This window comes from Rhipicephalus microplus, chromosome 8 (genome assembly GCF_043290135.1).
Source record: "Rhipicephalus microplus isolate Deutch F79 chromosome 8, USDA_Rmic, whole genome shotgun sequence".
In the NCBI taxonomy this organism is placed as follows: Eukaryota; Metazoa; Arthropoda; class Arachnida; order Ixodida; family Ixodidae; genus Rhipicephalus; species Rhipicephalus microplus.
In genome coordinates, this window is record NC_134707.1 from 56003141 (window position 1) to 56075229 (window position 72089).

A 72089-nucleotide genomic window follows, 5' to 3' on the forward strand; every position below is an offset into this window, starting at 1 on the left:
TACCAGTTTATAAAAAAATATTAAGAAGAAGCGTTCTTTTAATGTACAGAGACAGGCAATTCTTAACCACAATTACGAATACTCTCGTTATCAGGTGATTTTCTCGGCGCATGCAGTTCACTCAAGTGAAGAGCATCTCCAAGGCCTCCCTTGGCTAAGGAAGTGTGGAGGAGCGTTCATGAAACGCAGCGGCCCCTTGAGTGGAGGAGCACGCTCCACCTTGACCTCGTCAAGTCGAGGGGAGCCCTGAAGTGAAGGAGCGTTTGTGAATACGGGCCTTAGAGTTCCGTTCATGACAGGCACCTTGCTTGATGTTAACGCGTCCGTGCAAGTGGAGCCCATCATGAATTCTTCGTAGTTTCTCTCGCAGTTACTCTTCCCGAACTTTTGCTGAAGCACGCCACGCGGACTCATCGCCACAGCAAGTGGGAGCAAGTGAGTTAGGCGCACGTGTGCAGACTCTCCTTCCCCGACGCCATCACGTGATTTCTGAGAGAGTGTAAAGGGGAGAGGCCACACCTTTTCACACTACCACTTACGCAGGCCCGAACGCGCTAGCGCAGTGTGGCGGGGCTTGGGCAGCGCCTCCTCTATTCAGAAAGCGTTGGCCTGGGCTAGCTTGGAGGGGACTCACACACCAGATTGAGCAAGGCTATAAGCAGCTTCGTATATATGTGGGAGGTTAGGCGGGCAGATGAGATGAAAAAGTTTGCGGGTATAAATTGGCAGCAGAAAGCACCGGACCGAGTTAACTGGCGGAACATGGGAGAGGCCTTTGTCCTGCAGTGGACGTAGTCAGGATGATATTGATGATGATGATGAGCTGCTTCGCACCTAAAAGAGCGATTTCCGGCCGAGTACACGGTGTTCACAGTGGCCGTTTCCCTTGTACAGGTGGATCATGCAACTGCTGAGCAACGCCGAGCTCAGATCGCGTTCAAAAACGCTTGATCTGCGCATGCTCCTCTAGTTAACCTGAATGCGAACAAACAACGCATCGTCGAGCTAGAGGCATCGTCAGATCTAGATTTGTCATCTGAAGAAATCGCACGTCCGTTCGCCACTTCACTCTGAGCTTTTGACGGCATTGAAAAGTGCGTCGCCCTGTGGTCCATGGTTACCTACAAGTAACGGTGACGACAGTCATGCGGCATTTGCGGCCGAGTATTCGATCTTAGCGGTGGCTGTTTACCTTGCGTGGGTGAGTGTGCGCCACCTATTTCACCGCATTTATTAGCATCGTCACTGGCTGCGAATGCCAACTGCGTGTTATTGCTTGTTTGCTATGGGCGTCGATGTTTGTACAGTACACTCACGGATTGAAATAGGACATTCGGAACGCGTGGACACTGGTGCAGGTGGCGCAGCTCGTGGATGCTCGGGTAACCAAGGTGTTGCATTGTGGTATACAGAGAGGGAGAGATCATCTACGGAGCAGAATTGCCGCTTCCGGTCACCAACGAGCCGTCCTGTAGTTTACCATGTGTACAATGCCAGCGTAGCGCTGCTATAGCTGACGTGCTTTTGCGTGCCAACTGAAACGGCTGACCGCTGCGCACTACTGATCACGTGGTGCGAGCAGACGACGCTCTCGTTCTGCGTCTTTCGGGGACGCGACACACGAGACTCATTTCACTAACCAGCATACCCTGCAAACTTCTTATAATATATGGGGTTTAATGTCCCTAAACCACCATATGATTGAGTGATGCCGTAGTGCAGCGTTCCAGAAATTTTGACCACCTGGGGTTCTTTACCATGCACGCAAATCTGAGCACACGGACCTACAGCATTTCCGCCTCCCTTAGAAATGCAGCCGCCGCAGCCGGAATTCAATCCCGTGACCTGCGGGTCAGCAGCCATGTACCTTAGCCACTAGACCACAGTGGCGGGTCCCTGCAAAATACTAGAACACATCATATCATCTGCAGTAATGAAGTACTTAACCGAGCATACCTGCTTCATTCTTAACCAACATATTTTCCAGTTCATGAGTTCATGCGAAACACAATTAGTCGAATCGGTTACTGAACTACATAAGGCCGTTCATTCGTCTACAATAACTGATGCCATATTTATCGACTATGCCAAAGAATTTGACAAAGTTCTCCACAGTCGTCAAATAATGAACTTAATCTACATTGCTTCAAGTTGAATTCGGGGTACCCCGAGGCTATTGGACCGATGGTGTTTCTCGTCCACATTAACGTCATTGCTAAAAATGTGGTGTCTACTATTTACTTACTTGCCGACGATTTTGTAATTTTCAGACAGACTACTAACCGAAACAACTGCACTGCTTTCAAAAGAACCTCTATAGCATCCCGACTTGGTAAAAATAACGCTTCTAAAACAGAAGTTATAACATTTACAAATACTACCAACACCCTCCCTTCTGCTCCATTCCTATATCTGATTACCTCAATTCTAATAAAACAAGTTTTATTGATAATGTACCTACGTTCACTTTTCCACCGATATGCCTTGAAATGTCCACATGGACGCAATAACATTTAAGTTATTTAAAACACTTGAAATCATTCAACGCCACTTAGTTGGACAACAAAACCTAAAGCATACGCCTTACTTTTTCGGTCTAAAATAGCATTTGCCTCTTTCATATGGAACCAATATTAGATATAATTAATTAACAAACTTGAATCTCTACGAAATCAGGCTACCTGATTCATAATCTGGAACTACTTTTGTCATTCGAGCACCACTGAACCTCCCATTACTAGCGAAAAGATTGCTAGCTCTGCTACACACCACTTTCACAAATCTTATCATAACCATTCGTCCGTTGCTACCACTTGCATACTGCCTGCCATCGCTGTTTTTCGCGCCTAGATCCCCCCCCCTTCAAAGTTTGATATCAATGTGCACGTAGTAACATCTTGTATAACTCGCTTCTCTTGTGTGCCTTCCATCTTGGGAACGATCTACCACACGATGTTCTGTCTGTGAAAAACCACGACGCAATTGCAAAAATGTTGAGAAGTTCCCTTAATGTGTGGAAGAAAAATTGTACATGTATATCTACAACTTCCGAGTTCTTTTGTGTGCGATAGCGTACAATATTGTTTGCTACGCTTTCGCTGGCGTTGACAACAGTATATCCATAGTCCCTCAATCTGCTCCAGTGTAACCTCGTCGCCACCCCGGTTACTGTGAACCCCTTGTAAAAAGAGGCTGTGCCTGCTGCCGCTTGAACGCGCAGGCCACGTGCTCGCATGTTCTCTTTCATAAAAATTGACAATGTACTCGAATGGTACCGATTATGAACGCCGTAGGATCCAGCGGACGCCGTCGAACTCTTCCACGTCACGTTGTTTCGGACGGGAATCTCAAGGTGACGTCTGCACTCACATTTTTTTTACGCGTTTGTCCACTTGCCAAGCGTCCTCTAGGGGTCAGAGTGGCGTTTTCTGAATTGTACTTTATTGTGCTCAAACAATACTCAAACGCAGTTTATCTTTTCTGTGTTTGACCCCGTAATGCCCACTTTATCACATTTGATACAATGAATGTGATACCTCAATGATGCTACTAAAAGCTACTATAGCTGCCACGATATGCAGCTACTGTATATTTGACATGTTATGAACAAGGTACAGTGACTTACGTATTATACCACAATAAATAATTATTTTCAATTAGCCCTAAGTAAGGTGTTCCTCAAACAACATTTCATTTATATAATAAAGTGGCAGGTACTAGAAGAAAAGAAAAAAATCGCAGCATATGCACGGAGCGAATGATGATGAGTGAGGCGAAGCATCCGTCAGTTCATCCGAGCTTCCGTCCGTCCATTCACTCTTGCTTCCGTCCGTTCGTACGTCCATCTATCCGTGTGTCCGTCCGTCTATCAGTAGACCCATCTCTTCGTCCCTGCGTCCGTCCGTCTGTCCATCCGTTTGTCTGCTTGTCTGTCTGTCCATCTGTGCGTCCATTCGTCCGCCCATTTAGTGAACACTCCAAGTACCACCATCTCGCAGCTTGTTGTTTTGCTCTGCCAAAAGAGAGGATTGGCCGATTATAACGTAACTTTGTCCGACACTTTCTGCCTTGCTTCATTCCTAAAAAAAAACTTTAGTTTAATTGTTTTTTGAGGTGCCAGTTGCGAATTTAAAAAAAAATGAAGAAGAAGACGACGATTGTCTTTTGTTTACACGCGTCAAGACTGTCTCTGACCAAACTTGTTTAAATGATGCCTTAAACATTATTCACAATTGGTGTGCGAAATGGGATATGGAAATCAAACCTAAGAAGTCTGCCTGCATGACAGTCTCAAACAAGAAAACGCCTTTAATGTTTGACTATACAGTGAATACAAACCAAATCAAAAGATCCACCCAAAATAAATATCTTGGTATGACAATTACAGATACACTAAATTGGAATGCACATATTGACAATATCTGCGGATCAGCGCAGCGGAAACTTGGACTACTGAGACGTAAATTAAGAGGTGCTCCTCGAGAGGTTAAACTTCAGGCGTACAAAACTATTGTTCGGCCTACCTTAGAATCCGCTAGTGTGATCTGGGACCCGCATCACCAATATCAAATAGATAAACTGGAGCGTGTTCAGAGGCTAGCAGCGCGATTTATTTTTTCCGTTTATGAGAGGAGGCAGTCAATAACAACCCTGCTCACTGAGGTTAAACTTCCTCAACTTGCCATTCGCCGAAAAATCACTCGATTAAAGTTTTTATATCAGCTTTACAACAATAAGCTCAATTTAAACCCTTCTCTCTATTTGCGTCCCCCAGGAAGAGTCTCATCAAGAACCAATCACCCACACGTAATTATGCCCTACACACCGGGCATTGACACATTTAAAAACACTTTTCTTGTCAGAACGATTGTCGACTGGAACTGTCTTGCCGCCGATTTCTTTGAGAATGTAGACACAGTTGAATCTTTTGTTGGTAAATTAGAATTGTCATTGTATGATGTAGTTCCCACTCTGTAACAGCCCGACAGGGCTTACAGTATTGTGAATAATAAAAAATTGTGAGACCACAATTTAGCAAGAAAATCGTTAAGTCGCAGTGACGTATTCCTGAACGGCGAATAAAACATCCTTGGGGCTGAAACCCAGTGTAGAGGCTCCAAATGAAAGAAGAGCAGCTTTTCATTGCGATCGTCTGTCTCCTCCTCTATCCCCTGTCGGGCATGTGGGCATGTGCCACCGGTGGTTACGCACGACGACAACGGGGGACGCACGAGCTACGCCATAAGAAGTTTCGTCCCTAAAACAGTATTTTCTCGCAATTTTTCTGAAGGCACAACTGTTCGTGGGCATTAGAGGGTGAAAAACGAAGCACGCTGTCTGGGGTGGGAGCAAGGAACTGGACATGATAGGTCGTCGAACTCGCCCATCAGTCGACCCACTCCCGCTCACATCAAGTAGCGAGTGTGGGTGTGTTCGGGTGAGTTAAGTTTTGGTGAGTCTCAGTCCGAGTGAGTCCGCTACAGGAAAATTTTGACGAGTGTGAGAGTGAGTGAGATCAAAGCGCATATGTTTTCTGAGTGAGCGAGCTTCGCAACTTGGGCCGAGCCATACTGAACATACCACGCTTCGGAAAACTTCTTTTAGCCAAATGCGTTCAAATACGACCACGAATTTGAAGTCCGTTGTGCCACCGTAGGAGATTTCACGGGGAAGTTACAAAATAGAGGTCTTGACACTCAGTTTCCCATCTGTAAATAGACATATAGGGGTCGACTTGACTTCATGGGAGTTTTCGAAGCCTAGGCAGTCTAAAATTATTTATTCTTTCACTTTACTGTCCCTTTAAAAGAGGCTAATGGATTCAAGCAGAAGAACCATACAGGGAACTTAAAGTGTAACTATCCATCCGCTTAGACTTATAAGTTTCGCTCTAAAAGCTGTAACTTCATTGATTTGGCTGTCATGCATGCAATACTGGGACAATAACAATGTCCAATTCCCATTTTTAAACTACCGACCAGGACCACCACGCGTGAAAGCGTGGATATCAAAGCTCAATTGTCGAACATTGGCGACATTGGCTCAACGAAGTTTTCCCGAAAGGTGGCGCGTTATGTCCACACTCCGTCAGGAGGAAGTGCACTTCAGTTTTACCGCTGGGTAACGAGGTGGGTTTCACACGTCGCCAAAGTGTATGACGTCATGGCGACCAGTACGGTGGAGCTAACGGTGGCGCCACCGCCCGCATTTTCTATTTGCTTCTCGCTTTCTCGCTTCTCGCAAGTTCCATAACAGAAACTGTGGGGTTAATGTGAATAGGTAGTTTACTAATACGAAAAAAGCTCGTAGTCTCTTGCGAATATCAGAAATGAATATTACCTGCCGTAAGATGGTATACAGCGAAAAGCGGTCAGACTTGTATCTTTAGCAAAACTATTCAAAATCCTATTCCACCTGCCCCCTCCCACCCCTTCCTCTAATTTACCAAAATCAATATTGAACTGCTCGGGCTTAGAAGATAGACATAAAGGCAAGCATCCCTTAAACGACCTTACACTAATTATTTATTCCCAGGCCCCTCTCTTTATTCATCGCAGCTATTAGTCAGAACTTCAATCCATCGCAGGAATGATGCGAAAAGTCCTTTGCAAGAACAAGGACACTTAAGCATTTCTTCGCTCGTCGTTCTACAAAACACGGAAAATTCATAATTCAATCAACACTGTCATCTATTTACTGCATGCACCACTTGCTAAGAATCGTGGCTGGACTATGTGTCCGCTGTATTCGATAAATAAAAACAAACTGCAAATTAACACGTCATCATAAGAAGCCACGTTCATTAGGGTATCCTGAAAGATTGGGATCGCGAAAACTGTACAACCTCGATTCCCTTTATACGTAATTAACCACTCGAAATTAAGTGCAATGATTCCTTCCTTCGCTTTCTTAACGAAATCTTCGTTGCGTTCATTTTATCTTTTCCTCTACAAGAGCTAAATATTCGGTTCATATGTTGCATTATGTGAGGCCACAATACCACCAGTGAAATAATCTACTCAACACAACGTAAAGTAACGAGATTGCGCGTTTTTTATTGCGCTCGTGTAAGCACATTTTTACCGGAAATGTCATAGTAAAACTAATGAAAAGCATCTCTAGAAACTCGCACATCAAAGATTTCATTTATTTCAAACATACTAAACATCGAGGTTTTTCGGCATGGGCACGTGGCGCGATCCAATAATTTTCGGCGAAGAAGAAGAAATATCACCCCGGCGCGAAGCATCGCCTGATCCTCAGCTCCCTCAGGTCCTTCAAGGCCGCGTCCCTCGCCATGGAAGAGACGCCGTCTAACGAAAGGCTCTCTGACCAAACACCTCAACCCGTCTCACCACGGTCGCCACTGCCTTTAGAAGATCCCGACAGTGACGTCATCAGGGAGCAGCCTATGGCAGCAGTGGCCTCGGGGGCAAGCACAGGTGCGTATCCTACGCCGCAGCAAGTGCGGGAGATCCTGCTGGTGCTCAGGCCTCCAGAGCCCGCGGAAGAGACCGTCAATGAAGACCAAACCACGTCGCTCACACCGGACCTCGAGTTCCGGCAAGCAAGCAACGAGGAACGCCCCCCGACGCCCTCAGACGAGAGAGCGTGTCTTCAGCTGTGGGTACTATGGGCAGCCCTGACCTTGCCACTGTTCTTCTCCATGTGGTTGTTTCTGGTACCCTTCGTGATCAGCAGCAGCAGCACCACGCGATGGCCCGATAGACCTACAGTGACGACGCCTGAACCCTGCCTGAAGCCCGTGCAGATACGAGAACCAAGCATGCCAATAAGGGCGAACTTGAATGGTCTTTCGAGCTTTACGGCGCCAGTTATATTCACTGAATGGCTGTACTGTTGGCCAATATCGATGCGCACCTTCATTCACTTCCTCTGACCTTTCAAGTTCGATGTTACACAAGCCGATGGAGAGAATGTGTGGCAAATATTTTGTGTCATCAAATAAAAATTATGCTTGATGCACACTACGCAGGTTAACTGTGGTATGAAAATCTAAACCACGCAGAGCCGTTAAACGACAAAACGAGAAATTTAGTCCCTTTATACGGCTCCCTATTTTTTTTATAATTCAACAGTACCACTCCCTCAGAATGAATTGGACTTCGTCCTCTTTTATTTACAATAACTGTGTTTAACATTTGCAGAAAATGAACCAAGAAATAAGAACTGAATGATTATAGAGTTGCTCAACAGGGTGTCTATGTAGGTGGTATAAGCAGTTAAGATCATTGAACAATAGTACGCCTCCGAGAACACACTGTTTACCAGCTTTCTACTTAAACATGAATGTCAGCCGAGACGCCACTCGCGCGATTGGTTCTGAAATGAACAAATTCTGTCTAAGGTTTGGTTGCCTCCTCTCATAAAGCAACCCGCCGCGGTGGTCTAGTGGCTAAGGTACTCGGCTGCTGACCCGCAGGGCGCGGGTTCAAATCCCGGCTGCGGCGGCTGCATTTCCGATGGAGGCGGAAATGTTGTAGGCCCGTGTGATCAGATTTGGGTGCACGTTAAAGAACCCCAGGTGGTCTAAATTTCAGGAGCCCTCCACTACGGCGTCTCTCATAATCATATAGTGGTTTTGGGACGTTAAACCCCACATATCAATCAAATCTCATAAAGCAAACCAGTTCCAGCCATCCCACTCTACGGACTCGGCTAAGCGCCGGAGGTAACGTGATGGCCTCACTTGTATGTCACACGAAGACCACATATGCGGTGTAGTCTCGTTTGGTTCTCGCAACGATGAGCGGGTGGTCTCGTTCCCGGGCCCAATGACGGTTCGTCATTCGCTTATTCGGTCTAAATACCGTGTGCAACAGTTCTTGGCGCGTTTCGTACTTAATAATATCAAACGTGTGCCGTGATATTTCGTTTGCAGAAAAGTTGCCTAAAATTCAAAGGTAGGCAGCTCACGCCTGTGAAATGAGCATAGATCACGTAAAAGAAAGCGGACGTAGGTGTTGTTTTGGCTATTTCGCTTGATTCCTGCATGCTTTCCTTGAGCTTGGCGCAATGTTTCAAGTGCCTGATACGTGCTACGGTTTTTAGGAGCATATAACATTTGCTAAGTCACTGAGTAGTATACTACTACCAAACTTAAGTATGCCCAGCGGATAGAAATTCAAGGTTCCGTATTGTAGAATTAAAAATTAACGGTATATCTTACTGGAACTCAGAATTTCAATGAGGTATAAATTATTAACTGGTCGTTCCTTCAGATTAACTAGAGACCCTTAAGGTAGCACTCGTACAATAAATCGCATTCGGCTCAGAGTGATAGCGGTGAAGTCTTTCATGAACTCCATGTTCTATCTCGCAAAACATCTGTCGCGTTGTACTGGAATGATCAAGAAAGCGCTGAGAAATGGCACAAAGGTTTGACGTCTACGGAAAGTGCGTGCATGTGCGTGTAGCCCCGAGAAGTTGGAGTGGCGCCGCCTGGCGGATGACGTCACGGCATGGACTCTTCGATGCTAGCTGCGGCACGCCTGCATAATGACGCGCTTGCTTTACGCGATGTTCCAATGTTTGAGTTGGCTTTTTGCTTGTCTCAAGCTGCAGATGAATGAAGAAAACATATGTAGTAATGTTTCAGGTAAAACAGTCAAAAGTTTACTATTTATACTGCGCCATCACGCGCTTGGTCCTGTAGCAATGTCAAATGAGTGAAAAGGTAGGTGTCGCGCTGCTAACGCCGATTGTGGATTCCATTAGTGGTGACGACAGCCGCATCTCGAGGGGTGGGAAAACCAAGAACACGCTTCTTTTTGGATACAACAAACGCATTGGTGCAGAATCATGTGATTTTGAGAAGCAATTAAGACCCCATTTTTACATTATAAGGTTGAGATGTGCGTGGGTTATTTCTTTCGGGGATACCGGGGCTTCTTCTCCTCTAGAATTATTTGTACCGGGGGAATCCACGTAGCTACGGACAGCGCTTTCACAAGTGCATCCAGCCCCGCGCTCACGTGCAGCATCGATTATCGCAACTCATACCGGAAGGCGGTCGCCCTAGGATATACCGCAGTCACTTTTGTATGTTTTTCTCGTGTACTTGCTCATTCAACACGTTGTTTAGTTTCATGTTTCTCTCGCAGCGATTTCGAAACTTTTATTGTTCGAAATTATTGAGGTTAACCACGGTTGAAGTTGGATGCGGAAATTTAAATTGCGGTCCGATTTTGTCTTCATGCAGAATCTATAGCAACGGTGCGGTCGCACTCCGAACTACCAGTTTAGATAGGCACCTCATATATTGCCCCGCCGCGGTGGTCTAGTGGCTTAGGTACTCAGCTGCTGACCCGAAGGTCGTGGGTTTGAATCCCGGCTGCGGCGGCTGCATTTCCGATGAAGGCGGAAATGTTGTAGGCCTGTGTGCTCAGATTTGGGTGCACGTTAAAGAACCCCAGGTGGTCGAAATTCCCGGAGCCCTCCACTACGGCGTCTCTCATAATCATATGGTGGTTTTGGGACGTTAAACCCCACATATCAACCAGCCACCTCATATGTTAAATTTCCTTGCAGTCGATCACCTCTTTGTGGACATGACGTGCGAGACCAGTTGTCGCCTTATCGAGGCGAGTGTTATGTTATTGCGTGGGTTTAGAAGCCTATGAGTTGAATTTTTTTTGGAGGGGGGTTGGGGTTGGGGGAGGGCACCTACATGAACTGCTCATTTTTCGCTCTGCGTGGGAAAACATTTTCGGGTGTAGGAGACAGGCCCGGTGAGCCATCCTCTGGTTACACCACTGCTTGGACCGCGTCCACGAGTGAGCCATAGAAAAAGTTCATTTAGACTTTCTGACGTTGGTGCTGAAATCGCTATCAGTGGTGCTCCCACGGTTTTTGACGCGGTGGTATAACACTCCAGTGTTTCACGCGAATCAAGGTATAGGACTACATGATCCCTGGTGACTGTTGAGAATAAACCTGTAGGTATGATCCCAGTGAACGGAAATGTCTCATTATTTCCGAAATTGTTGTGTGTGCAGCAGTATTATTTTGTCTGTTTGACGAACTTGTTATGTGAGTGCTTATGACATTCACATTCTTGTAATGTATCCGGCTGGAGCTTGCGCAGTTCTGTCAAATCATTTAGATCATTCGCAGATGCAGGCATTTCTTGCGTGGCAAAGTGCAAAGTATTTAATGAACTGAAAACATCCCAGCTTTATTTCCCATACTACGGCACAGACACGTTTCAATCCCGGAGTCTATGCCTAGTCCAAATATCGTTATTACCACTTAGCACAGTTTTTAGTACTCACTCTGTGGTGTACGCGGTAAAAATAACGAACGTCTTCTCCTGCATCACCATGTTCACAATAAATCTTCTGTTCGGACAGGAGTCTGCCTATCCTAAAATAAAAGTATGGAAACTTCTTACAGCTTTAAAGAACTTTCTCTAGTTGTGAAACATTGCGTCTTGTATGTAAATAAACTAACGTCACAAAATCGAGGAATAATCACCAACGTATCGCTAAACAGCGTGTAGACTGCGGGCGCTGAAAAAGGCGACAAGTGCAAGCGGAGCAGGCGAGTCCGTGCCGTGACGTCACATCGCCACGACCGCAGCGACGCCAGTGTTCATTTTCGGAGCTAATACGGTACATCATCTGTAATATTTCTAATACATTCCACCGCGCGATATGCGCAATTCGGCTCGTGTATGTGAATTCTGCAACACATCACTTTGGCCCTGCAAGCAAATAACCATGAATTCAAGCATTCTATATGAATCAATGCCACGCAAAGCCTGAATATGTCAACTTGCGCCAAGTCCGTCATTTTGTTTCATTACGTGTTAGAGTAGCTTGCTGTTTGCCATGGCTTTAAGGTTTACTTAACGTACAATTCTTATATCAGGTGACGTGTCCCGCGAAGTACCATATTTACGTTACAAGGTAACTGGTATTAGCCTGCACATTCAATGCCTCTTTGGAATAACCAACGTATTGTTGGTTGTTATTACTCTAAAAAACTACCACCTGCTATGCAATATACTTGTAGGATTATGATCCAAGATTTGTGTATTTTCAGAAAAAGTGAGAAGGGCACCGTTAAATATATCTTCTGAATTCCGGATAGATATGCTAGGGCATATGTCATGCAAACCAAGACATTCGATATGTGTTAATAATTCAGTTTACCTGAACCAGTTCACGCCAATACTGCAGTTTCTCGTGAAACCTTTCCAACTATATTGTGCATTGAACAATATAGTTGGAAGTTCTTCGTCATTTCGTTTTTATATATAAGAAGACTTTTTACGTAATTCGCGTTATTCTTCACTGTCGAATATTACGGGAAACATTTGTGCAGCCGAATTCACGTTACTGGATAACAAAGTACTAACATATGTTCACTGTTGTTTTAGGTTAGAAAACGTGCGGCTTGACTTCTAATATTAAGTGATGACATCGAGCAGGATGTTCATATTCAGCTTAGTACAAAGCTTCGTTTTTCTCACGATGGCACTTACAGTTACGCCTCACAGGCATGTAAAACCAAGGGTATCAAGTAAGTGGCCACGTACTTACATAGGTTCGTTTTTAAGCAGGCTTCCGCTTCGGACATAGCTATAGCTGCTTCCTCCTCTTCAGATTGACCGCCCCCTTTCGCAGCCTCCTCGGCTCTTGTACTTCAAGTAAACAAAAGACAAATATTTTGCACATGCAGTGCGCGATAAAATATAAACTGAGTCCTCGTCTGAAAACCAAGATTCCGTGGTGTTCACAAGCTTCGAAAGCATATAACTGAGCCCCGCCGCGGTGGTTTAGTGGCTATGGTACTCGGCTGCGGACCCGCAGGTCGCGGGTTTGAATCCCGGTGGCGGCGGCTGCATTTCCGATGGAGGCGGAGATGTTGTAGGCCCGTGTGCTCAGATTTGGGTGCACGTTAAAGAACCCCAGGTGGTCGAAATTTCCGGAGCCCTCCACTACGGCGTCTCTCATAATCATATGGTGGTTTTGGGACGTTAAACCCCACATATCGATCAAGCATATAACTGATATTAGTTTGAATTACAGTATGCCGTGGATATTTCTTAACATTACAGTTTAAATGTAAGGTTGTGCTGCTCTATTACTCATTTAGGTTGTTGGCAAAACAAGCTACGTGTATATTTAGTAAGTGTATGGTTATTGGGTCGGTTCTATTGCAATCAGTAATGTCGTGTGCAATTATACTTGAAGTTGGCGCATGGTGAGGGTCTCTTCCCTGGTTAGCTTGGGGATCAGTGAGCGTTATATACCATTCTTTTCATGTGCTAATATTGATAAATATTCCCAAGTTTTGTGAAGACAAGATTACTAATCTTTCAAAATCTCCCTGGCAGGAATGCTTGGAATATGTAGCTTTGGAATGCCGCAGGTCGCGGGTTCAAAGCCCGGTGGCGGTGGCTGCATTTCCGATGGAAGCGGAAATGCTGTAGGCCCGTGTGCTCAGATTTGGGTGCACGTAAAAGAACCCCAGGTGGTCAAATTTTCCGGAGCCCTCCACTACGGCGTCTCTCATAATCATATGGTGGTTTCGGGACGTTAAACCCCACAAATCAATCAAATCAATCGTAGCTTTGGAATGTGTGGCATGTGACTTCGTTCACTTCTAGTAACTCGTGGACAACAGTTTAAAAAGGTGAATTTGATGCTGACGCATTTTAGAATGACCGTAAATGTAAGCTCGTGTCAAACGCATCGAAAAATGGTTGGGAACAGCTGAGATAGATTCATGGCTATGTTGTTTTTCGTGTAAGCTTAGGATGCGGGTTTGATTCTCGGTGAAGGTGGAATAGTTTTGGAGAATGTGAACTACAAGCCACGCAATAGAACCGCAGGGGACTAAAATTAATCGGCGTAGCTAATTAGCATATACCGATACTGCCTCGTAAATCCAAGCATTCATTTCTTTAGTAGTACCAATGCTAGTATAGTAAAAAATGGGCATGAATGAACGCACTCAAATCTTTCAAGGTGAATTAAATGCAACGTGAATCGCTATAATTAATTTTCAATCATTTTTGAGTATTTTCAATCCTACCGTCCACAAAATACACTTAGAGCTTCTTTCTTATAAACTTTCTCCAGTACTTTTAACAGCTGAGCGGTCAATAAGATTTACAAAACGTCAACCCTTCTACTCCACAGTTGTACTTTTAATAATTCCCGAACTTTACCGCGCAATGAAATGTATATATTACTCAAGTTTTTATATAGTTTACTTGTTTAGTTTTGTGATACATCCAAAAAAATTTTCATCACGTTGGCCTTCTGTCAGGAGTTTTTAAAAAATGTACTCTATATTCATTAGCATATCCGTCTATTCAACTTCCCCGAGGTTTACCGCACTTGTACCACCTATTCAAAAATATTTACCTTTGCCGCGATGCACACTTTTTTTCTCGATATTGTGACGCTTGCAGGTACGAGAAATCCGCCTGGAAATTACAGTACATCAAGTGAGTGGGATTATTCTTTATGTACGTACGCGTGTAAAATAAATTGTCGTTTGCGTAAATTGGTCCCAGTTCATTCATCTAGGGCATGCGTTTATTGCGAGAGCAATCATATGAACACTTTCGGCTGAATTTTGCCGCTGGCGTCGGCGTCATGCACAAAGGGTATATATATATTAACATATACATATATAAATATATATATATAAATATATATATATATATATATATATATATATATATATATATATATATATATATATATATATATATATATATATATATGTGTGTGTGTGTGTGTGTGTGTGTGTGTGTGTGTGTGTGTGTGTGTGTGTGTGTGTGTGTGTGTGTGTGTGTGTGTGTGTGTGTGTGTGTGTGTGTGTGTGTGTGTGTGTGTGTGTGTGTGTGTGTGTGTGTGTGTGTGTGTGTGTGTGTGTGAAAAAACGAGACAGAAAAATGATCCAGAAAAAAAGACTTCGGCGTTCGGAATTGCGACCTCCAACCTCCTGCTTGTGAGTTTCAGGTGTTAGCCACTGAGCTGCGAAGGGGCACCTCTTTCAACGTTGAAACGGCAAGCTATTTATATCTAACACTTACGGCTGGCAACGCCCATGCCGGGGGAATTATTGTGGTATCAGCATTACCACCAAGATGGCGCAATGAGTACGCGTCACCATATCGTCACGACGCGGCGGCGTGCGCTCTCATCTCTCGCGCGTACTTTGCCCTGCGAAGACGGGAGGGCGGTGGACGCTCACGTGTGCGCGCGCTTATCTCGTGGTTGGCAAAGTCGTACGCCTTCGAATTTCACCGTGACGATTCTGTTGTAGCTACCGGGCGCAAAAAAATGTCACTGCACTCACTGCGCAGTCACCGTTTGCGAAAAGGGCGCGCTTTTCATACACAGCGAAGTAACGACTGAGACGCTTATTCACGTTCATCTATACTTGCGAGTACGTTTCGTGCGTCATTTGTGCGTGAGAAACACGGGGCGCGTTTCTATCTGCTTGGCGTTTTTCGCATGGCGTTCCAATTTGTTGCTATCACCTTCATTGCTCCACCTTTGCGGCATAACTGACTTCTTTACTAATTACGAATTGATAATTTATTAATGATAGTGACGGTGATTTATTTTATTAGTAATGGTGATTATTAATTTATGGTGATGTTACCTGCATGTGACCTGCATTTACCTTGCATAGGATTGAATAACCGTTCTGGCAAAATCTCGAGACGTTCCTTTATCGTGTACAGTAAGCTTGTATGCGCAAAAGGGCGATAAACACAAGGCTACTGCAACGATAGTGTCGACATCTTGTGAAATTTCGTGCGTCCTGAACACGTTGGCTTACGCATAACGTTTTTGAGCTGAAAATGATTAAAAAGGTAACTCATTTGTAATAACGTCCCTCACTGTAAAAAATATCCGTGTTTTAACGTCGGAGCAGACCGTAGAAACTACAGAGTAACATCTGTTTCCTGAAAAATAGCGAGACTGGACGTTTAAAGCACAAACTGTGCTGCGGTTTATGGGAAACAGCAGGAGTTGCCGTAAAGCAGCAGTCGATGTTTCCGTTCTTTCGCTCCTTCCGTAAAACACCAGAAAAACGTATGTCTTCTGTACTTCAAGAACACGCTTCCGTGATTTGTGTGCACGGCGACATACTGGCTGAACTTTGACCATTCCCCCCGTTCGACAATGATACAGTGAACTAGAACAGAAAGTTAAGCGACAGCCATGGGCAATGCCTTGAGAGAGCTGTCGGCGACATACTGGCTGAACTTTGACCATTCCCCCCGTTCGACAATGATACAGTGAACTAGAACAGAAAATTAAGCGATAGCCATGGACAATGCCTTGAGAGAGCTATCGTGGCGGGTGGCTAACGTATACATACAGCGGCAACGCTGCAGTCGCCGACTAAGATGAGGCGTCCCACAGTGTGTAAGGAATGCGCAGATTCGCATTGTACGCTCATGGAAAGTCAGAAAACGAAGACGGAAAGTGTGATAACTGGGCAGGCTTTGATGAGGAAATTAAGCTTAGAGCAACATTGGGTTCGAAGATAGACTAAGAAATACGAGAGAATGAGGAAGAGAAACTGTTCATTAACTCACAATGGAGAAAAAGAGCTGCATGCAGGATCACTGGAAAGTGCCAGTATGGATACATATATATATTCGGAGAGGCGGAGAAGGATAGCAGCGGTAAAAAAGAAAAAGAGAACGTTTCAGAGTTTTTACCGATTAAGGAAGAGGATAATTACAGCATTATGATACTTCACCGCAAGGGAAGCTAAATTTACTATTAGTAGCGAAGTCGGGTTGCCATAAAAAGTTATAAAGCGAGACGATATGGTGGGCCAGCCTTCGTTAGTGTGGTCACACTGACGAAGGCTGGCCCATCAGCCGAAACATTTGTAATTAGTAAAGGTGTTTCGGCGTACGTCGTGCTTTTTCGCTTCCGATATATATATATATATATATATATATATATATATATATATATATATATATATATATATATATATATATATATATATATATATATATATATATATATAAATATATATATATATATATATATATATATATATATATATATATATATATATATATATATATATATATATATATATATATATATATATATATATCGTCGAAAGGCGCTGCACTTCGTTTTCAATCTTGCAAGATTGAAAGCGAACAGGTACTTGTACTGCGTCTATGAGACTTTATTGACAAAAGATAGTGAAAAAAAAACATACCCGTCCAAGAATCCCTGCATATATGTGAATCTTGATGGTGTGCATAATAGTTTACGTTTTTTTTTTTTTCGTCACATCGTGAGAATGCACGACACACAGAAGAAGAGACAGTGTACATGTTCTCCTATTTTCGTTCCTTTTTTTTTTCGTGCTTGCAAGCCTTGACTTGTTTAGTGAGAGCAATCCTATAATCGTAGCTGCGTTGTATAGTTGGCACACCAATTAACACGCAGTCAATGAAACACAGTAATGAAGTGTATTTTAAAAGGGTGCGGTTTGCTGTTTCTTTGTATGAACTCGTTGTTTTCACGCTGTTTCGCACCGTCAAGCCTACCATGCAAGCTCAAGCCCAATAATAAAATTTGGAAGGCTCGGGGAAACGTTTGTTCTTTTTATGAATTCATGAGTCTACTCGGTGAACACCGACGGCGACTTCACTTCGTCACCGAAGAATTCATCGGTTGTTGAATGGTTCTCACTACCTGCGACGAGAACATCGATTCTTCAGAACTATTTCCCTTTACACCACTTTTCCTGAATAACCGATAAATTTTTTGCACCACCATAGCTCTTCCCAACCACAACAGGCCAAAAGAAAAAAAAATGCGTTGATGGTCACACAAAATAACACGACTGCTGCGGTGTGTCCGGCCATCACTGCCCAATAGAATGGGTGCAAGATAGCATCGGTGCATCGTGGTGTCGGCTAGAATACAAAAACAAATTGTAGGCAGGCGCTAAAGTAGTCAGTTTGCCCCAAAGGGAGCGTCGCGAGTTCGATTAAAAGCCGCACCACCCGCCGGTGCCGTTTCAGCTGAGCGCCTCCCTTCGTAGCCTAAGAGGGCGCTACGAGCGTCGTGTACATCAGTCACGGCTGCATCTGCTCCCACAAAAACGCCGGATTGCCCCGGAACTTCTCTTCCTGCCTCCAAGATTCCTGTGCGCAAGGTCAGTAAAGCTGCTAAGACTCTTTTGCAACCAAAATCTTCGGGACTTAAAGCACAGAAGCGAAAAAAACCCCACAACGAGGACGCGCCCGGGGTACGTTCAAGGCTAGGCCTAACAAAGCACCCGCGCCGACCCAACACTGGCGCGGGCGCAACGCCGGCTACTAGTGACCCCAATGCCGAAGTGCCCATGATGCTGTCCGCGTTCGACATGGACACCACACCACCTTTGAGTGCAACAGACAAAGCACACGTGTTTTCCATGCCTGCACCGCTTGCAAGTCATACGTTCATTACTACAAAAATAGGTGTAGGAGACGACAGGGGCAGGAACTATCACTTGGCTGTGTGTAAACTTATTTTGCCATATTTGGCGGAATCTGAGTGACAGCCGTGAGGTACGATTGGTGCTCGCATTTTGCATGCAGGTTGTGTTGCATCTTGTTATTGATTTACGTGCTCAGGACCAAGTAGTGCTAGCAGTTCATTTGTTTGGTTCCTCACTTGTCAAGTTTTTTGGCGCACTCTTCACTTGTTCAGCTCAGTGGTCTCTGGCACCCTACGTGGTCAAGGCAGGCGGCTATTGTCAGAGCTCTCTCACCTTCCTGCGAAGTCCATCACCTGGCACACATCACAATCAGGTAGGCATTTATTTCACCGTTATCGATCATTACCTATCTTATAAACAGTTATAAGGTGCACTCGCATGCCACAGCTCATACGAGCTAGGCATGTAACATGTCTGTCGCTATTATAAGGTGAATAATGAAACACGTGTTTGCCATGCTTGCATCGCTCATACATACCTTATTACTAAATTAGGCACAGAAAACAGTAGGGGTAGCAACGGTAACATTACTGTGCGTAGGCATATTTCAGTGCATTTTGTGGATTTTTAGTGTCAGCTATGAGGTACGACCATAGTGCTCGCACGCTGTGTTGCACCTTTATTGAGTTGCGCATGCAGGAAGCAGTACAGTGAACAGTTTAATTCTTCGGAATTATATGAAGCATTGCTTGCACTCAGCAATAACGGCATTTTTCCTTTGTTAGTGTCACTTAATTGTATTATTGTGGTGAAGCCTGCTGTTGAGTTGCATCTTTGTAGTTTGAGGATGTCACAGGTCTGTTTGTGCACGCACTCATTAGTGATCTCCTCGGTGCCCATGCACATGGCTGTTATAAGGTGCACTTGTAAGCCGGATCAGCAGGAGTCTGCTGTCACGTACACACCAGGCGTGTACGTGTCTTTGTCGTCTTATCGAGCGCAGACAAAGCACTCGTGTTTTCCATGCCTGCATCGCTTGCAAGTCATACGTCCATTACTACAAAAATAGGTGTAGGAGACGACAGGGGCAGCAACTGTCACTTGGCTGTGTGTAAACTTATTTTGCCGTACTTGGCGGAATTTGAGTGACAGCCGTGAGGTACGATTGGTGCTCGCATTTTGCATGCAGGTTGTGTTGCATCTTGTTATTGATTTACGTGCTCAGGACCAAGTAGTGCTAGCAGTTCATTTGTTTGGTTCCTCACTTGTCAAGTTTTTTGGCGCACTCTTCACTTGTTCAGCTCAGTGGTCTCTGGCACCCTACGTGGTCAAGGCAGGCGGCTATTGTCAGAGCTCTCTCACCTTCCTGCGAAGTCCATCACCTGGCACACATCACAATCAGGTAGGCATTTATTTCACCGTTATCGATCATTACCTATCTTATAAACAGTTATAAGGTGCACTCGCATGCCACAGCTCATACGAGCTAGGCATGTAACATGTCTGTCGCTATTATAAGGTGAATAATGAAACACGTGTTTGCCATGCTTGCATCGCTCATACATACCTTATTACTAAATTAGGCACAGAAAACAGTAGGGGTAGCAACGGTAACATTACTGTGCGTAGGCATATTTCAGTGCATTTTGTGGATTTTTAGTGTCGGCTATGAGGTACGACCATAGTGCTCGCACGCTGTGTTGCACCTTTATTGAGTTGCGCATGCAGGAAGCAGTACAGTGAACAGTTTAATTCTTCGGAATTATATGAAGCATTGCTTGCACTCAGCAATAACGGCATTTTTCCTTTGTTAGTGTCACTTAATTGTATTATTGTGGTGAAGCCTGCTGTTGAGTTGCATCTTTGTAGTTTGAGGATGTCACAGGTCAGTTTGTGCACGCACTCATTAGTGATCTCCTCGGTGCCCATGCACATGGCTGTTATAAGGTGCACTTGTAAGCCGGATCAGCAGGAGTCTGCTGTCACGTACACACCAGGCGTGTACGTGTCTTTGTCGTCTTATCGAGCGCAGACAAAGCACTCGTGTTTTCCATGCCTGCATCGCTTGCAAGTCATACGTCCATTACTACAAAAATAGGTGTAGGAGACGACAGGGGCAGCAACTGTCACTTGGCTGTGTGTAAACTTATTTTGCCGTACTTGGCGGAATTTGAGTGACAGCCGTGAGGTACGATTGGCGCTCGCATTTCGCATGCATGTTCTGTTGTGTCTATTGATTTGCGTGCTCAGCAGTTCATTTCTTTGGAATTGCACGACACATTGCTTACACCCGACAACATTGCGAATTTGCACGTCACTTAGCCATACTACTGCTTAACTGCAGCTAATCCAGCATGGGAGTCCTTGTGTGTACCCAAGAAGTTGGTGTATGGCAACAGAATCAAGCGATCGCATATGCGAAGTTTTGGGTGCCCTATCTTGAAGCCACCCATTTCCATCTCTTGCGCGTACTACTGGCAGGCTACGGTGCAATTCATACTTGGTATCAACTGTTTGATTAGTCAATATATCACAAAAAGCTTTAAGTAATTGTTTAAAGTAATTATGTTTCAAGCTAAAATTTTAAAGTAATTGTATTCAATATTGGACCTGGCTGCACTTGAGAGGCTGAAGCTGCTTTCACATATGTGCAAGATATGAACATCTGTTGTCAACATTAGCGATATAATGGATAGCATTACTTAAGTTGTGAACATGTGTAATGTTGGAGCATATGCTAAGCTCACTTTTGACTGCACATTCAGGAATAGCCTTTTAAGAGACCCAAGTTGCGCAAGTATGGGTGCAGTTTTCTGTAGAATTTGTGCAGTTAATGTTACAGTCTCCGTCATTATTTCTTTTCCTTGCGCCGCCTGCTTCAACTTAGTTTAAACATTTGTAGCAGGTCAAGAATATTTATATTCACTGTGCTCTTATATAGAGGACTGCTTAAAAAGCATTGGCTAATGTTCATATGAAATTGAACATAACCTGACATGCTAACCAGATATTGGAATGATTCTACTATTGTAGACTGTAAGGTATTATTACCATTGTAGCAGTGTTTTTATTATAAAATTGGGCGGTCTGAAAAAGTGCACAAGCCAGTGAATGTAATTTAGCAAAATAAGTGCTCTACCTTCATTGCAGCCATAACATCAATGAAGAATGCCCACTTGCCGGCATTGCGCACAGACATTTTCAACATTGACCGACTACTTCGAGCACTACCACTATCACAGCAGTGTGTTGGGCGGTGCCCTTTGCCCTTGTGAGCCTTGTGGAGCTTTGTTTAAAAACTATCAGAGCCTAAGAAGTCACGTCTTCAGACATCACAAGAAGCGATGCAGCAAACAGACTGATGATGCGTTTGTCTGCTCTGTGTTGTCATGCGGGGCGAGTGTGCCTACTCGCACGGAGCTTCTTGGTCACATAGCTGCCCATCTGGAGAGTGGAATTGATGCTGTTATGTGTCCTTTTGTGGGTTGTGGTAGTGTGCTGAGGTCAGCAGGTTCCTTCAGAACACATGTTTCAAGGTATCACCGGGGCAAAACTGCAACACAGTGCACGGAAGTACCTGAAATTGAATCCAGTTCAGATCAAGAGCACAGTAGCACACCCCCTGCTGATGTTGGAGATAACTGTGAAAGGGAGTCTGGTTGTGACAGCGATTTGCCGCTGAACCCCTTTTTTTTTTTATAGTGATGTCATAATCGTGGAGTGCACGCCATTTTCCTGCTCATATGCTTTGGTGTTTACAAAAACAAAAGGAGCCTTTTTTATTTTGCAAACAAAATCTGTTGCAATCAATGCTCTATCTCGTCCACTTCTTTTTTTCTTGTCTATGTGGTTTACGTCCCTACCTTTCTTCAGCCTGAACCTACTAGCCAACAACATGTTCTAGTAAGCTGGTGCAGTAGTTTCAGGGTGGTATTCCCCACCAGTCTGTTTTTTGTCTTCTTTTTTTGGCGTGTCACAGCTGTTGCACTCAATTGTAGGGTGGTAATATAGTTCTACATTTCAATCAGTTTTCACTTTAATATCTCTACAGATGAATTCATCTATTATCAAGTAACTGTTATTTACTTTGATTTTTGGAATAATTGCAGGAAATCTTCCAGGAGAGGATGGCGGCCTGTGCGCCTGCATTATTTCAGATGATGGAGGAGGCGCCGACGAAACATACTATGGAACTGGTGGTGCGCGTGAGAGACGAAGGACAAAGAGAAAAAGCAGTCCAGGTAGCTGTGCTACCATTCCTCTGCGCGCATTTTAAGGAAGACAAGAACTACCTTTACCAAGTATTTGAAGTAAGTTTCACTTTGTTGCATTATGTTAGTACAAAACTGGACAGTAACATCTTTTCAGAAAGTGATGTATTGGTTTGTTGAGAACAGCTTTAGGTTCTAGATTTTATAGAATACAGTCGATCCCGGGTATATCAAACTATGATATATCGAATTATTGGCTATATCAAAAAGTTGAGAGATCCCCTTGAATTTCCCATGCAAAAATACGGGACTGCTGTACACATCTATCGAACTCACGCACAGCAGAACATCCGCTAAATTGAACTCTGAGCCACGCTAAAGCCCACAAATTGCATTTTTCCTAACAAATAATGATCATTTATAGCCACAATTCGACAAGTTCCGATCCCTTTTCGCGTGCAAGTGACTAAAAGGGGGTGCTGAAAAGTGAAACATTGAAACTCCATCTTGCTGATCTAGCTCGTTGCACAGCACTTGTGAGTGCACCGGTATGCTTGATGTGCGATCTGCAGGTTTTAACGTGGGGGCATGGTGATGACCGAGGGCACCAAAACGAAGTGGAATGACTTAAGGAAGTTTAGTGATCTCATTGCGATGTTCGCATTCAATCGTGTATGATGGCATGTGGGACTGAAAAGCGTGGCCTTCGAGATGTGCAACTTCATGAGGTATTTTGGTGCTTCCGGTTTTAGAACGCTCATTTCGGAGGCTACGCTTTTTTCTAGCTTTCCGCACCAAAGCAACAGCTGTCGGTTACAAAATGACAAAGCCACAAGTGACATCGCTATCACCAACATGCTGACGGTGGGAGCTTGCTCGTTTGTGGGCAGCATCGCCTTTTGTGGCTTGTGGACCTGTGTACTTCTCGCCTCGTTACTGATAAATCATCATTTGGAAGTCGGCGCTACACATTGATACGCTCGTAGCGATAAAAATCATGGCTGGTGCTAGGAGCGACCTCAAGTAAAGCACAGTCGTGAACTGTTTCTTTGCGGGCTTTGTGCCAGGTGACGACTTTGAGTGCGTCATGACTGCTGTCAAGGGCGTACAATGCCTCAGTAAATTCTATGCCTTGTTAGTGTTTTCGGGCACCATCTCGGACAGCGAGCGGCTTCATTGGAGCAGAAGACGACGTCGCTGGTTCTGACTGCATGGATGCCGAGATGATGCCCAATGTTGACGGTGCCGTGGAATTATTGCTTTCGCCACCAACGCTCTACGGAGCTTACATTGGCATTCAGTGCCACTCAGCGCTGTTGTGGCCGAATGAGCTGAATTTGCTTACTTGGAAGGGTCCAGTGATATTGAGGACAACTGAAACTTGGTGGCACGCAAAAAGAGAGAAAAGTTTACAGACTATTTTCAAGTGAAATGAAGTGCGATAACTTGCAAAAGTAGATGTTCAGGCCTTGTTCTTTATCATATTGTGAGAGAATCATTCTTTAAGTGCTTGTTAGGATTTCAAAAAACTGTTTTTAGGTCTGAGATGCTCTAATTTATGCCTTAAGGGGAGACGCTCCTCGAAAGCACTTTTTTTTTGTTATTCAACTTAGAGCTTCAGAAATTGGACCACTGATGCAGTTTTTCCTCCTGATTCCAAATCTGTAATCAGTTTTTACATAAGTGCAATAGTTTGGGAGTTGTGTTTCAAGTAATGGTGAAACTTGATAAGTTTTCCGGGAACTTTCGCGCATACTAAATGTTCATGCAGAGAGTTGTTCAATGGCTCCTTTTGCTCCCTATTAGCCATAGAGTGCCGATATCTAGCTAGAAATTGTGCTCCAACTTTGAAACTATGAAAAAAACATCTGTGTAGCAAAGTACCCTTTTTTTTCCACTCGACCACCATTAAATTTATTAATAGATATTTACAGCTGATAGGTTGTGCTGATTCAAGTAGATATCGGCACCCTACGCACTCTCCTCAATGTGTGTGCCAAATTTCGTCGTCGTATGACCATTCTAAGTGCCCGAAACACTTCCCGCAAAAAATGCAAATTGGCCAAAATTGCGAAATGAGAAAAACGCGTTTGAAAGTTTGAAAGTCTGTATTTACAAAAATGAAAAACGCAGTAGCACGAAACTTGTGCTGAACACATACACACATGTCCAGAGGGAATATCAGTTGTCTAAAACTCTCCAGCACCGTAGGTTTTCCCTTCCCGGCTGGTGCGGCAGGACTCTTCCACCCGGGCCCTCTTGGCTGCACTGCGACGGTGTGCCCTCGCCTCAGCGGTCTGACGCACATTCATCTTGTGCATGCGCATGCTGTCTCGGCGGTCGCTGAGGGTAACCAGGGCCTCCGAAGGAAGCACCCCAAGCTCTTCCAGCACCTTTTCAAAGCTCGCGTGGCCCCGGTTGAACCACAGGACTGCAATGGCTGTGGCTGTTTCCACAGCAGTCCGGGAAGCAAACCGGGTCTTTGGACACAGCAGCCATATTTTGCTGTTCAGGGACTCGGCCGCGTTCTGTGTCTTGCCGTGGAGGCACCGGGCAAGCAGCTTCGCATCTGTGAGACGCTTGTAGATTGGGAGGACTGCCAAACCCTGGGCCTTGGTCAGGAGGGGGGTGTGGCACGGTGCAGGCTGGCCCTGCGCCTCAGCACGTCGGTGCTTGCACCACGAGTCTGGGCCTGCAGGACAGAACTTGTGACTTCCAGCACCGTCTGTTGAGCACGAGTGCAAACATGAGGCCCATATGGCAGTGTACATCTTGTGGACATTTCCCCGATTGTTCACAATGGCCACCTGAAAGTAAGTTTGAAGCTTCTGGATGGTGGTCTCCTTCAGCTTCTCCCCTCGTGGAAGTGGCGTTGGCAGCTTCCGCAGGCCGGTGCCCAGACGTTTCGCCACGTGGTTGGTGCACTCCTCTTTTTCAATTGGAGTGTCAGGGTACACGTTGGCATCACAGACCCCGTTGTAGGCCTTGCTGTCTCCATCGCTTAGGAAGATGGTGAACCGCAGGGGTGTCTCATAGTCCACAGTCCTCTGCCAAATGCGCACTGCAGCTTCGGCCTCCATGGCATGCGAAGAACAGTCGCAATTCTTCTCACAAACGGGATGATGAAACGCCTGCCATGTTTCTTCATCGCCTCCCATGTCGTTATGCAAACTGCACGCCAGGCAGAAGTTGGAAAGCACTTCATAGTCCAGGCACAAACCAGTGTCCAAGGACACTACAGTTCCCACACCATTGTGGCTTTTGTGGCCTCTTTTTTGCCATGTGCCGTCAAACATGACTGGCACGTCACTGTTACCAGCCACCTCTTTGGTGACGCTGCGTGCCCTTTGCATGTTTTCACAGACAGCCTTCACTGCCGCACTGTGAATCTTTTTGCCGATAGCATGGAAGGTCTTATGGTGCATAGGGTTTGGCAATCCAACTACTGCACAAAATCGTTAAAGTTGCTCATGCCCGATACCGACGGCACGCGCTGCAAGCACCACTTTCAGGTTCACGGCAAAGGCGTCACGCGAACTCCCGCTGCCGTAGCTTCTGCTTGCACCGCGGCCGCCATCTGACGCGACCCGCTTCGACGAGTACGCGGACGAAAGGATGCTCTCCGAGCACTCCGCATTCTCGCAGTGTAGCTCCAGAAACGCCGAAAGGCCTTTCCGCTTTTTATTCGGTGCCCGAACTGCGAGTTTACTCTCGTGACAAACGGGGCATGCCGCGCCTGCGACGACGGCCGTCAATGCACCCAACTCGCACAGCACTACGCTTTCGGCACGATCGGCATTCGGCCTGACGTCGTTTTCGAATAACGCGATCTTTTTCTGCGATGCACTCACAAAATTCACTGCAGCGTTGATCTCGTCGTCGCAGTTGCCATGGTCGACGTTGCCGTGGTCGATGTTAGGCCTACCGGCCGCTGGCCCGTCGCGGACATTTTCGTTGGCGGTGGCTTTCTTGTACGTCCTCCGCCGCTTCCCTCTGAACTTGTTCTTACTTCTGTATTTCCGATGGTCGGCAACGGCCTTTTTCGGGCTTGCCATCGCACGAAAACAGCGAAAAATAACTCCGGAAAACAGTGAAGCGAACTACGGCAAGAAAACACGGGTGCTGTCAGCCAATGGCGGCCCTGCGTTAGTGGCGCGCGGTTTGAAACGGCGGGAAAAGACTGTTTTTGTTGCTTTTTTTTTAGATTTTTCGTGAACGTACGAGACTTCAAGAACCGGGATCGTGAAGAGTAAGGACAACTCTACACGAGCCAGCGGCCGCAATATGGCGGACAGCTCTCTTCGCGGCCCCGCGAGCACGCGAACAGCAGCCCGTTTTGTGTAAATTTCGTGATGCCGCGCGTCACTGCCGCTCACTCAGACGCGTTTTTCACTGACTTCTGATGCTTATTTCGCTGTGATATTTTCAGATGTCAAAATATAATGTATAAAGATGATAAAGCAACAAAAAACAGAAAAGGTGAAATTTGGAAAAAAAACGCGACTTTTCGACCCGCGTCTCCCCTTAAATACACATATTTTGTGTTTCGACTCATCGATATATTGAACTACATATATCGCGATCCCCTTCGAGTTCAATATATCTGGGATCGACTGAATGCTGTGCAGGTTTTTAGCACAAAACAATAGCTTTTTCAGTTGAATTTTGTGAAAAAAGCTGCTTTTGTATAAAGGAAAATTAAACTTTGACTGCTGAAATCAGTTTTCTTCTAATTTCACAATTTCTGAACTTTGAGCAGACTTAACTTTTTTACACTTCTTAATCGATGTATTTTCTTCCCATAAAGAACAAGTGCAATGCTACCGTATGAGAATTTAGTGACCGCTGCAGCAAAATTTTTTGACAGAACAAATATGCTAAACATCCAAAAATACCTAATTCATGAATTGCTGGACACAAGTTAAAAGGAGGATAGTGTAGCTTTGCATATCTTTTGCCTTTGTGCTTCATTTTAAGGTAATTTTGGTGGCTTTGTACAGCAGCATTATTCATTAAAATTACACCGGAACACGCGCTTTGTCACAAGTATCAGCATTTGAAGATAGTGTAAAAAAAAGGCAATTTTCAATTTTTTTGTGGAACTTACTTTGGTTATCCGCATTGTGTCGTAGTCACAAAAATGTTCTGAAAAAAAAAATACACTGCCCTTGAGCCAACAGTTAGTGCGGGCAGGTGCCATTGTTTCATCAGAGCCACTAGGATAGGGAGTGAAGTCCCCAAGCATCCGACTATAAAGTTCACAGAGTGAATGAGAAGGAACGTAGCGCTGTGAAAAGTGAGACTTCATGCAACAAAAACTGTGTTGGGGCATGGTGCACGCATGGTGAACCACAGTGCACAAACTTGGTTTACTAGCCTTTTTCAGGCTCAATGGGAAAAAAAGTGTTTGTGTGCAATCAGAGTGCTCCACATGCACAAAGCATTAGTTTTTTGCAATGCACTGCAGAACAATGTTTCTCGTCACTTTGGCTGTAGTGCCTCATTACGACGCAGTGAGGAGGGCACTAAGAATGGGAATAGGCCAGAGTTGTTGCAAGATGTTGCTCACTTTGTCCCTTGCTGTCGCACATGCAAAATAATTTTAAGCAATACTATCACCACTAACATTGATATATTGACCTGCAATCATTCAGAGTTGTCTATGATGTTGCTGTAATCCAAAGAGAAAAATGAATCAAAATGTGAGCAGGTTTTTTTGCGTGCTCGCTATCCATTCTACTTTGCTCTAAAATTGTTCCAAGTTTCAAGGCTCCTAGGTAGGTAATTTGTACTTGGTGCACACAGCCTGCAATAGACCAGGAACCATGGTGGAAAACGGAATTGCAGGGATCGCATCTCTGATTTATATATTGGAATGGCCGCAACTGTACATATCTCTTTGTGCTTTTGTGTACATGGGATATTTTTGCTCATCCAGGAGGGAACAAGCATCACTGAAAAGCTTGCCGAGTTGCCATCAACGCCTACAATCATTGCACTGGGTGAGTTCCCTTGTCGATATCATTATGTGTTGATTGTTGTGCGAGGAGGTCAAGTAAATTGATGACATTTTACAACATGAGTGTGAGCCTAACTCCAGCTACAAGGTGCAGTAGATACTTATACACTTAAATAACAGATGTTGTCGGAGGAGAAGAGTGGAAGATGAGGGCAGACCTGCAACTGGGTTTTATTCAGTACACTCATGCAGGGAACCTGCGTTCATTCTGATAGTCTGAGTGAAGTATCACAGACACAATCATTGCTTTTGTTCATTAGGAAAAAAGCCTAGGCAAGCTCAAGTGCCATTGGGTCACAACTGCATCTCAATTCTTGTCTTTGCCAGTAAAGTCTGCCATGGTTTACTAAAAGTAAACAATTCGTATGCATTTAAGTTGGGCAGGTGAGAACCTTGTCTGGTCTTTATCAAGGGCTGGTGTTCCCTACATCATTCATTTATACATTGACCTGTATGACCAATGTTAACATTCCTCCATGTCTGAGTGACTTCGTTATCCTACTTGACGAGCGCACGTCGAACTCAGTGGGGTGGCACTTAGTGCAATCTTGCACACCTCATAGAGGCAATGCGGGGTCTTAGCATTTACCTTGAACGGCACAGAAGAGTAACCTTCACCCACAAACTAGCTCACCAGACAAAATGCTGTGCTTTAATATTAACCCAACTTTAACATCAGATCATACATTCTGAACATATTTACCACGAGCATGTGAAGACTTATTTTATGATTGTGCGTATTCGAAGACTGAAAAAGGCCATTGCACATTTTTTCAAAGGAAGCCTTGGAAAAATTTTGGGAGCGTACAAACCACTAGTAGGGTGTGTAAAATTGCACTAAGTGCCACACCTTTTAGTTTGTTAGTTGCTTATCAAACCAGGAGGAATGTTTACATCAATCAAACAGGCCAATATATATATGAACGGCGCAGGGAACACAAGTTGTTGATTCCTGACAAGGGTCTTATCTGCCTCTGACTTCAGTGAAAGTCCATTGATTACTTGTCAGAAACTATGACAGCCATTACTGGCAAGAATGAAATTCGGAGATGCAGCCTTGACCAATTGGCTCCTAAGCTTGCTGAGGTCTTCTTTTTTTTTTTCAGGAGGAAAATGATTGGGCCAGCGTATTTGGCTCAGATTGTACAAGAATTAATGCAAGTCTATGATGCATAGATGAGGAATTTGCAGACTGTAGCGTGTAACCATACGTGTTCTAAATGAAGCCCATTGACGAGTCTGTACCCATCCTTGTGCTCTTCTCATATGTTTCATTTGAACCACACCTTGATAACCTTAAAGGGCTCCAACACGAAAAAGGGCAGCAGGTGCGAAGGTGGCCAGAAGTCTCGCACAAGTGTGCACACAAAGATAATGAAGTTGGCCCAGAAGCTGCGTTTCAATCAGTGAAAGTGTGAGCATGAATCATACACATTTTCTGATGATATCCGGTTATTAGAGCTGAATATTATCTTGATTGTGGCTTTGCATTTTCAATTTAATTTGTTTGTAAGTATTATGAGCCTGGCGTTTTCTTTTTTTTTGTCCTTCGGAGTGTAGTCAAAATATACTGCTATTATTTCACAAGAGCCAGCACATGAAAATGCACTCTCAATTGAGATTTCTATATACTGTGAATTGTGCCAAGGACATATAGTATGTTGTGAAAAGAGAAAAATGGAAGGTTTGGCCTTAATTTTATCCTAGTTATCAATCTCACTGATGCTTCGTTAAAGAACCCCAGGTGGTCGAAATTTCCGGAGCCCTCCACTACAGCGTTTCTCATAACCATATGTGGTTTTAGGACATTAAACCCCATATATCTATCTAATCTCACTGATGCTTATGTTAAACAGGGTTTGGAAATTCATTCATCTAAACCAAGGGCATACACAGAACTTTTTAGGGGGAGGGGGCCCTTTTTGATCTGAACCAGAGGTCTGGGCAGGCAAATGGTAATTTTGCGCTAAGTATTTCATGGAGAAAAAAGTTTGGGGGGAAGGAGGGGAGAGGCACGGGCCCGGTGTGCCACCGCCTGGCTACGAATAAGTGTAGTGTATATTCACATGATGTTTCTTAGTTCAGGTCAAGCTCTTTCAGTTTTTTTACAGGATCCTCAACCCCCCCCCCCTCCCACCTCAGCATAGTGAAAAAAAACATTCTGTGATCAATAAACAGTGCTTAAAAAATTTCACTAAAGCTGCTGCTTGGGCGAGTTGGTTCATGATTAAAATATGTGCCGTCTTTTTTTGCGCTGGTAAATCTATATTAAGAAAGTTCAGCCATAATTTGTAGCTATATGTGGCACATAGAGCTTAACAGCAGAATGCAAAGTTGAAAATCAGTATAGGTATTCACCCGTGCATTCTGCTATACAATAGCAACAAATATTTCTGAAAATGTAACTGCTCATTCTGAGCATGATCAGAGCCAGTGGGAAACTTCTCAGGAGCGCCGGGCAGGCCCTATACATCCTGTGCATTTTTGCTGATTTTAGGTAGTTTTCTCAGTGACTAAAAGGGATATTCATATAATCCATACATCATTTTCTTCCAAACTTTTTGCTCTTTTAACTTCATAATATAGAATTTTTGTGAATTTTTTACCACTAGAGCTTGACTTTTGAGTTAATTGGCATCTATGAAAATTTGTAACACAATAACGGTAAAGTGCATAGCTTCTATTTTGCTTCAGTAGCTGTATACAAAAAAAATAATCAACTGGTTATCTTAAAATACATGGGAAATAATGGTAGCTAAGTAATAAAAAACTGTTTTGAGATATGGAATAAAGTTCAAAAACAGGTGAAAAGTGATCGCACTGTCAGAAACACTGTTCAATTATTTTGTTTAGTAGTTACAAGCTTGGTAATCACTGCCAAAGTCAATTTTTCGCCGTGGAGCCTCTCGCAATGCTTGTCTTGTTTTTTTTTTTTTGTGAGATGTCATTCAGCTCTATCTGCAACGTATCGTCAAGTGTGGTCAACGATTTCCAGCAAATTCATTGTAGTTTGGCCAAGCTTCAATCCTATCTCAGAATAGAGGCTCGTGTGATACTACCATTATTAAATGCAAAAAAAATATTCAATGTCGCCATTTCTAGGACTCTCACCCTAAACAAAGAAAGGAAAGATTCTGTGACTCAATTCCCATTAACTCAACACTTACACTGAGTCGTTCTCACACATTGTTATTCAGTTGCATCAGAAATATTAGTCCATGTCCATTAGAGCATACCCGTTGTCCCCATGTATATACGTGATTCACCTCGAAAGATGCTGAAAAGGCTGGGAGGTTTAACAATAAAGAGCTTGCTGGTTCAGCACCTCAGTACGTCACAGGGATTTATTCACATTAACAAGAAAACTGTACGGGCTTCAACGAAATTTACACTTCCTCAGAACCTTCTTTACCCCCAGCATCTAAGGTTATCGACAAGCACGGCAAATGCAAGGTGTAATGATGCTAGGAGCTGAAAGTGTTCCAACCTATGTATTCTGAAGGCGGATTGTGAATACAAAGGTGCACAGTGTCTTCGGACTGCTTTAGAAGTTACCCGACAATCTTCTATACACAGCTGACTCTAGACAAGCATTTTGACTTTTGTACGTCAGAAAATTAGGCCGTAAGCATAGAGCGAATGCAAGGGGCTTGCACTAGAGTGTGTTTTCACTGGCTACTTCCTTTTGGAAAAACTGGTTTTGAGCCACCAAAAATGCTGTTTATGAAAAGCACGAATGTGGATGCACAAAGGGACACCCCTCCCCAAATTGCAAAGAAAACAAAGCGATTTTTTTTTTCACATTTTGCTCTACCACGTGCCCCTACTTTTTGTATCAAGGGCCATATACATACACAGAGAAGGCATTATAAAGTGTGTGTAAGTTGCTTCTTGCATTCATTTGATCACTTGTTTTTCACATTCTTTTCAGGCATAAACATGCTGAAGTGATGAAGAATGGTGATGTAGCAAGCTACAGCACATGTATTATATGTAAATAAATTCATCTGTGTTTTGTTAATGTTGCATTATTATTTATATGGTATGCAGCAGCAGGGGTGGTTTACACACACACAGTACATAAAGACTGCATTAGTGTAGGTTGAAACAGTACATAAAATTGGACATAAAACTCAATCATGAGAATCTACAGGCAGCCACATAAACATTCCATTCCATCCCGTAAAACATCGGCTTTTCGACAGTACTGGTCAACAAAAGCTTGTGTTAGTTTTTCACAAATTAAGTTACTACCAAAACTAAGTTTATTTTATGCTCAGTGAAACAACTCTTTCCTTCAAGGCAAAGAAACTACACAAAACCTTAGTCAAGCACAGAAAAGCCATTAAACGAAACCAGGTGTTTTACTGAAGCTTCTGTTTTCATTAATAATAACGGAATAATTTACAGCCAGACTGCTCTACAGCGATCTCCGTTTATTCCTCCTCTAAATACAGCAAATTCTGTATTCCTACAAACAGAGTCATGATGTGTTTGAGATAACAGATTTGCTGTGTTTGGGATAACAGATTTGCTGTGTTTGGAATAACAGATCTGCTGTGTTTGGAATAACAGATTTGCTGTGTTTGGGTTAACAGATTTGCTGTGTTTGGGTTGACAGATTTGCTGTGTTTGGGTTGACAGATTTGCTGTGTTTGGGTTAACAGATTTGCTGTGTTTGAAATAACAGATCTGCTGTGTTCAGGAATACAGATATGATGTGAAAGAGAATACGGAAAAATGTATAACAGAGACTTCGTGATACGGAGCCTGCTGTTACTCATTTACAGAATGCCTCCGGCAACGATTTACCAGCAGCTTTTGCTGTGTACCGAGACATTTTTTTTTACAGTGCTGCATGGTTTTTGCATCGGACGTACTATGCACAATGTTTCTGCAATAACGATTTTGTGATTACCTGGTTCAATATTGCCCCGCTAGATGACGCCACCTGTCCAGCTTGTCAGCAGCTCGCACGTTCACGGCGTCTATAGGTCCATTCGATTCACCCCGCACTTCCAGAACTAGCTGCAGCAAGTGCAGCAGCGACGATACGTGGAAACAAATAGGAGAGTGCGGATGTCGTGGAAGCCCTATGCTACTTATCGGCTGTCTCGGGTGTTGGGGAGGCTGCGATTTGCAAAAGATGGCGCCGCTTACGTTGCTTGGCATGTGTTTACCAGAAAATGTTCACTGTTCGCTAAAACAGACGTAGATGTACTCATCTGTGTCGTACGCTGCAGCTGCCACCGTCTTGTGCTGCTCGGACTCGGCACTACTTCGCGAGCAGTTGCAGGAAATCCATGAACTAGCCTTGCACGACAGCTGCACTTTTTTGAAACGAATACTTTGCTGCAGCTGCTGCCATGTTGAACTCGTGAGACGAATGCCGAAGTGCAGCGCCTCGGTGAACTGGTTCACGAAGTGCAGGTGAAACGAATGGACGTTATGTCCTAGGCAATTCTAGCTTTGGTAATCCAGCTGAAACAATGTATAATGGCAATAGGCGCTCACACTTCGGCCTATTTCAACTCGACGGCTCGAGGCCCCGCATGGTGGATACCACAAGTTTCTATGAACGAAGGTGGATTTGCGAGTTAGGCCTGGAAACCAAAAGCCTATCTGGCGGGAAACGTAAAGTTATAAACCTCTCCCGGCGCGAAACGTAATGTTTACGTTTCGTAAAGACCCGCGCAAGCACAGATTCTTTCGGTATCCGGTAACATGGTAACATAATAGGTATATGTACAAGCTAAAAGCCCCTAATCATCCACCAGGTAGGATAACGTGTGCTGAAACCCATGTGTAATATTTTCAAGGTTAGAAACATGGGCGAGTAGAAAAAATGCACCACAGCTAAGGTGATCAGACTAACGAAAAAGGGAAGGCTTGTGGAATAGTAGAGAAAGGGAGCCTATGTGTTGAAAATGTAGCGTACAAGTGCACAAGCTTGGGCGAGTCATTTTTATCTCATAACGGCATATAACACAGTACGATAACACGGAAAAAAAAATGTGGTTTCATTGATTGTTTCCTTTTAACAGGAGTAGATAAAAAGCGATGTTATCTTTTCTGTGATCTTTTTTCATGTTCGCGTGCTGTGGTAGGTACCATTGTAATGATTACATTTTTTATAGGAAAGATTTGTGGCCTTGCACGCAATCTTTGGGCCTATATAGCGTACATACTAGTATTGTTATCGCGCTAACTGTAATACGTTCAGGCATAGGCTAACACGGGATTGTCCATAAAGATGAGCCAAGTAGCAACGCACCACTCGAAACAGACATTTCAAGCGTGGGTGTCAAGCAGAAAAGGGGCTTCCCCAAGTATACGAGAGGGGGGAAAAGGAACAGGCAGTAAGGCAGGAAGGCCAACCACACGAGCTTCCGATTTGCAATCTTACTCTGCGGTGGGGATTAAGGATGAAAAGGTAGTACAGTAGAAAGAAGCAAACATAAAATTACATGTCGGCTTAAACTAGACTGCTGCGTTCAATAGTATTGAATGCACGACTTCGGTCGCGTCATATTCCCATCTAGATATTCTATTCACGGTGCCTACTGAAGGCTTGCAAGCACTGGACGTAGAACATTGGAGTCATGTGACATAAAGCCATGCTACAGGTATGGCGTCAGCCGTACCTGCAGCATGGCCTCAGCGTGAGGTGACTTAAGCCCGCCATATGTGTCTAACAGGGATTGAAGACCTATCAGGATTGAATGGTATTCTTTTGGCACGGTCAGTGTGCATGCCGCTTCAACTTCGGCAACAAATGTCAAGCTGCGTGAGTTGAGTCCATGGTGTCCTTGTTTGGACCAATCATCGCTGATCTATGCGGCTGTGGCGAATGCCTCTGCGTCCACAGCACCCAGTCGACATCCTGATTCACCACCTGCTACAGGTGGCCAGTAAATGAGCGAGGGATTGTGAGATACACCGTCTGCGGCCGGCTTCCGGTTCTAGAAGAGTAGACGTCGGCGAACCACTCCACCGCAAGCCTCAGATTATTCGAGATTCACACACGTGGTCGCCCGTTTATCTTTCTCCTGATAAACTATGTTCGGTTGTTCAGCCATTGACTCCTCCAAGTAGAGCGTGAAAGGCAAACGCGGGTATCGATCCTAATGGATTGAAGAAAAAAAAATAAGTGGACAACAGCGACTGCTAGCTTTTCAGTACCGAACTTTGAAGCCAGAGTGTGTGAAGACCATTTGATCACAGGTACGTGTGTATTCCACACTAATAAAAAGCTCACGCATGAGTTTGCTGCGAATAATATATCAAGAAATAAGTTGTCATGCAAGTGCGCCTAGCAAATATATTGTTATGTGGAAATAGCAGTAGACAGTCCGCAGCCACAACACAGCTCACCAACGTTAGCTTCTTCACTTTCAGTCTGAGGCGCATTTCGGTATGTCACACTATGCCCTGTTACCGTCGGTCGAAACTTCGTGACAATATTAGGAACGCGCGGGCGAAATCTACCTTCCATGCGAGATGAGTGCCGGCTATTGTACCCATATATTATGTGACAAAAAGTGCGAAATGTTCACTCAAAAGTAAGTTTACACGAAGTGCTAGACGAGTCCACTTACGTTTATCTTGGTCAAACTGTGTGCCAGGACGGCACACAAAGAAAAAGTGCATTAAACTAGGGCCGCATTTCGATTATTCGGCGCCGTCAATGTCTGACTGTAATATTTATGGTATCGCCGTGCCGTGCAGCTTGACCGAGATCAGCGTTCAAATAAGCATGGGCTTCGACTAAGAAATGCATCTTATAGCGCACTGAAGGCTATATATATATATATATATATATATATATATATATATATATATATATATATATATATATATATATATATATATATATATATATATATATATATATATATATATATATATATTGTGAGCGCTGATTGTGTTGCTCATCATTTTCACTTTCACCTGCGCATACAAAGCACCGTGATCATCATCATCGTAGCGGCTCGCTGCTTGCTCGGTTGCTGGCTCGCGCGTCTGGGTTGACAATAAAACGGTCGCTCCTTCGTACCTGACGTCGTCTCACAAGTGGTGGAGCGTGCTGTGATTCCCAAGTCCTCGTGCACTACCGGTCACCCCTGGAGCTCCGATCAGGTCGACGGCTCCACCACAACCACACTTCCCTGCCTGGCGCCCTACGCGCCCCGTCTGTTACTACTGTGGCATAAGAGGACATATCTCCCGCTTTTGCCGTCGGCGCCAGCAAGATGAACGACGAGGTTATTCTTCGTACGAGAGTGACCGGGCTGCGAGGTCTGACCCCTACGTTCCAGGAACCTACATTCCCTCGTCACGACGTTCGCCTTCGCCTCCTTTGTCCCACGGTGAAGCTCGTTCTTCCCGCTCACCCCGCCGTCGTTCACCATCGCCCTTCCGCCGTACTACTTCGCCTTTACGTTCTGCCCTGATGCCCCTCGACAGCCACTCGGAAAACTAGCAGCTGCAGTTTTTGGAGGAGAAACTGCCTGTCGTCGAATTGTCCCAATTCCTCCTGCGCGCCCTGCAAATTTACTAACTGTTTGTGTAGAAGGCATTTCGGTTGACGCACTCGTGGACACTGGAGCAGCCATTTCGGTCATTGATCGCGAACTATGTCATCGTCTACGAAAAGTGCAAACTCCATATGTTGGTCCGGTGTTATGTGGTGCTAATGAAAATAGAATTTACCCTATTGGACAATGCACTGTTCGTGTTCTGATCGACGGAATTCGTCACCATATACAATTGGCTGTGCTTTCTTCATGTGCTCATCCGATTATATTGGGCTGGGACTTCCTGTCAGCCGCTTCCGCTGTCATTTCGTGTGGTCCGCCCGTTATTCGCATTACGGACACTGAAAATTCTAGTGCTTACGATTTTTCGTCGCCTCACCTTGTTGCAGCTGCAGACTTTGTACTGCCCCCGGCCCAAGAACGTATCCTCACCATTAGATCCAGCGATACCATTGACGGTGACGCAGTGGTTGTCCCCGATCAGCGCTGCATTTTCCGAGGAATCGCCATCGCATGTTGTCTAGTGCGGTTTTCGCGTGGTCATGCCAGTCTCACCGCCTACAACACGACAACAGAGCCACAACTACTGCCAGAGGGGTCCACTGTTGCCAGCCTTATCGACATAGCACCGGTATGTGTCGTCACTGTATCGTCTCCGCCGTCAGTCGCTAAGTGTACGCCACCAGGAGGCTCATCTAATGCGCTTAAAGCCACTTTGAGTCCATATCTCACTCCAACGCAAACTAATGACTTAATGGCCCTTTTAACAAAACACAAGACTTGTTTTGACGTTTGTTCGGATGGCTTAGGTCAAACTACGGTGACCTCTCATCACATCGCCACAGACGGTTCTCGTATTATCCGCCGTCGCCCTTACCGCGTGTCGTCTTCAGAACGCAAGGTCATCGAGGAACAAGTCAATGACATGCTCGCACGCAACGTTATCAGACCTTCCACAAGCCCTTGGTCTTCTCCTGTTGTCCTAGTTAAGAAAAGGGACGGATCAGTGCGATTTTGCGTTGATTACAGGGCACTAAACAAAATTACGCGCAAGGATGTATATCCTATGCCTCGAATTGACGATGCACTTGACACCTTACAGGGTGCAGAATATTTCTCAAGTCTCGACCTACGATCTGGGTATTGGCAGATCCCGATGCATGAGTCTGATAAAGAGAAGACAGCGTTTGCTACTCCTGATGGTCTCTTCGAATTCAATGTGATGCCTTTTGGGCTCTGCAATGCCCCAGCCACATTTGAGCGGATGATCGATACGGTGCTGCGTGGCCTAAAATGGAAGACCTGTCTTTGTTACCTGGATGACATCGTCATCTTTTCATCCAGCTTCTCGCAACACCTAGAACGTCTAGACGAGGTGCTCACATGTCTAGCCAAAGCCGGTCTCCAGCTAAATACCAAGAAGTGTCGGTTTGCGAGCCGCAGCATCAAAGTGTTAGGCCACGTTGTCAGCAAGCTTGGCATCGAACCTGATCCCGACAAAGTGGCCGCTGTGCTGCACTTTCCTAAGCCCACCACGCTCAAAGACCTTCGCAGCTTCCTCGGCTTAGCCTCTTACTTCCGCCGTTTTGTCCGTGATTTTGCCACTATCGCGGCTCCTCTTCACAAACTCCTGACCACAAGTGCATCATTTCTTTGGACAGATGACTGTGAAGCTGCTTTCCAGACCCTGAAGCGATGCCTCACGTCAGGGCCAGTTCTTCGCCATTTTGATCCCACAGCCCCTACTATATTACACACTGACGCAAGTGGGCACGGAATCGGCGCTGTTCTGCTGCAGCGTGACCAGGCTTCACAAGAGCAAGTCGTGGCTTACGCGAGCCGTACTCTCTCCCCAGCGGAACGCAATTACAGCATCACTGAACAGGAATGTCTCGCTATCGTATGGTCCGTGCAAAAATTTCGCCCCTATTTGTATGGCCGCCGCTTCACGATCGTCACGGATCATCATGCGCTCTGTTGGTTGTCATCATTAAAAAACTTGTCAGGACGCCTCGGTCGTTGGGTGCTCCGACTGCAGGAGTATGACTACAGTGTCACATACCGGTCGGGCCGCAAACACCAAGATGCCGACGCTTTGTCACGCTGTCCGCTGTTGCAAAATCATGACGCATCTACCTGCTGCGCAGCACCTCCCAGCCAAGAGACCACGCAGATGACCAGTCTTAGTCCCATCGAGCCCACTGCACCGGATGACTTCCTTCAATCCGCAGACCTCACCTCGCTCCAACGTGCAGACACATACTGCCGTACAATCATCGATCGGCTCACCAGCTCATCTCGTGCTCCCAACAGCCGCTTGCGACGACAACTCACGCGTTTCAAACTTCATGACGGAACGCTACTTCGACAAACTTACCATCCTCTCGGTAGCCGATGGGTCCCGGTCATACCTCGCTCACTTCGACTCCGAGTCTTAGAAGCCTTTCATGACGACCCGACGGCTGGCCACTTGGGTTTTCATAAAACCTACGATCGCATTAAGACTCGCTGCTTCTGGCCTGGCCTCTCCACTAGTGTTTCCAGGTACGTCACTTCCTGTTCATCATGTCAGCACCGAAAACGTTCGACATCCCTTCCCGCCGGCCCTCTACAGCCTCTCCCGTGCCCATCCGCTCCCTTCGAGTTCGTCGGCATAGACTTATTGAATTGAATTGAATTGAATTGTTTATTTTCAACATAATACATGTCGAGGGATGGTATGGCTAAAGGCAGAATTAACTGCCTGACAATGGCCCTACCACCCAAGCACTGTCCAACAGGGTTGTGGCTATCAGTAAGAAATTATACATTAGAAAGCGGAAGCTCAGCACGGAAAAAAAAAAAAAAAAAAACATGACATAGCGCTACTTGCAAGGGACGACGACATACATATAGGAATAGTAGAATTGAGTTCTTTAATGTAACAGGTCTTAAGCCACATGTTGTTAGAGGTCTACTCATACTATGAAGGGCACGCAAGACAGCAAATATAATTTAACAACACGCTTAAACAGGGATTTAGATGAAACTTCATACACATTGCTAAGTAATTGTGGATGCTGGTTTAGGAAACTAGGGATCATGTATTTTAGCTGTTTAGTACCATATTTTGTTCTGCAAAACGGAACTTCGAGGTGGCTGTGTCGCAAAATATATGGATTGCGGTTAGTCAAGTACATGTGTGTAAACATAGATTCATTTTGACGCATTTTACTGTGTATGTATGTAGCAAGTTTGAGGGAGTATAGCTGATCCACTTTTAATATCTCATTTTTTAAAAAAAACGGTGCTGTATGGTCAAGATAAGCAAGGTTTTCTATGTGTCGAACAGCTTGTTTTTGGAGGAGTGTCAGCCTGATTAAGTTTGTTTTGCTTGTAGTACCCCAGACTAAGAGGCAGTAGTATAGTTGAGAATGTATGAGTGTATAGTACAGCTGACGTTTTAGCCAAGTCGGAACCAGATGCCGGATATTGTAAAACACTCGATTGGACCTGGAAATGCTAGTATGTAATTTGTTTACGTGATGAGTCCAGCTCAAATGTTCTTCGAACAATACTCCCAGAAACTTAAATACAGATACCCGTTCAATAGCGCACGCATCAAAACGAAGAGAAATGTCAGTGACATCGGGTTTATTCTTAGGTTTAAAAACAATGAATTTCGTTTTAGTAACATTTAACTGGAGCTGGTTGAGGGACAACCAAATCAGCAGCTGGTGCAACCAATTGTTTGTTACTATTGCCAAGTCAGCTAAATTATGACCAGAGAAAAATAAACTGGTATCATCGGCGTAGAGAACCATTTTAGGCGTAAGTGGTATATTCACAATGTCGTTGATATAAATTATAAAAAATAGAGGACCCAAAATGGACCCCTGAGGTACGCCGCACATTATTTGCTTCATCTCTGAGCTTATGTTATTAAGACTTACAAATTGAAATCTATCTGAAAAATAACTCTTTATCAGTTCTAAGGTAACGCCTCTAATTCCATATTCGGGAAGTTTTTGAAACAAAATGTGATGCTTTATAGAGTCGAAAGCTTTCCTGAAGTCAAGAAAAACTCCAACAGTAAATAACCTGTTTTCAAAATTTTCAATTATTTCTTCTTTAACACTCAGCAGTGCCTCCTCGGTTGATTTATTCTTGCGAAAGCCGAATTGATTGTCAACAAGTGCCCGCTTTTCATTCAAGAATTGGGTTAACCTAAACTTTACAACTAATTCTAATACTTTAGAAAAAAGAGGTAGCACAGATATGGGCCTGTAGTTATTCAGATCATTCAAGGATCCACCTTTATGCAAGACTACAACTTTGGCTATTTTCATACTAGCAGGAAAGATCCCGGTAGATAGCGCGCTATTACATATATGACAAAGCGGGGCACATAGTATATCAGCAACATGAATAATTGGTCTCGCTTTGATTTCATCATATCCGGCTGCGCTATCTGTTTTCAAAGATTTGATTAATTTACAAATTTCATCTGCAGTGCACGGAGACAGAAATATGGAGTTAGTACTGTGAGATGATATATATCCACATAGATCATTTGTAAGATTGTTAGTACCAGGATTATTTGCAATACCAGCATGCAAAAAGTGATCATTAAATTTGTTCACCAGTGGAGTACTGGTATATTCCACATCATCAAACATAAGTGTGCTAGGGATCATAATATTTGAGCTGCCTTTGAGTTTACGAATTGTAGCCCATATTTTTTTGGGGTCACCTGATATCGACGCAAACACATCTTGGTAATATTGAGTGCGAGCTTTCCGAAGATCCGAATTGAGCTTGTTCCTGAGCTTTTTATATTCCCGGAGAATTGTTTCGTCTTTTACACGAATGAAAGTGTCAAATAATCTGTCCCTCATTCTAATTCTATGGTATAACTCACGAGTAACCCATGGTTTTCTAGATTTTCGATTACCTTTAACTGAATGTAGTGGAAAAGCAGAGTCATACAAGTGCTTAACTTTCTGCAAAAATAAATTGTAGGATAAATTCGGATCTTTCTCGTTGTATACATCTGTCCAATCAATATTTTCGACCAATGACCTAAATGCATTCAGTGCCTCATTATTAAAATTTCTTCTAAAAAATGGAGCACTGCGTGCATGACAGTTTTTACTTTTGGGGCGCGGAACGAAAACAAAGATTGGCAGATGATCACTAATATCGAAAGTGAGAATTCCTGAAAATACATCAGCGCTATCATGATTTGTTATGCACAAGTCAATTAAGCTTTCTGTATCTGGTGTTATTCTAGTGGCCCGGTTTATAATGTTAGAACAATGAAATGACTCTATGACATCATTAAAACGTTGTGTTTGAGAATTGGATAATAATAAATTTATATTAAAATCACCAATCAGAACAACCGACAGACCTGTCATGGTAGCGTACTCAAGAATCTTGCTAACAGACAAACTAAATTCATGAAAATCACCAGAAGGGGGGCGATAGATAGCCGCAATCACGGTACTACAACATTTGACAGCAATTGACTCATAATCATCGTTAACGGCTGAAAATTCAGCGAGAACAAAGTAGTTCAGGTTATTTCTGATATAAAGTGAACAACCACCTCCTCGACGACCTTTCCTGTAGACACTTTCACACTTGTATCCATCAAGAAAATTGACATCAGAAACCGACGAAAACCACGTCTCTGTAAATGCCAGAATGTCAAATTTATGGTCTAGTGCCTCCAGAGCTGTTTCTAATTCCATGACCTTACCACTCAAGCTTCTGCTATTTACATGAAAAATAGACAAATGATCACTCGGCTTTAAAGAATGACTCCGCAAGGTAGAATTGAAAATAGAGCTGTTATAATAGCTTATGCTAGATGATTCTTTCATCATAGAAAAAAAGAAAAGAAAAGTACGCGAACACAGAAAGACACGTCACAAACTGATCAGTAGCTTATTGTATCTTATCTAAGTCGGTTTGACATTCAATGCGGATCGCTCGCTCGCCCTGTGCCCTACGCACAAACATCTTTCCTTCTTTCTGCCAAACAAACTGATAGTGCTTTTCTTGCGCCCTAGCCCTCATTAGCCACAAAAGCTTCCTGTTTTCTGCCGTCAGATTATCCAAGAAATAGACATCCGATTTTGAAGACTTCAAATAGCCTTTCTTTGCCATCCATTCATTCCGTGTAGCGCACGATACAAAGCGAACGAGCACCGCTGGTTCTTTACCTGGCTTGGGCGGAAGCCTGTGCAAGCCGTCAATATTAGCTGGCGTGAGCTCGGCAAGGTTTAACTGTTTCGCCAGGTTATTCAGTTTACCGAGCAACTGTTCGCCTTGGCTATGGGGGATACCATGAATTTCCAAATTTTGACGGCGGCTATATTGCTCTAAGTAGTTGAGATGCTGTCGCAGCTTCTGAATTTCCAGAGGGTCATTGGCTGCTTCAGCCTTTTCAACTCTTTTCTTTAGAGTAGCTATTTCACATGATTGCTTCCTCATCTCGATGAGTACATCGTCATACTGCTCTGACAAGTGTTTAACAGATTGTTCCATATTTTGGACTGTGTCCTTCAGTTGCATTAGTTGATCTATTCTGCTTTTAATGGTGGGTATCTCCGACAACTTGCGATTTATTTCAGCCAGTATTTTTCCAGTGTCAGATGTCTGCTGCAGCTGCAACTTCCCGCTGCCGGCGTTCGCACGTGCAGCCAGAATAACACATGCTTGACATTTCCATGCTTTTTTTACTGCCTCGTCGCCTGTCTTAAAAGCAGACTTTGTTACTCCTGAGCATGGTCCAATGTGATAACCGTAGCTACATTCGGAGCACATTGGGCAACTACCGGGATCGGGAAGTGCCTCTTTGCACACTAAACACAAGGCAGAAGCTGCCATTCTCAGTACACACCCGAAATGTACAACACTTCAAATCACGCAGCTCCCACAAGCAAAGCAAAACGACGACAAAACGAAAAAGCGATTTTGTGGTGGTGGTAGGCGGCACAACAGAGAAGAAATGTTAAGGCTTTGTAACTAACCTGCAAGATAGAAGAAATCAGTCTCCCGAGCGTCCGCCCGCCACCACCACCGCTGAACAAATGCGATGGTATCTGATGCGCTTCGTTCTTTTACACAGCTCGATGACGTCACGAAGATTGCGAGGCCCACGTAATGTCAGCACTGTCAAAGTTCCAGAGCTGTCAAATCCGAAGAACTCGGAAACCCTGAGTTGCCTCTCCTCAGAGATGAAAAAACGATGTTTCCAGGTTGGCCTGTTCCTTTTGGGACAGCTCGGGGTCTGCACGAAGCGTGGGAGGTCCGTGTGGTTTCCTGCAAGATAGAAGAAATCAGTCTCCCGAGCGTCCGCCCGCCACCACCACCGCTGAACAAATGCGATGGTATCTGATGCGCTTCGTTCTTTTACACAGCTCGATGACGTCACGAAGATTGCGAGGCCCACGTAATGTCAGCACTGTCAAAGTTCCAGAGCTGTCAAATCCGAAGAACTCGGAAACCCTGAGTTGCCTCTCCTCAGAGATGAAAAAACGATGTTTCCAGGTTGGCCTGTTCCTTTTGGGACAGCTCGGGGTCTGCACGAAGCGTGGGAGGTCCGTGTGGTTTCCTGCAAGATAGAAGAAATCAGTCTCCCGAGCGTCCGCCCGCCACCACCACCGCTGAACAAATGCGGTAAACGGACCCCTTCCGCTTACCGCCGCCGGTCACCGCTGGATTGTTACTGCCGTAGACCATCTTACTCGCTACGCTGAGACGGCAGCTCTTCCTACTGGAGCTGCCAGCGAAGTAGCCGACTTTGTTCTGCGTGCCATTATCCTGCGCCACGGCGCCCCTCGTGTTCTCCTGAGTGACCGTGGCAAGACATTTCTTTCTCGTGTGCTCGCTGAAGTTTTACAGGCCTCTGACACAATCCATAAGACCACCTCGGCATATCATCCGCAAACCAATGGTCTTACTGAGCGTTTTCATAGAACTTTGTCAGACATGATCTCTATGTATGTCCAACCCGATCACAAGAACTGGGACACAATACTACCTTTCGTCACGTTTGCCTATAACACTGCCATACAACGCACTACAAGTTACAGCCCGTTTTTTCTTGTGTATGGCCGTGCACCATCTTTTGTTCTAGACACCAGCTTTTTGTCCACGCCTTCTGTCCCATCTGCGTCCCTTCCGGAAGAATTCGCTGCCCGTGTCAACCACTGCCGCACAATCGCCCGCGCCAACACCTCTACCATTCAGGCCCAGCGAAAAGTTCGTTGTGATGCGACACGTCGAGTTGTGTCATTCTACCCAGGCGACGAAGTGCTCCTCTGGACACCTGTTCGCACACCCGGCCTCTGTGAAAAATTCATTCACAGATACCTGGGTCCTTACACCGTGCTTGAACGAACATCGGCCGTAAATTATCGCGTCGCGCCGGTTACTTCGGCTTCTGATCGCCGTCGTCGCGGGACCGAGATCGTCCATGTGTCTCGCCTGAAACCTTATATCCAGCGCTCATACACTTACTAAATGAACGTCTTGCAGACCGCTTTCGTGTAGGGGGGAAATAGTGTGAGCGCTGATTGTGTTGCTCATCATTTTCACTTTCACCTGCGCATACAAAGCACCGTGATCATCATCATCGTAGCGGCTCGCTGCTTGCTCGGTTGCTGGCTCGCGCGTCTGGGTTGACAATAAAACGGTCGCTCCTTCGTACCTGACGTCGTCTCACAAGATATATATATATATATATATATATATATCAAAGCGCTCAATCAGTGCTGTGCTTCATGTTGATAGACTGACGATGTCAGCCTAACTAGCGATCCCGAAATAAATTTTTAGCACACTGCTGCATTCATCCCCATCCCCTGAGATCTTTAAAATGGTAGTTTTTTTTTTACCTGCAGTATGCAGTAACGTATACAATGAAAACTGTCTTCTGTATTGACTGATCTGCTAGCTAAACTGACCCCTGAGCTCCACAAAAGCATTGTAGATTATTTTATTGCGATAAAGAAGTTTTCTTACCGTTCATGGCTTTCGTAGCTTGTCATCGTCACAGTTACGGTTAGCAAAAACAACAAACCAACTTCTAAAGCACTAACATTGCACGGAGAGGTGCTTTTTTTTTAATGGAGCGGTACAAAAATGCGCGCGTGCCGCTGCTAACCCGCGTGGTTCGTTGAACCGGAAGCCTTCGTATCCCACAGTTCCCTGCGATATACCATATTGCCAGTCACCTATTCCACCAGGATTGTATACTCGCCTAGTATGAAACTTGATCCAATGGAAGACATTGTTTCTGCGTATTTCACTTTGTCTATATTACCAATGATGCGAAATGACAATGAATCAATGACGTGGTCCCGTGAACTGTCAGCTTTTCGTCTCCAGCTTTCTCGAGGTAGCCGTGGAAAGTTCGAATGCAACATCAGGCTGCTTCAACCATTACTAATGTCACGAACATGCCCGGCCATGGAAAGCCCTGCGCATTAAAAATACGGATAATATCGACGGCGTAATGTGTGGGCAGATTTACCGTGCCCCTTATGATATTGATGAGGAGAGCGGCCTGACCCTCCCCCTTCCAAGTGGAAAGAATGTTGCCTAAAATACATCGCGTAAAAGTATAGGTGAAAGTTGAAAACTGATTCAGCGGTAAGTAATGTTACTAACCCTGATTCGTTGCACGAACCCCTTAAAACCTCCCAAAGAAACCAGCATCCCTCCCAACAAGCTTCTTACAGTGAAAAACATGAAACACTCTCATGTGACGAAAGGAAGCTGACGCGAATTTCAATTGATTGATTTTCAGGGACGCAGCAACGTCATGAAGAACTTAAGAAGAACTTAGAGAAAGAACTAAAATTCATTTAGGTTTTTGGATGTCGGCAATTATTCTAGTATTCGTAATGTACGTGTCGTATGCGCGTGTTTAATGCACCAGGTTCTTTGTGACCCGTGAGAGTAGTATAGCACCTTCCAAATTTTATTATGCTTTTCGCGTGCTACGAAAGTAATGCAGCAATGTAACTAAAGAACAGCGTTCACACGATAGATCAAGGTCGTCAAATTTCAGAACCATACTCTTATGTTATGATTTTATTATCGTAGAGGGATTGGGGTTACTTTTTAGGAGATTTACGGCCGTGCCCATGCAAGTGCAGTTTCAGCAGTAGCGCATGTTAATGTGAGGCCTTGCTCGTTCGCCAAAACCATCCTCGCTTTTACTCGGTCCTCGCCCACCTTTCGTGGGATGCCTGATGCACAAGGCCGGCACGTGTACGTAAACGGAGTGAAACGACATTGGCCTGCGTTGACACGTTAAAAAAAAGACGGTGCCAATCAAGGAAGTTACCTAAAACCCCTGGGGCCGATACCCTCGCTAATCTAAACTCGAAAGCACACGGAGGTCCAGAAGAGCCTCAAAGATTCCGCTCACATTCTAGGTGTCATGACGCATTTATGAAGCTTTGTTTTGACCAAAAAAAAGTCACAGCTTTGCCGCAAAGACAAAGCAACGAACGCGATAGCAACAAATTGGAAGGGCACGCGCAGAATGGAAAGCAGATCAAAACGTGTCCCACGTTTCCCACGCACAAATGACGCATAAAACATACTCACGGGTAGAGATGCACGCAAATAAGCGTCTCGGTTGTTGCTTCACTGTGTCTGAAAAGCCCGCGTTTTTCGCAAACGAAGACTGCACTGCTTGTAGTGACTTTTGTGCACTCAGTAACTACAACAACATTATTTTAGGTAAAGCCCCAGTCAACAATGACGTACGATCCTCCCCTACTCCCCACTGAAGATAAGGACGTGTGAGGGAGCCTCACTGCCCTCCTCTAAGCGGGGCAAAGTGCGTGTGGGAGATTACAGTGTGCGCCGCCGCGCGATTTGACGACGCGCGCTCTTTGCGCCATCTTGCTGATAATGCGGAAAACAAAACTCCCCCCGAGATGCCTGTCAGCAGCGGTAAGTGGTAGATATATATAGCTTGCCGTTTGAACGTTCAAGGACGTGCTTCTCGGTGGCTCAGTGGTTAACGCCTCGCATTCCCGACATGGAGGACCCAAGTTCAATTCCGCCCGTCTGAATCCTTTTCTGGTTTTTCTTCTGTTGCATTTGTGTATATGTAGATACGTATACATATACGGTGAGTGACGGCAATGCTGACGTCGACGCTGGCGGCAAGATCCGGCCGTGAGTGTCCATATTATTGCTATCGCAGTAGTAAGATATTTTTTCCTAAAACATTACTCTGACAATCTGGCGTTGCGGCGCGCATGCCCGCGCTCTCGCTCTCGCACGTGCTTGGCACGTCTTGTGCGTCAGGGCGAACCGTACCCGGGTGGTGGCGCACGTTTGTGTGACGCGTCAAGAGGTGAAAATCGGTTTGCACCCACCGTACTCTATTGCACTGCGGACCAATGCGCTTAAGCGTGCACCGATGGGAAACTTGTATCACCTCCGAAATTTGCGAGAGTTGTGATCGTGTTACAGAAGTATATCATTGTGTTTCACCACTACTTCGTTCTTGAAAAGGTTATCACATGTTTCAACGGCTATGCGCATTTACACGTCGACTATTTTTTTGCGCTTTACAGGATGTGACGCGCTTCATCACCTGTGCCATTATCCTCTCGGTACGTATACTTCAGGTCCCGTTATCGCAATTCAATTTCTATGTCCCAAGCTATCGAACAAAATTATGTTAGCTAAACTTGTCGCTATAGAGGCCTCCCGTTTTTGGTCTGTGTGTCAACATGAAAAAGTAGTCTTCACTAGGCTGCACATGCCAATGGGTTCGGAATGCAAGGGCATTCATGTAGATAGTTTTGACGCACGTTGAAGAATTTCATTTGCAGCTTCTATGGCATGCCTAATATTTATATGTTGGTTTTCAGTAATAAAACACCCCAGTGACATTATTCACAACATCACCGTGCAGTGTAGCATGTATTTCGGGAAAAAACTTATGTTATGAACCGAAATAGTCAACTTGTAGCAACTTGTAGCAACAGTGTAGCAAATTTATAGCAAACTTTTAAAGCAGCTCCTCCGTGAGTACCAACATATCTGTTTTCATTTTTACAAGCCAGTGGACGTATCACGTAGTTTTTTTTTTTTTAAATGCGTGCTGTGGAGGTCTTCCACACCCGTTTGTTTTGAATTCTCCTGGCAACTTTCACCCAATTCAGTTTCCCACCATGCTGATTATCAAGCTCGCTCCTCTGCTCATCTTGATAGAATATTTCATGTATATTTTATTTAAAATTGCATGCTGCAGACTGCGTTGGCTGTCGTCCGCCATGAGGGGAGTGCAGCGTCGCGGCATTTCATCCTAAACTAATGAGGTGTGGTGTTATACCCCTGTCACACGTGGCAACTTAAGTGCACTTTGAGCGAGTGTACTTACGCTTACGAGGTGTCGTTTTGGCGGTTCGCTGCTACACGAGAAAGCGAAGTGTACTCTGGAAATGATGGCAGTGGCGATTGATGGATTTGTAGCACAACGTAAATCTGTTACTTTTGCGCCTGTGTCTCGTCTTCGAACCACGTTGTCTTCGTGGAAGCAGCTCCTGTGGCACATGCAATCTTAAACGACTAAAGAACAACTCTCCTACACATGTGCAAGTGTACCTGGAAGTATACAACGCGACGGACGCAGCCATTGCTTTGCATGTGCTGCCGCATCTCCCTAGCGGACGTGGCCGCAAACTGCCCGATGGTGAAAGTAGCGAGGTTATTGTTGTATTCTACGACTTGTTTTATACATAACAATATTCATCATCACAAAAACAATGGATTAAATATATTATGAGCGCCACTTTAGGCAACAGCATCTTTCTGTACAAGCCACTGATACCGAGGTTACACACTTCATCGCAGCCGTCACAGTGAAGTGAGATTGGGAAACGCACTTGTCGGCAAGTGTACTTCGCAGTGAGTGACACTAAACTTGCTCGTGTGACAGCACGCAAGTGACACTCGCGGCGAAGTTTATTCGCTCAAAGCGAACTTAAGTTGCTACATGTGACATGGGTATAGTATTTGTTTATAGCGATGGGCGACACTATATTTCTTGACTCGACATTTTAGTAACGAACAACTCGTGCGTGCTTCGCAAGACTCATCCGTCGTTCAGAAACACTGTGTTTATGTTGGTTTTACGAAAGAGCACCCATTATTTCGGCATAACAATATTCTAAACTCGTTTTCGTCTGCAGTGTGTGCGTGTTTCTGGCGTCTACGACTTGGCGAATGGAGAGCAGATTGGTTTCACTTCAGTACACTGACAAATACTTGTGATGGCGGAGGAGAAGCGTTCAATTGCAACGGCTTCCCTAGTTTGAAGGAGTGCAATTTGCGGTGCCGATTTCGCACGAATGTGACTACGCGAAAAAAAGGTCGTCATTAAAGTTTCACTAACTCAATAAAAACTGCGTTTCAAGGGAAGCAATGAAGTTGTTTAACATGGCTTGTTTTTTTTATCACAGCTTTTCTGCTGAATGATTTGAGCACTAGCGGTAAAACACTCACGCACAGATGTCAAGAACTTCTAAGGAATTTTACACTTTAGGTTTCTCTGAATCAGGTACAGTCGCGGCCACATCTGTATAGGGCACGTGAGCAGCCTGGTTTCGCTCCGCGGCATGCAACTTTGAGGCATGATCGAGCAGTGACATGCTCAGTCTAACAACTAGGCCATAAATTGTCCTGTTACTCCACTTCAGAGCCCGAAACTCTCTTAAGGTTTCGACCCGTAGAGCAATAACCGGCTTCTCGCGCGCTCTACACAGATGTGGCCATGGCTGTACATCAAATAGTGCCGATGATTTTCTGTATTCCTGTTCTGCCTGTTGTGATACTTCGTATGTATGCATAACATTCTAACCACTGTAGCAAGATACACGGCTTCTATTGCAAGAAACTGTAGTTCATGAAAAAGTTATTTGTATATGCTGAATACCAAGAAATGCGCAAAGTGGGAAGCACACAGTTCTGAAAGTACGACAAGCTTATCGCTGACTTACAGAAATACCCGGACTTTTATAAAGTTTTTGTCCGGCAAGCAACATAATTTAACCTCTTAATTTATAGAGATAACTGATGAAGACAACGTATGGTGTGTTAAATTAAAGAAAACGTTTTTATAAAGGTAGTGTGCTGAATATTCACGAACAGCTACTTTTTTCGGCGGTATTACACTCGCTAACTTATGAAACATAGGCTTCACAGGCCTTTTCAACATTTATTTGCTCTTTCTTCCCCCCAAAAAAGTGCGCTTACATTTTTGGGGGAAGGCCTTGGAGCCCCTTCAAACGCGAAGATTGATCAAAGTCTTACGCCAACGTTCTCCCTCCACGACGCCAATGCGAGCGATGCAAAAAATCATCATCATGTGCAGTGCTCTTTATCGTGAGTTTTTGTAGTCTCCCTGTAAATGTTGTTGTTTTTTAGAATTTTCTGACGATGTTGGGTAGTAGGGCGACAATACTATTTTTTTTTTCAAATAAGAGATCGGGTTATTTTCACATCTTTCACGAGTGAAAATTGTAAATCACCCACATGATACATCCAAAGGGTACATTTCCGTAGATGTCAGAAAATTAGATACCTTTTTGAATGAAATTAGTGACGTCGTAATCCACTTGCAGTGCTTCACATATCCCCGAGGTAGTTTTTTATTGTGAATTAAGGAATTTTCTCTGCGTGCTTCAGGTATATCTATCTATCTATCTATCTATCTATCTATCTATCTATCTATCTATCTATATATATATCTATCTATCTATCAGTCGGTCTGTCTGTACATTTCTCTGTGTCTGTCTGTCTGTCTGTCTGTCTGTCTGTCTGTACATTTGTCTGTTTGTCCGACCTAACGATACCTCAAACGGCACTAAACGGCCAACCCCATTCGCAGCGTCCACCAATATTGCTCAAGGTTTAGCATTCATATTTGTGCGACTGTCAAATAAAAATCAATTATTTCGCATTATCTGAGGTGCCACAACAACGCTTCGATGTTTTTCAATGTCTGCCTTTATACTAGAAGAGGGACACACAAGTAACTCTAAGGAATGTAGCGTTTAATTGCACTGCGCTGACGGCGCAACGCGATGCTCAAAAAGGTGTCTCCAACGCTTTACTACAACGTCACGGTGGTGGCACCTGCCCGCCGCTTTGCGTTCTACACCTTATCACCTCCGAGACTGGCACGCATCTTCCTCCGCGGGCTGCACGCCTTCGTTTTCGAAGATAACTGCCAGATGGCACTAGTGTCTCACGTGCCTAGATGCGCTTGTTCGCCTCCGCCACATGCTCGAGGCACTCTAACGCAGCACCTGAAGAATACCTTTCACCGATTTTCTGGCACAGGACATCAAATTAACGTTTTGTTCACTCTCTCCAGACGCAAGACTATCGTCTTTCGACGACATTTACAGTGTAACATGTCAATTCGGGCCAATTTTTTATCCCCTCTTTCTGATAGTGACCTTCCAAAGGCCGATAATCTCTACATTGCAATTGCAGGTGCACTGTCGTACTTTATGAAAGGGAACACGCGAACACGTGGCCTGCGCTCTGTGGCACTGCCTACAGCACCATCAACCGACAAGTGAAGAAAGGACGTTCGCTTTTGGTGTCATCTATGGCCCAGCAAGATAACGAGGTGCTGCTAGATTACGTTTCTTCACCGCTCGTGTGGCGAGTGATGTCGCGCGATCACTGCAGCTTGCGCCGTCGTCGAGCACAACCTTTGATATGTTGGCAGTGGTCTACACACTACAAGCGTGAGTCGAGATGGGGTGCAATCTAGCACCGCTTGTCTACCGGCCATAGCGTGTTTTTTTTTTTTTCCAACATATGACGCTGAAAGCAAACGTATTTGCCTTTGCTGTCGGTTGATGGTGTTGTAGTCAGCCGCCGCAAAGCGCAGGCCACTCGCTCGCGTGTTCCCTTTCATAAAGGACGACAGTGTACATGTCATCGTAGGCTTGAGTTTTATCTTTCCGCCACTGCGACTGCATTATTTAAACTTGAATGCCGGCACCAGTAAGTCGCGCTGCCCCGATAAATGGCACCACAATAGCGTATTCTGTTTGTGCTTCCTAATGCCCTCTCCCTCTGTCACAAGCTTCTCTTGATGCCCGCTGATCTAATAGCAGCGTGCGGCAGACTCGCAAGCTTCCACTTTACGTTTAGGCCCGCGACGCCTGAATGGCCTGCAAGTGGTACATTTGAAATTTGTGTAGGTTAGTCGGCCCGTGCGGAGTGACACGTGTAGTGGTATTTGGGTCTGACCGACGGACTCGGTGAGCAGGCATGGACATGCGAATCAACATTAACAAGCATTTCAATAAAATAATAACAATTGATTTGTGAGGTTTAACGTCCCAAAACGATAAAATAATTACAATGGCGAGAGGTAACAAAAATGGACTAAGCGGACGAAAAATATTTCCAGCGACAAAAATGAAACTACTGCAAAACTAAAACTAACTTGGCTCTAAAAGAAAAAAACATTGCAAGTACAATTGCAATGTTTGCAATGTACAATTGCAAGCCGCCGAAGTTTTCGCCAGCTTGGCAGGCGACGAGGGTGCCCAGTGTTGCAGCCGTCTCAGTACGTAGTGCGGGACACTCCGCATACTAGCGGCCTACGCGAGACTCGTGGCACTGATTACAGCCTTCTTCGATTGTGCAGCGTCACACGTCGATTTCGAAGCAGTCAAACTTCTTCGGGGCGTACGCCTCCCCTGTTACACCTGTAATTTTGTTCTCGAACACATGCGTAGCCCTTCCGGTACAGGTGTACCGGGAAGACGCGGTGGTGCCGTTGCCGAGTGGTTAGTTCGGAAGCCGTCTTTCCCAACATACAGGTGACCTTCAGTGGACGAAGGGATGCGCGGGCGAGAATCGAAGTCCCTTGGGACACCCTCACATCTGGTAGGGGAGTGGCTTGGAGATTTTATGGAGTCCACTAATAGAATCACAGCCTATTGGATCAAAATCTAGTCTCTATCCTGCCTGCCCTTTTGCTATTTCCACTACCATTTGGTTTCAGTAAAGCTTGTCCTTGCCCGCTCTTCTCCAGCCATCGTATTATGTTCACACGAAACCAAACTAGTACGAAGTTTAGGTCAGAACTTCATTCCAGATCAGTGTGGTTTCAAGTCTTCGCTCGTTGTGTACACATACGCTGGACAAAGCCCAGAAGATTATAGAGTACAGGCCAAAGAACATTTGTGGGGCACACAAAACCATGCGCGAAAATGATTGTTCACTTTGTCCGTCTCAACAGTATTGGTGATGTGGCCTTCAGAACATAGACTGCACCCTTTATATAAGTTTGACCATTGTCATATTCAACCAATCTGCTACGCCGGTACGAGTTTCAAGGCCACATCTTCTCACAATCACGGACGAGTCAGTTATGTTTATATATCTGTGCCTCATTTTAGCAATATCGTGCGGTAGCAATGCTTCTTGTTAACATTTGTTTTGTTCTGCAGACAAACTTATAATACTCACAAGCACATATGCCGCATAAAAGTCAGCCACTCTTAATTAACCACCTAGTAATTACTCAGCTTATTTCGAGAAACATTCGACGAGCTAGAAAAATTAGGCGTACAGGATGAAGGCGTTTTTTTTTCCTGCAGCCTTCTCACGAATGCACGCTCGGGAAATAACGCTTACGCAGCCACTCTGAAGAAAGGAAGCTGTCACCATAAACCACTCATGGAGGCAGTATCTGAGCGCATTTACAAGCAAAATAAAACGTTTTTGTGCACAATAAATTTTTCCCATAGGCAAGAAAAATGAACCAACACTTTTACAAAATTTTCGAGCAAAATCAATGGACGACACCCATTGTATATTCTGTAACCTATTCAAGTTTTGCGAACTTTTGCATACGTTCAGCAAAGCCTTTTTTTATTTCCTATTTATACTTGAAAGCATTGAATCAATTTATTTTCTTCGCAACTTCCCACATGCCCTTACACAATCATATACTTTCACGAATCCGTTGCAGCCCTTTACGCAAGATGATTTAATTTCTTGACAGATCCGGAGTGTGGAATTGTAGTACCATTTATTGCAGGTATCGCAGTTATCCTTTGTTCGTAAAACTGGAGTTAGCCAGCAGTCTGCATAAAATTATTTCACAAAGTATAAGAACGATATATTTAAACAACAAGGCCTCTTCCTTTACGATACCCAAAACAAAGTTCTCAAATTAACTATAATTTTCTATAACTCTTTGTTATTTATTTATTTATTCATTTATTTTCAAATATTGCAGCCCAATACAGGGCTATTGCAGGAGTGGGGTACATTTACATGAACAAAATACACTGATTACAAGATTGACATAAAAAATGATTTATTATAACAGTGCGTCTACAAATTCCGACAACGATAATTCACGAATACTACCGGGTAAGTCATTCCACATTTCAATAACTCTAGGAAAAAAACTGTTCTTGAAAATGTTCGCGTGTGTAAAGAAAGGCTTTAAGTTGAGGCTGTGGTAACGCCTAGTTGAAAGAGTATCAGCATATGAGATGTAATCATCTGAAGATAGTCGACAAGATGAGTGAAAAAATGAATGCAATAGCTTCAAAGAATCGGTATCCCGTCTGGTGGATAGGAGAGGGAGTTTCAAGGAAGTCATTGCTGATGAAGGTGAAAAGTTATGCTCGTAGCGATGGCAAATGAAACGAACTGCCTTCCTTTGAACAGACTCAATTTTGTTGATGTCACATGTTATATACGGGTTCCAGACACATGAAGCACATTCTGGTATAGGGCGTATGAGCGTTTTATAGAACAGTAACTTGGTGCATTTCGGAGATTTAGATGACGTACGACGCAGGTAACCTAATTTTTTCAGTACTTTGGATGTATAGTATATTGTTATAGTATCATTCACATGGTTTGACATGTTCGCACTGACGATACCTTATTTTCTGATAAAACATACGAAACTTATTTTATCACGAGATACTACTAAGTTCAACTAGTTAGGACAGGTGCCTCACGAATGTAGTGTTCGAGAAGTCTAAATTTTCGCGAACGTCACAAGTTTCTATGCTATTGCACAGAATCTGGTCTTTGTAGGTTTTATTTTTTTTCGGCAAAGAAGAAATATTGCGCTGCTTACTTCATGTTTAGAAAGAAGAAAACTGAAACGCTCAACGTTTTTTGCCCCTATCTAAGCTGCTGGATTCTGAAGTTTTGAATCACTTTGTTTCAATTCCACCTTTAGGCCTAATTCCTTCCGCAACGCTATACAGCAGATGTTGCAGCGTGTAGTTTTTAAATGCGAATGCGTTTCCCAGCCGGGCTATGTCAGGCGTCCGTCGGGATCCGTCCACCGCCCTCTCCCATGCTTAGCCGTGGAACTTGTAATTATTAAATCATGTGCATATACTTTTTCTAGATTTTAAAAACTATCGCTTTCAAAGTTAGTCTACATCAAGCTTCACCCGAATCCTCTGCATCGTGGAATGGCCTGCTTTTACTCATTATACAGCCGTCACACGCCGCACGCTGTTGCCGAGACAATACCTCGATATGCTGGGATAGCATGTCGGCATGCACTGGTAACACCTCGGCAAGAGCGCCCAAAGCTACGTGGCACTAGCGTCAATAAACCGTTATAGAATAGCATTCGCAATAAGCACTCTTACTACTGAACTTCATCTTGCAGGCATTTGGAATTTTCCATTGAACTTCGCTCGTCGCCCACAGAACCTAGTTTTATTTTTCCAACTACACCTTCCCTCCCATACTTCACGACGTGACGCTACAATGCTGGGTCGGTTGCGGAATGGCATGTCCTTTATTTACGCACTCATTCAGCTATCGCGTCGCCATGACTGACTCACCTAAATGTGTTAACTACAGTTGCGTAGAAACTCTTGACCACGCTCTGTGCCACTGCCCCGACTTCGAAAAACATCGCCGGACTCTCTAGTGCGCTTTAAAAAGACTTGATGGTCGTCCCTTCACTCGGAAAAATATCTCGGGTGCATGTTCTCACACTACATATACATCAGCCCAGAAAGCCACACGAGCCCTTTTACAATTTATGAAGGCAACATTACTGGGTGACCAATACCGTGCACTGCAGTATGTTGTGCGCAATGTACATCTCTCTCTCTCTCTCTCTCTCTCTCTCTTTCTCTCTCTGATTTACTCCCGTATCCCCCTCTCCTCACTTGTAGGGTAGCAAAGTGTACGTAGTCTAGTGAACCTCCCTACCTTTTTTTATAATCATACTCTCTCTCTCTTTCGTACATGCATTTCAGAAAAAGTTTTAACGGTATTCACGCCAAATTGCGGCGATCACGCACATACTGAGGTAATATAATCTGAACATTTTCTGCATCTGAAGATCCACTTCGACTGGCATGAAATTAAGGCCCATCATTTTGTATCATGATTTACGGTTTGGGTAGCCACAGCTATAGGCCTCTGTAAAGAATGAAAAATTGTAGACACTTGTATTTGAATTGTAATATTCAATCCCGAAAAAAAAACCCACGAGGAATAAATGAAAGTAAATCAACTACACCAATAAAGCGAAATGTTTTAAGGCTTCATCCTACGCTAATGGAGGCCCTAAAAAACCTCCACGCATTCGCTTGATGTTTTTTTCAGTGTCCTTGTAGCCTCTCAAACTGGATCAACACAAACGGCGTAATACGCCCTTCCACTCGCGTTTGAAAATACACGCTGGCAATGACGCCTTCAATGTCGGTACTCGATGGTGGTTCAATATTGGAGCTTATTTGGTATAATCCTACCATTTCAGATGTACTCTAGGAGCACGATCTTGATCGATCATATTTTATGATTTTGCGGGATCTCCGCTGAAGTTGTCCAAGTATGCATCAAAATTGTGCCACATGCCGATCGTTCTCACCAGTAAAACTTCTGCGTCCATCTTCTTATTTCGTTCCTGTTCTTGTTTGCGTCGACATGAAAAATTCTAGTGGATATAAGCAAGGGGTAAACAATGCCTGTATTCGTTTCAGTTTTCCCCGTGTTCGGTGCTGTCTTTTTCTTTCTGCGTCGCTGCGTTCTAGGTCGTTACTTCGAAGCACCACGACACCGCTATTCTCTGTGTGAACATTTCGCAAAATTTACCCCTCGGTTACGTCGGACATTTTTCCCGACTTTCGCGTCCTTCGTTTTTCTCGCGGGGAAATATTTGTTCGGCAAGCAATACCTAGCAATCTTTTTTTTCCTAAGCGACACCGAATATTTGTATTCCGCGGTGTAAATATTCCCCCTTACCGCACTTCCCCGTCGTTGCTTGGGAAGGAACCATCATCAGTAGTACAATCAGAACCTCGGTACGGGTTACAGTCAATATGTTCATGCCGAAGACATATTTTTCTTGCTGGCCTGAAGACAGTCTGAGTCCCTTGCAACAGAATATCCAGGCGAGTCTTGCAAGAAACAATTGAACTGTTTATCGTAAATATCAATTGGGTTTTTGTACAATAGCGATTTCAGCACAATTGCTGCACTTTTTCTCCAACAAGTTTGTTACTGTTATACCCGTTCTGGTCGGAATATCACAATGAATTTGGCGCATTTATAAGGCTATGAAAGACGGACTCTATATCCCATGCATTCGTCAACTTTATTTTTAATAGGCTCCAAATCATCATTTATTTTACCTCAGAAAACAAACAACTGTTTTTATTTTACCCTTTAGGGCCTGATTTTTTTAACCGGGAGATATTTTCGTTTTCGTTGACTTGGAGTTACACCACACTCAAGAGCACGATTTTTTTTGGGGGGGAGCATCCCATCAGTATACAAAAAAAGGCTCCATATCCTCTATACAGTATACTAAGGCTTAGGGGGCGATAAAGTCAAATATTGGGAATTTAAATACTTCGAATTTATTTTTACTCTGTTAGTGCAAGTTTTCGCCATGAAACTAGCATAGAGCAATCATATATTAGTTACGGCGTCTAAACTGTCCGAAAGCAAGTTTTGCACTCATGATACAGAGCTACTCATTGCACTTGAATAGCCACCGCCTACATATTGAACACTTTGGAAGATCACATGTCATAAATGATTGCCGAATCCTGCTTTGAAGTGCCATATTGAAATCCGCTTATGTTTCCAAGTCACGTTCCTCGAAGATGTGGCGCAAACCCACGCTGGCGGATTGGCCAAAAACCAGATAGTTTTCATGAAAGACTTTTGCAACAACAAGTTACGATTGCTCTATTTACGAGAAAGAAAAAGACACATGAAACAGGACGAATTCGATAGTGCATTGGTAAATTGACAGCAGTATAACGCAATGAAGCGGCGCATTTTAATTAGAAATGATCTTGGAAAACTAATAAAATCACTTGAAGAATGGTTTCAACACTCCAACCTCCTTGAACTTGTGACAAACTCCTGCAACACGGCAGCATTTTGATTGAGGGCAAGCTGATTGGACTAAACTTCATCGTCGTCTTTTGTAGCGTTAGCTACACTGGCCTCGCTGAGCCCATATCGCGTGGCACTGGTCTGCGCATGCGCAATGATACTCCGCCGCCACCGCGCGCGGCTCGCCGCCAGTGTGCGCGCAATTCGATGCGCTGCACAGACGATCAGCGGTGTCACGCACCGGAGCCGGCACCTCCCTCGCATTCGGCCGCGGCCGCGCGCGACTCGCCGCCGCCGGTGTGCGCTTTCCAGAGGAGTGCCGTCATAGCCTTGGTAGACGTATGGACGCCGACGCGCGCGCCTTCCCTGTGCAGTCGCCATCTGACACTGCGCTGGAGCCGCTTGACAGCGCCTCTGACTGGCGTTTGCCACTGTGGTATCGTCATGGAGAAGGAGAGTGCAAATTCTGCTCAACGGTGCAGTAGAGCGGAGAAACTTAACTCATCGGATCCCGAAGTAGTTGCCCGGCAAAATAAATGTACATGTGCCACATAATACGTATACCGTGTGTGGGTCATTGCAGCAGCAGTAAGCATGATAATCAAGCAAATCCTAGACACTCTGGAAAGCTAAGAATAATCAGCTGAACCTTTGCTAACACTGCGTATATCCTGGCATAGGTGAGCTAAGCCACTGCCATTTTTTTCTAGCGCCACCGCACACTATTACTATATTTCATTAAACGAATTAAAATTATACGTACTATCTCGCTATTAGACACCCCTTGCATACCTTCTAAGTGATGTGGGCGGGTTTCTGGACTAGAATAACAATAAATCGGGAACTTTTACAAGAGTTACACATCTGGATTAGCGTGAATGCATTTTGAGGCCTGACAGTTGGCTCTCGTTTATTATCTTTGGGACATGAAGACTGTTCACAGCTGCAGGCGATATGTTAATGTTATGGACGACCCCCTTTGTAAATAGCAAGTTAAGCACCTTAGAAACATGAAAAAGTACGATATATACTTATGTAGCAGTTAACCAGTAAGGCGTCATTTGTTATTTTGTTGTGGCTAGTGCCATTGTTATCGTATTTCATCATTTTGTTTTCAACTTTGCAGAGTTTCAAACAAGACGACGACCAAAAAGAGTCAGTACCTATTCTTTCTAAGGTGGGTAGAGGATAGTTCAAACACCCTTTTCAGTTTTAGAGTTGATTCCGTCACATTTGGCAGCAATTTTGTTTCCTGTCCTTTTTACAGAATGGCAGGTTTGAAAGAAATGAATATATTTCACTTTTTCATATCGGGTCATTTTACAGTTGGCCGTGTTTACAGCGCCTTAGCGGATGACAATGATGTTTTGTAGAACGAGGGTTCAGAATTGTGGAACTTCGTGATGGTAGTTTTAATGTGTAATCAATGAAGCCGCAATAACCTGAACAGGTCGTCTGAGCTCACACTGTAGCACGGAGGTCTTATTGGGACATTTTCAAAAAGCCTTGCGTCGAAATAACTGCAAAAAGCAGGTATTGCAGCCACCTTTAGTTTACCTACAATAGTTTCATAGCATAACACAACATTGACCGGCCTTGCTGAACGGTTGTAGCACAACAAAGTTCATTGTCAAAGTAGAAGGCATTCATTTAGTCTTTGTCATAGCCTCAGTACTTCAGTACAAACCCAGCTTCTTTGAATATAAGAGTTTGAAAAACCCTAATATGCGCACAACCAAAATGTGGGCAGGTTTCAACAAGACGTTTTTTAAGCAACTCACACTTGCTAATTGCTTCTTAATGGCCGTGCTTAAGGTAAAAAGACGTTCTCCAAAAAACAAACAAGTTTTTCATAGCCACATAAACATGACCGATATGTAACCAAGAATTCAGCAATAATTTTTATCTGCCTTATTAACTTTTCAATTCCTCCAAATACACGCTATTGCGCTAGCAGATACTTGTCGAGAAGATTATGCCGTCTATGGGCCCAAAATTTTGGCTACCTATAGCGATTGACCATATGAGCCATGTAGTTGTTGAAAAAGTTACTTGAGTATTGGCGTGACATTCACACACTGCGACTCATTTTGGCTCGGAATGAATAATGGCGCAAAGTATACTATGACTGCCGCGGCTACGAGTTCAATAATCGAGGGCCCACTCGTCCATTTGTTCGCTTGAGGGTGCAGATTTCAGTTTACCCAGAATAGAACTATCACGATTGTTAAACTTGGCAGTCGCTTTTTGTCCAAAGAAAAAAGTGTTGTGACACTCTGTTTGACCGTTATCAGCAGAGAAGGTGTTGATAGCATTGTTGCGCTTCTTGCGCACAACTGGTTTCAGTGACTGACTTTAAGCAGTCAACTGTTCTGCTTTCATTATTCTTTTCATTTTTTTATTGTAACATCTCTTTTCTTTGATCGTTTATGCCCCTTTTCGCCAGTATAGGATAGCTGGCCCGTCAATGAACTCCCTGAAGTCCCTGTATTTCCGTTTTTTCTCTCCCCCACTTCCTTCTAGCGAAGAGAAGTACAATTTTTACAGTCTAGAAAGAGGCTTTGTCTTCTTTAGACCCTCCACGTGAGCATGTAGCCCTGTTAAGTTTTCTTAATCTGATACATGAAGCTCCTTGTGCGCGTAGTGCATAATCGAATGATATGAATCACTTATTCTACAGATCGGCTATCTTTCTTCGGAATATCGAAATATATGCCAGAAGCCTCACTATTAGACCAGGGTCACGAACACGAGGCCCGTGAGCCTGTCTGTCACCTGTGGCCCGCAAACCGCACATGATTGTGACGTTTCCATACATTATTGCGAAAGCATTATAGACACTCTCGGCTGAACTTTACCGCGAGCGTCGGCGTTACTCGCTGTATATGTATACATAACTATATATTTGAAAATGCAAGAAAGAAAAACCCAGAAACAGACTCTGGCACACGGAATTGATCCTGGGTTCTCTAAATCGTGAGTTCGAGGCGTTAACCATTTAGCCACCGAGAAGCACGTCCTTCACCGTTAAAATGGCAACTATTTATATCTACCACTTACCGCTGCTGAACGGTGTCTCGGGGTGAATTAATGTGTTTTTCGCATTAGCAGCATGATGGCGCAACGAGTGCGCGTCTCCACATCGCGCGGCGGCGCACGCTTTAATTTCCAACACGTACTTGCCCCACTTAGAGGATGGGAGTGATGCTCCCTCGCACGCCCTTATCTCGCAGTGTGGAGGAGGGGAGGATCGAACGTCTTGGCTGGCCTCGGGCTTTACCTGAAACGATTCTGTTGTAGTTACCGGGCGCACAAAGGTCACTGCAATTATTGCAGTCTCCATTTGAGAAAAACGCGCGGTTTTCAGACACAGCGAAGTATACAACAACTGAGACTCGTATTCGCCTGTATATTTACCTGTGAGTGCGTTTCCCGCGTCATTTGTGTATGAGAAACGCGGGGCACGTTTCGATCTGCTTTCCATTCTGCGCATGACGTTCCCATTTGCCGCTATCACGTTCATTGCTTACCCTTTGTACCTAAGCAATGAACGTGATAATGACTTTTTTAATTATCTCGAAGTGTGAATGCGGGCCACACAGGCATTATTGTTTTGCATAATTTTGTTCGTAAGGCACCTGAGGCCATAGTCATCATGCGTTGAAACACACTCCTGAGGCTAGATCTACATTTTGAATCACTGTCCTTATTTGTCATATAGGTGACCATTATCGACATGTTGAAATCCTGGCGCCAAATCTTCATAAATGACCGGTATATGAGATATGGGAATCTTTCATACGCAAACGTTCGCTAGTAATTTGTACAAACTGCCCAATCCTCCCCCGCTATTACCTCCTTCTCCGCCCCGGTCCTTGCGGGACTTAATTGTCTCAGTGCAGCCCACTGGTTAAGAATAGGTCGAGACCCCTGCCATAAAATAAAGCGTTCTGCGCTCCACTTGGAACCAAGTTCCTTGGTCAATCCAACACACAGTCAGGCCAGTAAACACCAGTGCGATGTTTACGACTACCTATTCATCTAAAGTTGGCAGCAGTCCACTCAGCGCAGTTTGCAGCACAGTTGCTTTAGCTTAGAAGGGATATCTCGGCTAATGGGGGATAGCTCATTTTTGACCAACTTTCGGCATTAGGAGACGAGGATGAATTTCAAAGAAAGGGACAACATCGTCCTCATCTCTTTGGCGCTTTAAAATGCTCAAAACTTAGTTGTCATGGTAATTGCATGTACCGCATGTGCAGACCCAGATCTTTTTTTTCTGTTTTAACTTTGCTATAACCACTATCAGTGTACATGCATTGCTTGTGTCTCGGCTTTTTGTTTTGTGGGCACAAGTTTCCCCAATAAAGAGTTTCATCGTTATATCTCCGGCGTCACGTTTTTCCCTGTCACGACCACGTGACTATATGATTCGCGTGGGCGAAACCTGCATATAAATTGGCAGCGACAGACATACTGATCTTTCAAACAGGTGAGTAGCTTGGCGCACGCTGCTTCATGGCCTAATTTTCGCCAAGCAAAACTCTCGCAATCTGCAATCGAGAAACTTTGAAAGAAATTCGCCCCCATTTTTGTATTGCGTACACCAATACAGCAGATACAATTGCGGCAATATTCAAACCAGTGCTGAGCATATAATGTTAAACAGACGCCTTAATATTTCACATAAAAAATCATAATCATATGGTGGTTTTGGGACGTTAAACCCCACAAATCAATCAATCAATATTTCACATAAAGCCCCTCAAGCCTGCTTTTGCAAGAACTCTCTTAGCTTCTATAGTGTATGCTCTATTGTAGTGGAAGTTTCACTTACGACAGTGCTTGTCAAATCCACTGCGGGAAACTGCTCTGAACAAAGTAACAGCACCTAAGAAAGTTGCATACCTATGGGTTTTCTAAAATGTATTTTGAGCTTCGTAATTCCAGCTGCACTAACTGGCCACGTAGCAGTTAGTCTTAAGCGGTTTCAGACCTCACAGCTGGCCAGAATTCTTCTACAAATGGAAGATTCTAAAATACTCCCTCGATTGTGTTGTCTATTTAGTGTATACATATATAGACAGAAGAAGGTAGAGAGAAAGAAAAAGAAGTAGGAAGAAAGAAACCCGTGATGAAAGAAAGAGAAAGGAACAGCGATAAAAACACACCGAAAAAAATTACGCCATTTCCCACTATAGGGAAGCACGCGGGGATGCGAAGCAGCGCTGATGTAGACTTGTTTCCAGTTGTTTCCAAATGTATGTTTTCATGTGCGTTTCATTGTTGTGCTTGTGAAGCTGTGTACATGTTGCGTACAGCTTATGTTACGCCCCTTCCATTTGTCTGTATTACTGTGTGTGTGCTGCAAAGCGAACACCCGGCGTTGTTACGAGTGAGCAACGGAGCGAGCGAGCGCAGCGTTATATAAAAGCGCGCATCTGTGGCGAAGAAATAAATATGAGAGAAGAAATGAAGTGGAGACAGCGCTCTGCCACTTCCTCCACCCCACTTCCTCGCTTAAGCGCGAGGAGAAGGGGTAGTTGGTGCATGCACCGGATGGGAGTGGAGCGGACGGTCGCCGAGGTACGGACACAGCTTCGAGGAGAAGCTTCTGTGCATCAAAAACAGAGAGAAACAGAGCGAAATAAAAACTCATACCATCTCCCACTAAAGGGAACCACGAGCATCTTGCGAAGCAGCGCATAGGTCGACTTCAGCGCATAGTTCCGTTCATGACAGGCACCTTGCCCGATGCTAACGCGTCCGTGCAAGTGGAGCCCATCACCAATTCTTCGCAGTTTCTGTTGCAGTTACTCGTCCCGAACTGTTGCTGAAGCTTTCCCGAGGGTTCATCGCCACACCAAGCGGGAGAACGTGCGTTCATTCCACGTGTGCAGAATCTCGTTTCTCGAAACCATCACGTGATTTCTGAGAGAGTGTAAAGGAGAGAGGCCACAGCCTTTCACACTACCCCTTACGCAGGCCCGAACGCTCTAGCGCGTTAGTGCGGTGTGGCTTGGGCTGCGCCTCCTCTATTCAGGAAGCGTTGTCTTGGGCCAGCTTTTGCGCATGCGCAGAAAGGGGGGGGGGAGTGTCACACACACCAAATTGAGCAAGATTATAAGCAGCTTCGTATGCATGTGGGAGGTTAGGTGGGCAGATGAGATTAAAAAGTTTTCAGGTATAAATTGGCAGCAGAAAACACGGGACCGAGTTAACTGGCGGAACATGGGAGAGGCCTTTGTCCTGCAGTGGACGTAGTCAGGCTGATGATGATGATGATGGTGGTGGGGGTGATGATGATGATGATGATGATTAGCTGCTTCGCACCTAAAAGAGCGATTTCCGGCCGAGTACTCGATGTTGACGGTGAACGTTCCCCTTGAATTGGTGAATCACGCAACTGCTGCGCAACGCCGAGCCCAGATAGCGTTCAAAAACGCTTGATCTGCGCATGCTCCTCTAGTTCATCTGATTGCGAACAAACAGCGGATCGTCGAGCTAGAAACGTCATCAGATCTAGATTTGTCATCTGAAGAAATCGCACGTCCGTTTGCCACTTCACTCTGAGCTTTTGACGGCATTGAAAAGTGCGTCACCCTGTGCTCCACGGTTACCTACAAGTAACGGTGACGACAGCCATGCGGCATTTGCGGCCGAGTATTCGATCTTAGCGGTGGCTGTTTACCTTGCGTGGGTAAGTGTGCGCCACCTCTTTAACCACATTTATTAGCATCGTAAATGGCTGCAAACGCCAATTGCGTCTTATTGCTTGTTTTCTATGGGCGTTGATGTTTCTACAGTACACTCACGGATTGAAATATGACACTCGGAACGCGTGGACACCGGTGCAGGTAGCGCAGCTCGGGGGTGCTCGAGTAACCAAGGTGTTGCATTGTGGTATACAGAGAGGGGGAGAACATCTACGGTGCCGGATTGCCGCTTCCGGTCACCAACGATCCGACCTGCAGTTTACCATGTGTACAATGCCAGCGTAGCGCTGGTATAGCTGACGTGCTTTCGCATTCCGACTGAAATGGCTGGCTGCTGCGCACTACTGATCGCGCGGTGCGAGCAGACGACGATGTCGTTTTGCGTCTTTCGGGAACGCGGCACACGAGACTCATTTCACTAACCAGCATAACCTGCAAACTTCTTATCCATGGGGTTCAATGTCCCTAAACCACCATATGATTATGAGTGACGCCGTAGTGCAGGGTTCCAGAAATTTTGACCACCTGGGGTTCTTTAACATGCACTCAAATCTGAGCACACGGGCCTACAGCGTTTCCGCCTCCATCGGAAATCCAGCCGCCACAGCCGGGATTCAATCCCATGACCTGCGGGTCAGCAGCCATGTACCATAGCCACGAGACCACCGCGGCGGGGCCCTGCAAACTATTAGAACACATCATATCATCTGCAGTAATGAAGTACTTAACCGAGCATACCTGCTTCATTTTTAACCAACATGCTTTCCAGTTCATGTGTTCATGTGAAACACAATTAGTCGAATCGGTTACTGAACTCCATCAGGCCGTTCATTCGTCTACAATAACTGATGCCATATTTATCGACTATGCCAAAGAATTTGACAAAGTTCCCCACAGTCGTCAAACAATGAACTTAATCTACATTGCTTCAAGTTAAATGCGGGGTACCCCGAGGCTCTGTAATAGGACCGATGGTGTTTCTCGTCCACATTAACGTCATTGCTAAAAATGTGGCGTCTACTATTCACTTACTTGCCGACGATTTTGTGATTTCCAGACAGATTACTAACCGAAACAACCACACTGCTTTCAAAAGGACCTCTATAGCATCCCGACTTGGTAAAAATAACGCTTCTAAAACTTAAGGTATAACTTTGACAAATACTACCAACCCCCCAACCCTCCCCACGCTGCATTCTTATATCTGATTACCTTAATTCTAATAGAACAAGTTTCATTGATAATGTACCTAGGCGTTCACTTTTCCGCCGATATGCCTTGAAATACCCACATGGACGCAATGACACTTAAATTATTTAAAACACTTGAAATCATTGAACGCCACTTACATCGACCTAGTTGGAAAACAAAACTTAAAGCATACGCCTTACTTTTTCGGCCTAAAATAGCATTTGCCTCTTTCATATGGAACCTATATTAGATATAATTAATTAACAAGCTTGAATCTCTACAAAATCAGGCTGCCTGATTCATAACATGGAACAACTTTCGTCATTCGAGCACCACTGAACCTCCCATTACTAGCGAAAAGAAGATTGCTAGCCCGGCTATATACCACTTTCACAAACCTTACCATAACCATTCGTCCGTTGCTACCACTTGCATGCTGCCTGCCATCGCTATTTTTCGCGCCTAGATCCCCCCCCCTTCAAAGTTTGATATCCATGTGCACGTAGTAACATCTTATATAACTCGCTTCTGTTGTGTGCCTTCCATCTTTGGAACAATCTACCGCGCGATGTTCTGTCTGTGAAAAACCACGACGCAAGTGCAAAAATGTTGAGAAGTTCCCTTAATGTGTGGAAGAAAAATTGTACATGTGTATCCACAACTTACGAGTTCTTTTGTGTGCGATAGCGTTCAATATTTGCTACGCTTTCGCTGGCGTTGACAACAGTATATCCATAGTCCCTCAATCTGCTCCAGTGTAACCTCGTCGCCACCCCGGTTACTGTAGACCCCTTGTAAAAAGAGGCTGTGCCTGCTGCTGCTTGAACGCGCAGGCCACGTGCTCGCGTGTTCTCTTTCATAAAAAAATGGCAGCATATCCACGGAGTGAATGATGGAGAGTGGGGCGAAGCATTCGTCCGTCCATGCGTCCGTCTGTGTGACCGTCCATGCGTCTCTTTGTGCGCCCGTCCCTGCGTTCTTTCATGCATCCGCCCCTGCGTCCGTTCATGCGTCCATCCATGCATCTGTTTGTGTGTCCGTTCGTTCATCTATTCAACACTCCAAGTCCCACCATCTCGCATCTTTTTATCATATATTCCCCATATAGAAGCACCGCCATCCAGCGGACATTCCAAGGACTAAACGAGAGGTGGCACACGCACACTTTCTTACGGCCTGCGCTTTGGGTCCACTTCCCACCTTTAACCACCTCGAGTTCATGGTATATTCTAGTTCACTGTATTCATGGCACTGCGACCAAACGCTCGCTAAACCTTTCGAAAACCAAGGAGGTTACGCCCAGCGAGTATAACGTAGCAACCTTTCCCTGTCAGATAGGGCTCAATTTACCTGCCAATTGCTGCTAATGAGAAATGAGAGACAGGAGAATTCGGCTTTTACTTCCTTACGGCTTGCGCTTCGTTTCTACTTCTCATTTTTAACCACCTTGAGTTCATTCATGGTATATACAAGTTCATTGTATTCATGGCACTGCGGCTCAACGCTCGCTAAACCTTTCTAAAGCTAAGGAGGTTACACCCAGCGAGTATAATGTAGCATCCCTTTCTTGTCCGATAGTGCTCAATGTACATGCCAATGGCTGCTAATGGGGATCGCAGCGTGCGCGTTGACTAAAAGCCGAATGCTCATGTCTCTCATTCCCCATTAGCAGCCATTGGCATGTACATTGAGCACTATTTTTTATTGTTAAACAACGCACAGAAGAAATCTCTCACTGGCACCACCTTGGAGGTCAAGTGTTATACCTATTTCGGGTATGTGCCACTGGTGGTTACATACGAGGGACGCCCAATCCACGCCATAAGGAGCTTCGCCCTTAAAATTGACAATGTGCTTGAATGTTACCGATTATGAACGCCATAGGATCCAGCGGACGCCGTCGAAATTTTCCACGTCATGATGTTTCAGGCGGGAATCTCAAGGTGACGTCTGCACGCACATTTTTTTGACGCGTTTGTCCGCTTGCCAAGCGTCTTCTAGTGGTTTTAGTGGCGTTTTCTGAATTGTGCTTTATTGTGCTCAAACAATACTCAAACGCAGTTTATCTTTTCTGTGTTTGACCCCGTAATGCCCACTTTATCACATTTGATACAATGAATGTGATACCTCAATGATGCTACTAAAAGCTACTATAGCTGTCACGATACGCAGCTACTGCAAATTTGACATGTTATGAACAAGGAACAGTGACTTACGTATTATACCACAATAAATAATTATTTCCAATTAGCCCTAAGTAAGGTGTTCCTCAAACAACATTTCATTCATATAATAAAGTGGCAGGTACTAGAAGAATAGACAAAAATCGCAGCATATGCACGGAGCGAATGATGATGAGTGAGGCGAAGCATCCGTCAGTTCATCCGCGCTTCCGTCCGTCCATTCGCTCTTGCTTCCGTCCGTTCGTACGTCCATCTATCCGTGTGTCCGTCCGTCTATCAGTGGATCCATCTCTTCGTCCCTGCGTCCGTCCGTCTGTCCATCCGTTTGTCTGCTTGTCTGTCTGTCCATCTGTGCGTCCATTCGTCCGCCCATTTAGTGAACACTCCAAGTACCGCCATCTCGCAGCTTGTTGTTTTGCTCTGCCAAAAGAGAGGATTGGCCGATTATAACGTAACTTTGTCCGACACTTTCTGCCTTGCTTCATTCCTAAAAAAAAAGTTTAGTTTAATTATTTTTTGACGTGCCAGTTGCGAATTTAAAAGAAAAAAATAAAGAAGAAAAATTGTGAGACCACAATTTAGCAAGAAAATCGTTTAGTCGCAGTGATGTATTCCTGAACGGCAAATAAAACATCCCTGGGGCTGAAACCCAGTGTAGAGGCTCCAAATGAAAGAAGAGCAGCTTTTCACCGCGATCTTCTGTCTCCTTCTCTATCCCCTGTCGGGCATCTGCCACCGGTGGTTACGCACAACGACAACGGGGGACGCACAAGCTACGCCATAAGAAGTTTCGTCCCTAAAACAGTATTTTCTCGCAATTTTTCTGAAGGCACAACTGTTCGTGGGCATTAGAGGGTGAAAAACGAAGCACGCTGTCCGGGCTGGGAGCAAGGAACTGGACATGATAGGTCGTCAAACTCACCCATCGGTCGACCCACTCACGCTCGCATCAAGTCGCGAGTGTGGGTGTGTTCGGGTGAGTTAAGTTTTGGTGAGCTTGAGTCCGAGGGAGTCCGCCACAGGAAAATTTTGACGAGTGTGAGAGTGAGTGAGATCAAAGCGCATAATATTTTTTTCTGAGTGAGCGAGCTCCGCAACTTGGGCCGAGCCATACTGGACGTAACACGCTTCGGGACACTTCTTTCAGCCGAATGCGTTCAAATACGACCAAACAATTTGAAGTCCGTTGTGCCACCGCAGGATATTTCACGGGGAAGTTACAGAATAGAGTTCTTGACACTCAGTTTCCCATCTGTAAATAGACATATAGTGGTCGACTTGACTGCATGGGAGTTTTCGAAGCCTAGGCAATCTAAAATTATTTATTCTTTCACTTTACTGTCCCTTGAAAAGAGGCTAATGGATTCAAGCAAAAGAACCATAAAGGGAATTTAAAGCGTAACTATGCATCCGCTTAGACTTATAAGTTTCGCTCTAAAAGCTGTAACGTCATCGATTTCACTGTCACGCATGTAATACTGGGAGAATAACAATGTCCAATTCTCATTTTTTAAACTACCCACCGGAACCACCACGCGTGAAAGCGTGGATATCAAAGCTCAGTTGTCGAACATTGGCGACATTGGCTCAACGAAGTTTTCCCGAAAGGTGGCGCGTTATGTCCACACCCCGTCAGGAGGAAGTGCACTTCGGTTTTACCGATGGGTAACGAGGTGGGTTTCGCACGTCGCCAAAGTGTATGACGTCATGGCGACCAGTACGGTGGAGCTAGCGGTGGCGCCACCACCCGCATTTTCTATTTGCTTCTCGCTTTCTCGCTTCTCGCAAGTTCCATAACAGCTGTGGTGTTAATGTGAATAGGTAGTTTACTAATACGAAAAAAGCTCGTTGTCTCTTGCGAATATCAGAAATGAATATTACCTGCCGTAAGATGGTATACAGCGAAAAGCGGTCAGACTTGTATCTTTAGCAAAACTATTCAAAATCCTATTCCACCTGCCCCCTCCCACCCCTTCCTCTAATTTACCAAAATCAATATTGAACTGCTCGGGCTTAGAAGATAGACATAAAGGCAAGCATCCCTTAAACGACCTTACACTAATCATTTATTCCCAGGCCCCTCTCTTTATTCATCGCAGCTATTAGTCAGAACTTCAATCCATCGCAGGCATGATGCGAAAAGTCCTTTGCGAGAACAAGGACACTTAAGCATTTCTTCGCTCGTCGTTCTACAAAACACGGAATATTCATAATTCAATCAACACTGTCATCTATTTACTACATGCACCACTTGCTAAGAAGCCTGGCTGGACTATGTGTTCGTTGTATTCGATAATTAAAAACAAAATGCAAATTAACACGTCATCATAATAAACCGCGTTCACTAGGGTACCTGAAAGATT

At 44.6% G+C, this 72089-nt stretch overlaps 1 protein-coding gene and 2 long non-coding RNA genes across 3 annotated transcripts; 2 read left to right on the plus strand and 1 right to left on the minus strand.

The window, feature by feature from the left end:
• Positions 1 to 14443: 14443 nt before the first annotated feature.
• On the plus strand, positions 14444 to 50595 carry LOC142768522 (uncharacterized). Its single transcript, XR_012885326.1, has 3 exons — positions 14444 to 14482; positions 48824 to 48862; positions 50447 to 50595. It is a non-coding gene; the product is annotated as an uncharacterized LOC142768522 (long non-coding RNA).
• Positions 15854 to 32713, plus strand: LOC142769156 (uncharacterized). Its single transcript, XM_075872113.1, has 7 exons — positions 15854 to 15865; positions 18062 to 18195; positions 18735 to 18835; positions 19764 to 19864; positions 22572 to 22772; positions 28612 to 28675; positions 32624 to 32713. Exons 1-7 carry the CDS (start codon positions 15854 to 15856, stop codon positions 32641 to 32643), a joined length of 633 nt encoding a protein of 210 aa, XP_075728228.1. The 3' UTR covers positions 32644 to 32713.
• LOC142769054 (uncharacterized) lies at positions 44482 to 44891 on the minus strand. Its single transcript, XR_012885628.1, has 2 exons — positions 44635 to 44891; positions 44482 to 44540 (listed from the first exon to the last, which is right to left on the minus strand). It is a non-coding gene; the product is annotated as an uncharacterized LOC142769054 (long non-coding RNA).
• Positions 50596 to 72089: the final 21494 nt, after the last annotated feature.

Excerpts from the sequence above, each read along its gene's own strand:
- LOC142769156 (XM_075872113.1), top strand. Across the intron at positions 18,196-18,734 it reads CCAAGATTCCTGTGCGCAAG|CTCAGTGGTCTCTGGCACCC; the intron begins GTCAGTAAAGCT and ends TCACTTGTTCAG. Across the intron at positions 22,773-28,611 it reads ACCTTTACCAAGTATTTGAA|GAGGGAACAAGCATCACTGA; the intron begins GTAAGTTTCACT and ends TTGCTCATCCAG.